The following is a 72,089-nucleotide window of genomic DNA, read 5'->3' on the forward strand; positions in this document are numbered from 1 at the left end:
CTCATGTCTGAACATACACTGCCAACTTAGGGCGAACAAAGCGATACAAAAGGGGATGATGGCGGGAGGGTTTGAGCAAATCAAACACTCACCCCCAGTCAAATGATCTGGGTTTAATCCATCACCATTATTTAGCTCACTCTGCCACCCCAGTTCAGACATGGCCATATGCAACTCAGTCTGACCCTGTCCCTCATGGGAACAGCCCAGCCGGAACTGCCAAGCCACGTCTTCCCTGGACCGGAAGCAATCATCCTGGGACCGGTTTCGGATTCATAATCCTAATCAGCCAGGCTATCTTGAATCTAGTAGCAAAGTGAGCAAGGAACTCACGTCTGCGCATACTCTGCCAACTTAGGGCGAACAAAGCAATACAAGAGGGGATGATGGACGGAGCGTTTGAGCAAATCAAACACTCACCCCAGTCAACTGATCTGGGTTTAATTCATCACCATTCTTTAGCTCACTCTGCCACCCCAGTTCAGACATGGCCATATGCAAATCAGTCTCACCCTGTGCCTCATGGGAACAGTCCAGCCGGAACTGCCAAGCCACGTCTTCCCTGGGCCAGAAACAAGCATCCTGGCACCTGTTCAGATTCATAATCCTAATCAGCCAGGCTATCTTGAATCCAGTGGCAAAGTGAGAAAGAGACTCACATCTCCGCATACTCTGCCAACTTAGGGCGAACAAACCGATACAAAAGGGGATGATGGAGGGAGTGTTTGAGCAAATCAAACCCTCACCCCCAGTCAACTGATCCGGGTTTAATCCATCACCATTATTTAGCTCACTCTGCCACCCAAGTTCAGACATGGCCATATGCGAATCAGTCTGACCCTGTGCCAAATGGTAAAAGTCTAGCACGAACTGCCAAGCCATGTCTTCCCTGGACCAGAAACAAGCATCCTGGGACCGGTTTTGGATTCATAATCCTCATCGGCCAGGGTATCTTGAATCCAGTAGCAAAGTGAGCAAGGGACTCACTTCTAAGCATACCCTGCCAACTTTGGGCGAACAAAGCGATACAAAATGGGATGATGGACGGAGCGTTTGAGCAAATCAAACACTCACTCCAGTCAACTGATCTGGGTTTAATCCATCACCATTCTTTAGCTCGCTCTGCCACCCCAGTTCAGACATGGCCCTATGCAAATTAGTCTGACCCTGTGCCTCATGGGAACAGTCCAGCCCGAACTACCAAGCCATGTCTTCCCTGGACAAAAAACAAGCATCCTGGGACCGGTTTCGGATTCATAATCCTCATCAGCCAGGCAATCTGGAATCCAGTGGAAAAGTGAGCAAGGTACTCACGTCTGAGCATACCCTGCCAACTCAGGGCGAAGAAAGTGCTACAAAAGGGGATGAAGGAGGGAGCGTTTGAGCAAATCAAACACTGACCCCCAGTCAAGTGATCTGGGTTTAATCTATCACCATTCTTTAGCTCACTCTGCAACCCCAGTTCACACATTGTCATATGCAAATCAGTCTGACCCTGTGCCTCATGGTAACGGTCCAGCCCGAACTGCCAAGCCATGTCTTCCTTGGACCGGAAACAAACATCCTGGGACCGGTATTGGATTCATAATCCTCATCAGCCAGGCTATCTTAAATCCAGTGGCAAAGTGACCAAGGAACTCAGTCTGAGCATACCCTGCCAACTTAGGGCAAACAAAGCGACACAAAAGGGGATGATGGACAGAGCGTTTGAGCAAATCAAACACTCTATCCCAGTCAACTGATCTGGGTTTAATCCATCACCATTCTTTAGCTCACTCTTCCCCCCCAGTTCAGAAATGGCCATATGCAAATCAGTCTGACCCTGTGCCTCATGGGAACAGTCCAGCCCGAACTGCCAAGCCATGTCTTCCCTGGTCCAAAAACAAGCATCGTGGGACCGGTTTCGGATTCATAATCCTCATCAGCCAGGCTATCTTGAATCCAGTGGCAAAGAGAGCAAGGGACTCACGTCTGAGCATACTTTGCCAACCTGGGGCGAACAAAGCGATACAAAAATGGATGATGGATGGAGCGTTTGAGCAAATCAAACACTCACCCCCAGTCAACTGATCTGGGTTTAATCCATCACCATTCTTTAGCTCACTCTGCCCGCCCAGTTCGGACATGGCCATATGCAAATCAGTCCAACCCTGTGCCTCATGGGAACCGACCAGCCTGAACTGCCAAGCCATGCCTTTCATGGATGGGTATGCTCAGACATGAGTCCCGTGCTCTCCATGCCACTGGAATCAAGCTATCCTGGCTGATGAGGGCTGAAAGCCCAAAACCGGTCCTAGGATGCTTGTTTCCAGTCAAGGGAGGACCTTGCTTTGCAATACCGGCTAGACTGTACCCATGGGGCACAGGGTCAAGACTGATTTGCATACGGCTGGGTTCAAATTGTTATGGCATAGTGTGCCAAAAAACGATGGATGTAGGCCCAGATCTCTGTACTGGGGTGAAAGTAGGACATTGTTCTGCATTCTGTCCATCAACTGTTGTTTTAGCATTTGTCACCCTGAGTGGGACGTGTATGGTCAGACGTGAGTCCCTTTCTCTCCATGCCACTGGAATAAAGCTATCCTGGCTCATGAGGGCTGAAAGCCCGAAACCGGTCAGAGGATGCTTGTTTACAGTCCAGGGAGGACCTGGCATGACAATTCGGGCTGACTGTTCCCATGGGGCAGAGGATTAAGACTGATTTGCATATGACTTTGTTCAAATTGGAATGGCATTGTGAGCAAAAAAAAGATGGATTTAGGCCCAGATCTCTGTACTGGTGGTGAATGTACGACATTGTTCTGCATTCTGTGGGTATGCTCAGACATGAGTCCAGTGCAATCCATGCCACTTGAATCAACCTATCCTGGCTGATGAGGGCTGAAAGCCCGAAATAGGTCTGAGAAAGCTTGTTTCCAGTCCAGGGAGGACCTGGCTTGGCAATTCAGGCTGGACTGTTCCCATGAGACACAGAGTCAAGACTAATTTGCATAGGGCTGGGTTCAAACTGGAATGGCATGGTGAGCAAAAAAACGATGGATTTAGGACCAGATCTCTTTACTGGGGTGAATGTATGAAATTGCTCTGCATTCTGTCCATCAACTGTTGTTTTTGCATTTGTCACCCCGAGTAGGACGGGTATGCTCAGACATGAGTCCAGTGCAATCCATGCCACTGGACTCAAGCTATCCTGGCTGATGAGGGCTGAAAGCCCGAAACCGGTCCTAGGATGCTTGTTTCCCATCCAGGGAGGACCTGGCTTGGCAATTTGGGCTGTACTGTTCCCATCGGGCACAGGGTCAAGACTGATTTTCATATGGCTGGGTTCAAATTGTTATGGCATAGTGTGCAAAAAAACGATGGATTTAGGCCAGATCTCTGTACTGGGGTGAAAGTAGGACATCGTTCTGCATTCTGTCCATCAACTGTTGTTTTTGCATTTGTCACCCTGAGTGGGACGGGTATGGTCAGACGTGAGTTCTGTGCTCTCCATGCCACTAGAATTAAGCTATCCTGGCTCATGAGGGCTGAAAGCCCGACACCGGTCCTAGACTGCTTGTTTCCAGTCCAGGGAGGACCTAGCATGGCAATTCGGGCTGACTGTTCCCATGGGGCACAGGGTCAAGACTGATTTACAAATAACTTTGTTCAAACTGCAATGGCATGGTGGGCAAAAAAAAGATGGATTTAGGCCCAGATCTCTGTACTGGGGTGAATGTACGACATTGTTCTGCATTCTGTCCTTCAACTGTTGTTTTTGCATTTGTCACCCCGAGTGGGACGGGCATGCTCAGATGTGAGTCCGTGCTCTCTCAATGCCACTAGAATCAAACTATCCTGGCTGATGAAGGCTGAAACCCGAAATAGGTCAGAGGATGCTTGTTTCCAGTCCAGGGAGGACCTGGCTTGGCACTTCAGGCTGGACTATTCCCATGGGACACAGAGTCAAGACAGATTTGCATATGGCTGGGCTCAAACTGGAATGACATGGTGAGAAAAAAAACGATGGATTTAGGACCAGATCTCTGTACTGGGGTGAATGTATGACATTGCTCTGCATTCTGTCCATCAACTGTTGTTTTTGCATTTGTCACCCCGAGTAGGACAGGTATGCTCAGACATGAGTCCAGTGCAATCCATGCCACTGGTCTCAAGCTATCCAGGCTGATGAGGGCTGAAAGCCCGAAACCGGCCCTAGGATGCTTGTTTCCCATCCAGGGAGGACCTGGCTTGGCAATTTGGGCTGTACTGTTCCCATCGGGCACAGGGTCAAGACTGATTTGCATATGGCTGGGTTCAAATTGTTATGGCATAGTGTGCAAAAAAACGATGGATTTAGGCCCAGATCTCTGTACTGGGGTGAAAGTAGGACATCGTTCTGCATTCTGTCCATCAACTGTTGCTTTTGCATTTGTCACCCTGAGTGGGACGGGTATGGTCAGGCGTGAGTCCCGTGCTCTCCATGACACTAGAATTAAGCTATCCTGGCTCATGAGGGCTGAAAGCCCGACACCGGTCCTAGAATGCTTGTTCCAGTCCAGGGAGGACCTAGCATGGCAATTCGGGCTGACTGGTCCCATGGGGCACAGGGTCAAGACTGATTTACATATAACTTTGTTCAAACTGGAATGGCATGGTGAGCAAAAAAAAGATGGATTTAGGCCCAGATCTCTGTACTGGGGTGAATGTACGACATTGTTCTGCATTCTGTCCATCAACTGTTGTTTTTGCATTTGTCACCCCGAGTGGGACAGGTATGCTCAGATGTGAGTCCGTGCTCTCCATGCCACTAGAATCAAACTATCCTGGCTGATGAGGGCTGAAAGCCCGAAACAGGTCCTAGGATGCTTGTTTCCAGTCCAGGGATGACCTGGTTTGGCAATTCAGGCTGGACTGTTCCCATGGGGCACAGGGTCAAGACTGATTTGCATATGGCTGGGTTCAAACTGGAATGGCATTGTGAGCAAAAAAATGATGGATTTAGGCCCAGATCTCTGTACAGGGGTGAATGTATGACATTGTTCTGCATCCTGTTCATCAACTGTTGTTTTTGCATTTGTCACCCCGAGTGGGACAGGTATGCTCATACGTGAGTCATGTGCTCTCTATGCCACTGGAATCAAGCTATCCTGGCTGATGAGGGCTGAAACCCCGAAACCGGTTCTAGGATGCTTGTTTCCAGTCCAGGGAGGACCTGGCTTGGCAATTCAGGCTGGACTGTTCCCATGGTGCACAGGGTCAAGACTGATTTGCATATGGCTGGGTTCAAACTGAATGGCATGGTGAGCAAAAAAACGATGGATTTAGGCCCAGATCTCTGTACTGGGGTGAATGTATGACATTGTTCTGCATTATGTCCAATAATTGTTTTTGCATTTGTCACCCCGAGTGGGACGGGTATGCTCAGATGTGAGTCCCGTGTTCTCCATGACACTGGAATCAAGCTCTCCTGGCTGATGAGAGCTGAAAGTCCGAAACCTGTCATAAGATGCTTGTGTCCAGTCCAGGGATGACCTGGCTTGGCAATTCAGGCTGGACTGTTCCCATGGGGCACAGGGTCAAGACTGATTTGCATATGGCTGGGTTCAAACTGGAATGGCATGGTGAGCAAAAAAATTATGGATTCAGGCCCAGATCTCTGTACGGGGTGAATCTATGACATTGTTCTGCATTCTGTCCATGAACTGTTGTTTTTGCATTTGTCACCCCGAGTGGGACGGGTATGCTCATACGTGAGTCCTGTGCTCTCCATGCCACTTGAATCAAGCTATCCTGGTTGATGAGGGCTGAAACCCCGAAACCGGTTCTAGGATGCTTGTTTCCAGTCCAGGGAGGACCTGGCTTGGCAATTCATGCTGGACTGTTCCCATGGGGCACAGGGTCAAGACCGATTTGCATATGGCAGGGTTCAAACTGGAATGGCATGGTGAGCAAAAAAACGATGGATTTAGGCCCAGATCTCTGTACTGGGGTGAATGTATTACATTGTTCTGCATTCTGTCCATCAACTGTTGTTTTTGCATCCATCTATTAACTTGCCACATAATAAATCCCAAAATTAGATACACATGAAATGGTCAAAGAGACAGACGTCAAAACATAAACATCAGTTTTTGTTTGGAAGTTAGAAACCGAACCCACCTAGAAATTACTTTTAAAAAGAATATTTGGAGCCAGGATTGCTTTGTGGTTTTTTAAGCAGCCCCTTTCTTTCTATCAGTGTTTATTTTAAATTGCACTGAAGCAGCTTGATTTTGATTTTATTGGCTACCCCCGCTGCGTAGAGATTTTCACAGATGCGCGGCTTTACGGGATTGCGATTAGTGCCAGAATGCTCACAACCCGAGCACCTCGTTAGGATTGGCATTTAAACGGAAAGTGAGCGCTCTATTCTCCTCGAACTCAGTATCCGTGTTTCTACGCGAGTCCTCTGTGTGCTTCCATGGCACCAGTCTGCGCGCACCCGCCTTTGCAGATTTACATATATCCTTCAGGGCTCGTGTCTAACAAATGTTATGATCATTTTGAAGACGGCCTGTTCAATTCATTCAGAGAAATCAACAACGTTATTACGAAACAGCTGGTTTAACTACAGGAGAAAGACACAAAAAAATGGCCTCAGGTATCCAACTACTGAGCAGGAAAAAATGAAATAGGAAAAAGTGTGGCTGGAAAGCACAGAGGCAGCTGCACTGACGGGGAGGTGCCCTAGGATGGAATGTGAAAGGACTGAATAGAAGGAGCCATTCTGGCAACAGAAAATCAAGAACGTCGTCGACGGTCAAAAATGGTATGATTTTGAATATCTGTGGGCATGGAGCCACCTGTTTTCAATCTTAGCAAAAACAAATAGTAAGCTCCCATGATGATTTGCTGTCAGGGGTAATATTGAATAAGCTCCCAGATTCTGAACAGGATGGCAGCATTCCACATTTTGAAGTTCAGTAATAAATCAATGTGGCACATTTTTCAGTACGCTGCTTTGCGTCATGAAGTGTCACATGTGATTTAATAGTTCAGCTTGATAAAGGCATATATAGCATGACGTGGCATCAGAAACAAACTGGTTTGAAAGTGACTGATGACACAGTCACATACAAAAATGAAATATGGGTATATGTATGGTGCGACTTTTCAGAGAAGCGCTGGTAAAGTAAAAACAAATGCAACAAAATAATATGGTCTCGGGCGCAAAGATTAAAATGTTGACATGACTTAATTACGCCCTGCACTGCACCCGCTTCAAAGAAAGAACCCGTCAGTGCGCACACACCTTATTTTGACTCATGTTACTATGCCTCGAAATGACAGAAAGTATTAAGCTGAGGACTTTATTAGTGAGCTTGAGAAATTAGTTTTCTCGTTTCCTGGCCACGAGTTGCCCATTACTAGGGACTTCAACTTGAATTCATTGGAAAAATATGTCAATGTAGATTAGGCTCAAAGGCTCTCAAAACCAGGTCCGGAAAATATCAAACTAAACCTAATAATAATAATTGTTTAGGCTATGCAATTGATAACAGGTAGGACTGTGATCAGTTCCTGTGTTAATCTCTGTGGTCATTTTCACGAATCATGCAGAGATTTTGCCGATGGTAGGCTTCCACTCCTCTGAGGTAGTTGAACAGGTCGATCCGGAAAGTACAGGATAAGGACAGATTACGATTCTGGCAAACTGTATGTAGAGTCTGGATCCTAAGATGGCCTTTGCCCTGCAAAGTCTATGACCTTTGTGCTTTGTGGCCGAGTGGTATTCAATAATTGTTGGATAAAGTGAGCTCAGGTACGTGTAGCTCAATTCCTAACTACCAACTAGAGCAACGAGAAATAGTTAATGGCTGAATGAATCTATCTAAAAAGGAAAGTCAGCAAACAAACAATACACATGCAAATCACCAGTACAGACCCATTGCTCCAAGCTCAAACGCACAGTCTGCAAACGGAGTATAGGAAGATTTGGGAAATAAAACGAAAATACATGGACTCGAAATGGATTGTCTAATACGAGAACTCTAAAGATGGAGATCACTGCAAAGTTTGGAAATGTAACAACCTGTGGGGGCTTCTCGAGGGAGTGTTAGGGTGCGGTGTGGCAGGGGAGGGTCAGGGTGGGGGGTAGTAAACTCCAGAATAGGGCTGAACGAAGGATGTGGCCCACCAGATATCTGGGGTGCTTTTAGCGGTATGAGTGTGAACTGAAAGATTAAGACTTCTGTTGTTTTTAATGGGATGGTACAATTTATTATCCTGAGGAAGAAGATGGCTACTAATTGATTGCCCACCGAGACGCGTTGATTTACAAGAAAAGGAGAACTACTTTGAGTTTTGGGAGACAATTAACCTGATGGAATATTTGTAACAATAATCAGCATTGATCTCCGAGTGACCTCTGTAGGTCTTCCCTTGCAAACAGGAATTTTTATTCTCTTTCTTTTTCTGTCCCTAGAATTGTTTTTTGCCATTTATGATAAACGGTGTAAATTGTCAATGTATTTGTGATTTCAAATGTATAATTTTTAACGGATTGCACTATACAAGCCTGAGCTGGTCTTAACTTGTTTAAATAAATTGTATATTTTTACTTTGTTTTTTCGCATTTGATTAATTTTCCATTTCCCTAGGTGTTCTTTGAAAATGTTGCATTAGTGTTCTGTACTGATATTATTGAGCTGAATGAATGCCTTGGTTTACAATTTCCAAAGGGGAATCTATTTTTTGACATTTGGTGCAGGGGAAAGACCATATATGGGAGATAAATCGCTCTTGGTTTAGCTCAGCTCATTATAGCAAGGTCGTGAGGGTAACTCCTTTCTGCTAACTCTGAGAAAGTCCGCACAGCACTTCTCGGAATGTGCTTATCCAGCCTACCCCCACCTACAACCTTGACAGGTCTAACGTGCAGAAGCAGCAGGTTGCTACAGTGGTGCTATTTCTCAGGAGAACGGCTTGAGCTAAATGCAATGTTAGGTTTTCACTAATCCCTTGAGTGGTATAAGGCCACAAGATGGCGCCGGTCGAGCCAAACAGTACAGACTATAATTAGGTGTGGAAAACGTGTTACACAGTGTATACTAATACCTAAGTTATTACATAAAGGGTGTGTATAAGTGTTTGCATCCCTATATTAGACTGCTAGGTACATCACGCTAATTACTAAAAGTAACTATATGTTTCGCTAGGCCTAAATCAAATTCTGGTTCCTCAGTGCGACGATCTCACCCAGTGACGACAGGCTTTGCGACGATACTCGCAGCGATGGTAATCTTCCTGCAACGGACTGGTGCATCCTGTAAACAAAGGATGCAACGGCTCTGGCAGCGGCAAAAGGCGCTGCGACGATCTTAGCCTTGCACTGACAAGGATGCACTTCGCAAGCGAGCGATGCGATAAACTTTGCAGAAAGTTGTTTAACTCTTGGTTTCCAGCTTCCCAACACAGGAGCAACTTCCAGAGGCACCTCACATGGGCCAAGCACTCCAGGAAGGACTGAACTCTCTCAACAGAGTTCAGGGAAGCTGGAGGTGAGGTCCGTTTGCTCCTGGGACTTCTTAACAGGGAGCCAGCTCTTCTTCAGGCCCTTGGAGATTCCTTCAAACAAGGGGACACAGCACAAAGCAAAATCCTTCCCCTTGGCAGCAAAGCAACAGCAGGTCAGTCCGGAAGAGCCAATAAACAACACTAGGTACCAGAGGGTCTCAAGAAAAAGCGCCCATGAGTGTAAAGAAATTACCCAAGTCACCCGCACCACTAAATCAATGCAACACAGGAATTTCTCAAAGGATGAGGAAATTACCCATCAGTCACCATTCGGATCCGCCCTTCATCATTTGGGATTTTATCCGAACCACCCGTCTGAGAAAAATCAGTGCCACAATCAGAGGTCAACCCGGTGGTAAGGGGGTCCCTCAGAGGCTATGAACACTAACAGTGTGGTCTACCACTCGATGATAATGAGTGGACAAAAGTATGGGACTGGGGTGTGCAGTGTAAGAAAAAGTGAGTGAGAAAAGAAACCAAGACAAAAGAGTGTGTTAAAATTGGTTTAGAAAAGGCACAAGATAATCTTTATTCTATGCGTGCCTTAAACACCAAGATTAAAAATATGTGCGACCTTAAGCAGTCTGATTATGTAGACTGCCTGAGGTAGGGGTGGTCAACATGTTTCTGCAATATGGGGACTATTACGTCCTTGCATTCATCAGGACCAAAACTAAACAATTAGAGCTACTGCACAGCGTGAAAATAATAGTAAGTGAAGTGAAAAAAGTGACACAAGGAAATCTAAAACAAGTGCTTGCAGTCACCTGAATAATCCGAGTGCCCTTACAGTCAGTATAGATCACTTGATCTGTAAGGTGGACTGGCCTCACCCCACCTGGCAGCGGCTCAGGGGAAGATGAAGCACCGCTCTTTCCGTCGGTACTCCGGGGCCGGCGTCCTGGCCGACTGGGGAGGTCCAGAAGAGCAACAGCAGGACAGTCTTCCTTCTTCAGTTTCAGCTTTCTCTTTGGCAGAGGTTCCTTTTTGATTCCAGGATGATCTAATTTTTTGTAGTCAGGGGTCCTGTACTTATACTCCTAAAAGTATTTGTTCCCTTTGTGGATAAGGGCTCTGAGCCCGGTCTGAACAAGTTCTGGGTGTTCCTTGACCACTTTGTTTACCTGGCTTCTCCTTTCCTTTCAGAGAGAGGGGCAGGGTCGTCAGCCGCCCAGTAGGAGGTGGAGCTAGCACTGTGGAAGGCAGACGCAGCCCTATTCAGGCCCAGGTGCTATCCCCGCCCACCACCTAAGATGCAGATGCAGTCATTCAGCCTAGGGCTGACCCAGCCAGCCTCCTGGGGCTCCCCAACCCCTGTCACTCTCAAACCACTGTCAATTCAAAAACAGGCCAAGGCACACAGAAAGGTCAGACAAGAGAACAGCAACTTTCTAAAACTGCTGTTCTCAAACACAGGATTTAAAAACAACCTTTCCTAAAAGATGTGTTATTAAATTCTGTGTTCAGGGATACCAGGCTTTTATGTACTACCTTGCTCCTATGGGAAGATATGCTGGTAGCCACTGTAGCCAGCATCCCCCATGATAGCCTATGGGCAAGGTAGCCTTATAATAGTCAAAAACTAAAATGGCTGTCATTCACTACCAGAGCATGTCATCTGCACTAGTACATGCTCTACCTTTCACATACACTGTACCCTGCCCAAGAGGGTACCTTGGGCTTTCCATAGCGGTGACCAATGTGCACAGAAAGGGAAGGTTTAGGCTTGGTCAGTGGGGACACTGACCAGGAGGACATGGCAGTTCACAGACTGCACACAGGCACTGCGGTGGCAGGCCTGAGACACCATTTTAGGGCTGCTCATGTGGGTGGCACAATCTGTGCTGCAGGCCCACTAGTAGCATTTGCTATCACCACCCCTGGCACACTCAGTGCACTTTACTAGGGATTTCATAATGACACAAATATGCCAATCATGGGTAACCAATCACAATAACAATGTAAACAGGGAACACTTGCACTTTGATAATGATCAGCAGTGGCAAAGTGCCTAAATCATCTAAACTAGCAAAAACGAAATCCAGCACAGCGTTAAAAATACAGGAGGCAGAGACAAAAAGAAAGGGGAACCCACACCAACGATGCCAGGTCAGTAGAGAAATAAATAAATGAAATTAATTACATTGTACGTGCCGCAACGCCAAATCGGCGTCCTCAAAACACAGAATTTTGTGGATCCACGCAGATTCCAGAACTTTCCACCACAGAAATGTGAGGGAAATGTGGTTTTTTCACACATTTTTAGGTTTGCAAGGGATTCTGGTTAACAGAACCTGGTGAGAGTCAGTCAAGTCACCCCATCCTGGATTCCCCTTTGTGTCTAGTTTTCAAAAATGTATAGGTTTGCCAGGTTTCCCTAAGAGCCAGCAGAGCTAGGATTCAAAATCTACAGGGAGCACTTGCACTTTGACACTGATCAGCCGTGGCAAAGTGCCCAAAGCATCTAAACCAGCAAAAAAGAAATCCAGCACCATGTAAAATATACAGGAGGCAGAGGCAAAAAGACAGGCGAAACCATGCCAAAGATGCCAGGTCTAACACTTGTCCCCTCCAGCTGAAAGTGGGGAGAACTGCCCACCCTCTTGGGAGTTCTCTTCACTAAGGCGGAAGAATCTGGACAGACCATCAGCGTTGGCGTGTTCTGTACCAGGGCGGTGTTCCACCGTACCGTCCATTCGCTGTAGGGAGATGGACCACCTCAACAGTTTTGGGTTCTCACACCTCATCTGAATTAACCATCTGAGGGGCATTTGGTCTGTCTGAACCTGGAAGTGAGTTCCAAACAAGTATGGCCTCAGCTTCCTCAGAGCCCATACCACGGCAACAGCTTCCCTTTCAAATGTACTCCACCTCTGTTCCCTGGGTAGTAGCCTCCTACTAATGAAAGCCACAGGTTGGTCCCAGCCCTCTTCATTGATCTGTGAGAATACTGATCCCACACCATGCTCTGAAGCATCTGTTTGCACTATAAACTCACTGAAGAAAGCAGGTGCCTTGAGCACCAGTGCTGTGCACATGGCAGTTTTCAGGGCATCAAAAGCAGTTTGACAGACTTCGGTCCAATTCACTCTCTTGGGCTGCTTCTTCCAAGTCAGCTCTGTCAAGGGGGCAACGATGGTGCCATACCCCTTGACAAATTGTCTGTAATAACCGATGAGACCTAAAAAGGCTCTCACCGCTGTCTGGGTCTTATGGGGCTCCCAAGCCAGAATGGTTGCAATCTTCGCCTGTAGGCGCGCCACCTGGCCGCTCCCCACCTCGTTTCCCAAATACACCACAGATCCCTGCCCTATCTGGCACTTGCTGCCCTTGATAGTGAGCCCTTACCTTTGCAGAGCCTTAAACACTTCACAGAGGTGTTGCAGGTTTTCTTCCCACATGGAGCTGAACACAGCAATATCATCCAGGTATGCGGCGCTGAATTCCTCCAGCCCGGTCAGTACCTGGTTAACTAGTCTCTGGAAGGTGGCAGGGGCACTCTTTAACCCAAAGGGCATGACTCAGAACTGGAAGTGCCCCTCTTGCGTTGAAAATGCAGGCCTCTCTTTGGCCCCATCAGTTAAGGCAATCTGCCAGTACCCAGAAGTTAAATCAAATGTACTGAGGTACTGGGCAGCTCCCAACCAATCCACAAGCTCATCAGCTCTGGGGATGGGGTGTGCGTCAGTCTTCGAGACCGCATTGAGCCCACGGTAGTCCACACAGAACCGGAGTTCTGGAGTGGCACCGGGTGCAGCAGCTTTTGGCACTAAGACCACTGGGCTAGCCCAGGGGCTGCTGGAGGGCTCAATCACCCCTAGCGCCAACATCTTGGATACCTCTTGCTTAATGCTGGCCCTGACCTTGTCAGCTACCCTGTAAAATTTCTGTTTCACAGGTAAACTATCTCCAGTGTCCACATCATGGACGCACCAATTGGTGACACCTGGGGTTAGGGAGAACAGGGAGGCAAACTGACCAAACACTTGGCAACTGTCCATCTGCTGCTCTGGGGTCAGGGTGGGCGATAGGACCGCACCATCCACTGAGCCGTCCTGCTCATTGGCTGCCAGGAGGTCAGGAAGAGGGTCACTTTCCACTTCCATTCCAGCATCTGTAGCCAGGAGCATTGTCACTTCAGACCTCTCAAAGTGGGGTTTGAGGCGGTTCACATGCAAGACTCTCAGGGGCTGCCTTGGAGTCTTCAAGTTAACCAGGTAGGTTACAACGCTCTTGCGCTCCACCACCTCATATGGACCAGTCCACTTGTCTTGGAGCGCACACTTTTGGTACCCACTGACACCTCAAAGGATGTCACGCTGGCTCCTGTGTCTCTCAGAGCCTCTATCTCTCTCAATTGATGATCACCTTCTGCCTGTAATTCTTAGTGTTTGGGGGCAGTAAGGTTTCCTGGACCATCTCTTGGTCTCCTAAAGAGGCAAGGGTCATAACTGCTAGTCCCTCCTCCCGACTAGAAATCACATCCCCTCCCAAAGCTACATTTACTAACCCTGGGGCTAAAGCACCAGTGGGTTTTGGAGATTTCTTTGGACATCTAGGAGCAAAGTGGCCCACCTCATTGCAGTGATAGCAGGTAAGGGCGCCTCTGTTATCCTTTCTGACCCTAGGGGCCATGGCTGCTTGGGTTTAGGGGGTTGGGACTCCTTTCCCTGGGAACTATTTTGGGGCCCTTGAGAGAACTCCTTTTGGCTACCCTTGTCCCCCCCCACTCTTCTGCTGGGGACCCTGCCCACCTTTTGCTGTGGAACCAACAATACCTCTGTGGACCCTGTTACTGGTCCAGCGGTCTGCCTCCTTAGCAAGCTGAATGGGGCCTGTCAGTGTTTTGTCTAAAAGATGCTGGCGCAGCTCTGGATCACAAAGAATACTTAAGTGCTCCCAACTAATTAAATGCAACAACCCCTTATAATTAGTTACTTTGCTGCCCTTCATCTAACCTTCCAGTGCGCGTGAGTACAAATTCACACACTCCAACCATGTCTCAGACTCTCTCTTCTTAGAGTTCCTAAACTGCAGTCTTTACTGTTCTAGAAAAGTCTATACCTAAGATATAGGGCCTCCTTCATATTGGCGTTGGTCATGGTACCTGCTAACTCTAAGGGCTCTAGAGCACTCCTCCCAGAAGCCTCAAAATGTTTCCACAGGCCCGCCCCCCAATGCTGTTCAGGCACACCGTTCATTTTCATTGCAATCTCATAAGAAGTAAACCAGGCATAAATATCCTCACTCCTAGTGTAGGTCTGTACTAAATCCTTGGGAATATATACTTACACCCTGGCACTGGCTTGCGCTGCCACCATTTGAAATGAAATCCAACTGCTTGGCCTTGATATCCAGTTCCCCCTTCCTCAACTCATGAGCCAAAAGCAATTTCTTTTCCTCCAATGCACGGGCATTTTTGCTCTCCTCCGCCACCCTTTCTTTCTCTATTTCCAATTGCTTCATTTTCATTCTCATGATTTCAATTTCATGGTGTGTCACTTTTTGGTTCTCTTCTATTTCCTCTGGGGTCAGACCAGGCTGGAATGGTTGCTGCAAGGCCTTGAGCCTGGATTGCCCACTGGCAATTCATGGGGCTGAATCCTCTCCCTTCTATTTGCATTATTTCCTTCTTGGGCCTCCCACCAGGCCTTCAAGATTCTCTGCAGCTTATCCTTCCGGAAGCTGCTTTTAATGGAGCAGTCAAACTTGTGACAGAATTTCTGAAGCTCGGCAACTTTTTCAATAACAAACTCCAATTCTTCTACTTCCACACTGGGTGTCTTTCCATTCAGAGACATAATGCTATGAAGAGTTATTCAAAAATAGAACCAAACAAAAACTCAATCGTAGCATGCGGTGGCGTAGTGGTCTGCACTCACTAGTGATGTACACCAGTCACTGTGGGTCTAGTACAAATACAGGCTTATGAAAGGCAATGTGCTAAGTATTTGTACCTACACTCACAGTAACACAGTGAAAACACCACAAACTGTCTCCACAACAGTTTAGAATAATAAAGGTATTTAATCTCAACTACACGAGACCAAAGTGACAAAAATCCAACATACACAGTTCAAGAATATTGTTTCAAATGAGTTCTTAAGGTTGCGTTAACATAATCCACAGTTGCGTCACGTTTAAGCCAACAGTACCTTTAAATGCAACAAAGTTCCAAGTTCCGGTCCTCGGATGCTTGATTCCGTTCTGGGAAGGACATGGCTTTTGTAGTTCGGACTGGACTGTTCCCATGGGGCACAGGGTCAGAGCTGATTTGCATATTGCCATTGTCTAACCCAGGGTGGTGTGGAGTGCAAAAAAACGATGGATTTGGGCCCAGATCTTTGGACTGGGGTGAGTGTGTGACATTGATCCACATTCGGTCCATCACCTGTTGTTTTTGCATATTCCGCCCTAAGTGCGCTGGGGATGCCCAGACGTGGGTCCCAGGCACTCCACACCACTGGAGTCAAGCTAGCCGGGCTGATGAGAGGTGTTACCTCGAAACCGGTCCGGTCCTCGGATGCTTGATTCCGTTCTGGGAAGGACATGGCTTTTGTAGTTCGGACTGGACTGTTCCCATGGGGCACAGGGTCAGAGCTGATTTGCATATTGCCATTGTCTAACCCAGGGTGGTGTGGAGTGCAAAAAAACGATGGATTTGGGCCCAGATCTTTGGACTGGGGTGAGTGTGTGACATTGATCCACATTCGGTCCATCACCTGTTGTTTTTGCATTCTTCCCCTCTCCTTGGCAGCAAAGCAACAGCAGGCCAATCCAGTAGAGAAACAGCAGGACAGTCTTCCTTCTTCAGTTTCAGCTTCCTCCTTGGCAGAGGTTCCTTCTGGATTCCAGGATGATCTAATTTTCTGTAGTCAGGGGTCCTGTACATACCCCTAAAAGTCTTAGTTTTCTTTGTGCAGGAGGGCTCTGAGCCCTGTCTGAACCAGTTCTGGGTGTTCCTTGATCAATTTGTTTTCCTGGCTTCTCCTTTCCTTTCAGATAGAGGGGCAGGTTCGTCAGCCGCCCAGCTGGAGGTGGAGTCAGCACTGTGGAAGGCAGGCGCTGCCCTATTCAGGCCCAGGTGCTATCCCCTCCTAACACATAAGATGCAGATGTAGTCATTCAGCCTAGGGCTGATTCAGCCAGCCTCCCTGGGCTCCCCAGCCCCTGTCACTCTCAAACCAGATAGTCAATTCACAAACAGGCCAAGGCACACAGAAGGGTCAGGCAAGAGAACAGCAACTTCCTAAAAGTGCTGTTCTCAAACACAGGATTTAAAAACAACCTTTCCTAAAAGATGTGTTATTAAATTCTGAGTTCAGGGATACCAGACTTTTATGTCCTAACTTGCTCCTATGGGATGATACGCTGGTAGCCACTGTAGCCAGCATTCTCCATGATAGCCTATGGGGCAAGATAGCCTTACAATAGTGAAACACGAAATTGGCTGTATTTCACTACCAAAGCATGTCACCTGCACAAGTACATGCTCTACCTTTCACATACACTGCACCCTGCCCAAGGGGGTACCTTGGGCCTTCCATAGGGGTGACCAATATGTACAGAAAGGGAAGGGTTAGGCCTGGCTAGTGGGGACACTGACCAGGAGGACATGGCAGTTTACAGACTGCACACAGGCACTGCGGTGGCAGGCCTGAGACACCATTTTAGGGCTACTCATGAGGGTGGCACAATCAGTGCTGCAGGCCTACTAGTAGCATTTGTTATCACCAACCCTGGCACACTCAGTGCACTTTACTAGGGACTTCTTGGTGACACAAATATGCCAATCGTGGATAACCAATCACAATATCAATATCAATTTACACAGGGAGTAGTTGCACTTTGACACTGAACAGCAGTGGCAAAGTGCCCAAAGCATTTAAACCAGCACAGCATCAAAAATACAGGAGTTAGAGTCAAAAAGATAGGGGGAAACCACACCAAAGATGCCAGGTCTAACAGTTCCCTAGGTGCTAGCAGAGTTAGAGTTCAAAATCTAGAGCTAGACACTTTGAAAAAAAAGGGTTAGTTTTCACTGTGAAAATGTGGTGTCTCTACGTTGCGCTTTGGGCTGTTTCCTGTTGCGGGCCCTAGGCCTACCCACACAAGTTAGGTACCATTTTTCTCTGAAGATTTTGGGGAATGCGGGGTGGATGGAATATTGTGGATCAACGCAGATACCAGAACTTTCTATCACAGAAATGCAACAAAAATGTGTTTTTTAGATACATGTTGAGGTTCTGGTAACAGAACCTAGTGAGAGTCAGACAAGTCGCCCCATCCTGGGTTCACCTGGGTGTATCTTTTTAAAAAATGAATATGTTTGCTATATTTCCTTAGGTGCCGACAGAGCTGGGGCTTAAAATCTACAGCAGGCACTTTGCAAAAAAGGGTCTGTTTTCACGGTGAAAATGTGGTGTTTTCACGTTGTCTTTTGGGTCGTTTCCTATCACAGGCACTAGGCCTACCCACACAAGTGAGGTACCATTTTTCTCCGAAGACTTTGGGGAACATGAGGTGCGTGGAATATTGTGGACCCACGCAGATTTCAGAAATTTCCACCACAGAAATGTGAGGAAAATGTGTTTTTATAATAAATTTTGAGGCTTGCAAGGGATTCTGGGTAACAGAACATGGTGAGAGCCAGTCAAGTCAAAAATGTATAGGCTTGCTAGGTTTCCCTAGGTACTGGCAGAGTTAGGGTCCAATATCCAGAGCTAGGAACTTTGCAAAAAATGGGTTAGTTTTCACTGTGAAAATGTGGTGCGTCGACGTTGCCTTTTCGAGCCATTTCCTCTTGCGGGACCTAGGCCTACCCACACTAGTGAGGAACGATTTTTCTCAGTAGATTTTGCTGAACGCGGGGTGGTTGGAATTTTGCGGATCCATACAGATTCCAGTTCTTTCTACCACAGAAATGTGACGAAAATGTGCTTTTTGGACACATTTAGAGGTTTGCCAGGGATTCTGAGTAACAGAACGTAGAGAAAGTCAGACAAGTCACCCCATCCTGGATACCTCTGGGTGTCTAGTTTTCAAACAAGTATATGTGTGCTAGGTTTTTCTAGGTGCCGGCAGAGATAGTGTTCACAATCTACAGCTAGGCACTTTGCAAAAAAAGGGTCAGTTTTCACTGTGAAAATGTGGTGTGTCCACGTTTTGCTTTGGGCCATTTCCTGATGCCTGCACTAGGCCTACCCACAGCAGTGAGGGACCTTTTTTCTAGGAAGACTTTGAGGCACGCGGGGTGGGTGGAATTTTGAGAATCTCTGCAGATTCCAGAACTTTCCACCACATAAATGTGAGGAAAATATGTTTTATTAAAACAAATTTTGAGGTTTGCAAGGGATTCTGGATAACAGAACCTGGCAAGAGCCAGTCAAGTCACCCCATCCTTGATTTTCCCTTGTGTCTAGTTTTAAAAAATGTATAGGTTCGCTAGGTTTCCATAGGTTCTGGCAGAGTTAGGGTTCAAAATCTAGAGCAAGGCACCTTGCAAAAAAGGGTTCGTTTTCAGTTTGAAAATGTGGTGTGTCCACGCTGCGTTTTGGGCCGATTCCTATCACGGGCCCTAGGCCTACCCACACAAGTGAGGTACCATTTTTCTCTGAAGACTTAGGTGAATGTGGGGTGGGTGGAATTTTGTGGATCCACACAGATTCCAAAACTTTCCATCACAGAAATGTGAGGAAAATGTTTTTTTTTTTACAAATCTTCAGGTTTGCAAGGGATTCTGGATAATCAATCAATCAATCAATCAATCAATCAATCAATCATTTGTAAAGCGCGCTACATACCTGTGAGGGTCTCAAAGGTGTTGGGGGGAGGGGATTGCTACTGATCGAAAAGCCAGGTCTTGAGAAGTCTTCTGAAGGCCAGCAAGTCCTGGGTCTGTCGTAGGGTTGTAGGGAGAGTGTTCCAGGTCTTGGCGGCGAGGTAGGAGAAGGATCTGCCGCCGGCGGCGGTTTTCCAGACGCGCGGAACCGTGGCGAAGGCGAGGTTGGCAGAGCGGAGGCTGCGGGTAGGAGTGTAGAAGCTGAGTCAGTCGTTGAGGTATGCTAGTCCGGCATTGTGTAGGGCTTTGTGTGCGTGGATGAGGAGTTTGAAGGTGATCCTGTTGTTGACGGGGAGCCAATGCAGGTCTCTCAGGTGGAGTGTGATGTGGCTGCGTCGGGGGACGTCGAGGATCAGTCGTGCCGATGCATTCTGGATGCGTTGCAGCCATCTCAGGAGCTTGGTTCTTTTTCCTGCGTAGAGGGCGTTCCCGTAGTCCAGCCTGCTGGTGACGAGGGCCTGTGTGACGGTTTGTGTCGTGTCGGAGGGGATCCATTTGAAGATCCTGCGGAGCATTTGGAGGGTGTTGAAGCAGGAAGCGGAGACGGCGTTGACCTGCTTGGTCATGGAGAGGGCGGAGTCGAGGATGACCCCCAGGTTGCGTGCGTGGTGGGTGGGTTCTGGGGCTGTTCCTAGCGATGTTGGCCACCAGGAGTCATCCCAGGCTGAGGAGGTGTGGCCAAGGATGAGGACCTCCGTCTTGTCTGAATTTAGCTTCAGCCTGCTGTCCTTCATCTATTCGGCGATGGCCTTCATTCCTCTGTGGAGGTTGGCTTTGGTGGTGTGGGGTCTTCAGTGAGGGATATGATCAGCTGGGAGTCGTCGGCGTAGGAGATGATGTTGAGGTTATGTTGTCGTGCGACGTGGGCGAGTGGTGCCATGTAGATATTGAACAGCGTCGGGCTGCGGGATAGTCCCTGTGGAATGCAGCAGATGATCTCAGTGGTATTGGAGCGGAAGAGTGGGAGGGGGACGCTCTGGGTTCAGCCGGAGAGGAAGGATGTGGTCCAGGCCAGGTCCTTCTCTTGGATTCCGGCGTCATGGAGGCTTGCTGTTAGGGTGCAGTGGCAGACCGTGTCGAAGGCTGCTGATAGGTCCAGAAGGATGAGGGCAGCCATTTCTCCTTTGTCCATGAGGATCCTGATGTCGTCGGTGGCGGCGATGAGGGCGGTCTCAGTGCTGTGGTTGCTGCGGAAGCCTGACTGGGATGGGTCTAGGATGTTGTTGTCTTCGAGGTAGCTGGAAAGCTGTCTGTTGATGATCTTCTCCATGACTTTTGCCGGGAAAGGGAGCAGGGAGATGGTCCAGAAGTTCTTGAGGTCGTTGGGGGTTGCCTTGGGTTTCTTTAGTAGGGCTCTGATCTCGCCATGTTTCCAGCTCTCTGGGAAGGTTGCTGTCTCGAAGGAGATGTTGATTGTTTTCCGGTGATGGGGTGCGATGGCTGTGTTGGCTTTGTTGAAAATGTGGTGAGGGCATGGGTCAGATGGGGATCCAGAATGGATCGAGTTCATGGTCTTGATGGTGTCTTCGTCGCTGATGTTGGACCAGGCAGTCAGGCGACTGGTGCGGGTGGTGGTCGCAGGGGTGGTGGTCTCGGCGGTGGATGTGGGGGTGGCAGTGTTGAAGCTGTGGTGGATGTCGGTGATCTTGCAGTGAAAGAAGGTGGCCAGTGAGTTGCAAAGGTCTTGTGATGGTGGAATGTAGTTGGTGATGGAGCTGGGGTTGGAGAGTTCTTTCACGATGTTGAAGAGCTCTTTGCTGTTGTGTGCGTTGTTGTGTGGGCGGTCCATGAAAGCCGTCCTCTTGGGAGTCCTGATGAGTTGGTGGTGTCTGCGGGTGGCGATCTGAGGGCTGTGTAGCGGTCTGGTGTTCGGTCACTGAGCCGCGGATAACAGAAACTAGTGAGAGCCAGTCAAGTCACACCATCCTGGATTCCCCTTTGTGTCTAGCAAAAAAAAAAAGGAGTAGGTTTGCTAGGTTTCCCTAGGTGCTGGCAAAGTTACGGTTAAAAATTTAGAGCTAGGCACTTTGGAAAAAAAGGGTTTGTTTCCACATTGTGTTTTCGGCCGTTTCCTGTCATGGCACTAGGCCTACCCACACAAGTGAGGTGTCATTTTTCTCTAAAGACTTTGGGGAACGTGGGGTGGGTAGAATTTTGTTGATCCACGATGATTCCAGGACTTTCCACCACAGAAATGTGAGGAAAATGTGTTTTTTTAAACATGCGTTAAGGTTTTTTTTTTTTGTCCTCCTTCACCTTAGAAAGTTCCTATGTCCAATTTTTCAGTACCTTATCTGCGAAAGATACTGACCACTATTGGGCTTAATACGATGGGTATATTCCTTCAAGCGGCTATATCTATCACTCGGCATAAGGACATACACCGGCGCTGCTTTTGGAATTCGGTATATCGAGGAAGAAGATCTTTAGCAGACCAGAGTAGAAATGCTGGTGTAATCATTGGACATAACTATATTCTTGATCCACCATACCCTTCAAATTCTACACCGTTCCGTCTGGTGACTCCATCCATGCCATCAACAATTTCCAGAAATCTTTCTACTTAGTTTTTTTTTCCTAATAGATTGATTCGGGACATATACAGAAGGGATTCCAACCATTCAGAGTGCTGCAGGGATAAATTGCTCATGCATTTACGACAGATCTCTCTTCTTGCAAGTAGCATAGCATAAAACAGAAGATTTCCCGAGTGGCCGGTAAAAACATACCCTACTCCAAATATAACCAATGATAGGCTTACCTTTATTTGCTGGTTCAAATACCTGACAATGATGACTTCACTTTGTCCCAAAAACCTCTGATCTTAGGACATTTATAGAACATGTGCATGTCCATTGCTTTTTCCAAACCACATTTACCACAACATGTTTGACTCCCGTTCCCTATCTTTGATAGTTTTTCAGGTGATATATAAGCCCTTTGGAGCGAAAAAAGGTGGTTTCTTCTTAGAAAAGCAGTTTAACAGTGAGGTAAAGTGTGCACATAGATACTAGCCAAATATTCTGCAGTTGCTCCTTCGGCAAGCATGTTCCCCATAATTCCTCAGCCAGCATGAACTCTCCGTCCATGGTTTCCATAAGATGCCATTACCAAAATGCTACCTCCTTAATTCCAATGGGTTTTGTTACCAGTTGCTCCTCTAATATGTTGCCGAAGCCAAGTGCCAATTTTCTACTTTGCTGCCAGCTTCTTAATTGAAAATATTTAAACTTTGAGAGAGTGTTTTTCGTCAGCCCATTGAGACCATGGCCCCTCAAGTTTCCTCGGTGATAGGCTCTTGTATAGGACTACTTAGGCAACTCCGGAAACTTGTACCCATTCTCTCGGTCCCAACGCTGCAATCCATTGTGTCCGCCACAGTTATCTCGCGGTTGGACTATGTAAATGCTCTTTACTTGGGTCTTCCGCAGAAGCTTCTTAGGAAACTACAGGTAGTGCAGAATCATGTGGCCAGGTTGATTTCCTCCCTACCGAGGAGAACTCGAGCGACGCCCCTTTTACAGAAGCTGCACTGGCTGCCCATTGAACATCAAGTGCAGTTCAAGTGTCTTTGCATTGCCCACAAAGCCATCTATGGAGATGCCCCCAAATACATTAAAGACCGTCTGAGAAAGTACATCCCGGGCAGAGCCTTGCGCTCCTCCAAAGCATGCAAGCTTACTCCACTGTGATTTAATCTTAAATCAAAGGGTGGAAGAGCTTTGTCGGTCCTCCTTTAGCAAATTTGGAACGAGCTACCGGCAACCTTGCAAGGGGATCTAGTGCTACTGTCTTTTAGAAAAGCGCTAAAGACCCACCTGTTTAAAAAGACGTCATCTATACTTTAAACCATTCTGGGGTCACGGGCGGTTCATCGGTGGCAGTGTGTTGTGTTTCTTTCTTTGGAAAGTGCTTAGAGACCAGTCGTGATTTGTGCTATACAAAACTACAATAACATAACATCTTGCCAGGGCAGCAAGTCTCCTTCCCTGGTCAGGTCCCCCCAAACATTAAGGTTGGTGTTTTTGTTGGGAACCGCCAGTATATCGTCAAGGCACTCAGGAGTCCCTAGTGATTCCCAAACTGGAGCAAAGTAAGAGTAGTAATTTAGTTTTGAAAGGCGTCTAATGTGATGCCACATTTTCGCCATCGATTGGAGCACCTTTAGTTTGATTTTTTTAAAGAATGTGGGGTCACCAAATTTAAAAAGGAATCCTACTGTATTTACTCTAAATAGTTTCAACATTGCTAAAAACATTGAACCTATTATAGAGCCATCTGGTGTCTTTGCTAACATTCTGGAATGTTTTAGCTGGAAGGCCCATGCATAGTATTGTATGTCTGGCAAGGTTAAGCCTCCCTTCTCCCTCCTCCTCGCAACTTTTTCCAGGAAATCCTTATCGCTTTGTTCGCCCAAAAAAATGAAATCTACGGCTGAATTTTATGTATGGTAATTTTATTGAAGTGTAATGGTATGGAGTTAAACAAAAAGGTTATATTTGGCAATATGGTCATTTTAACCAGACTGACTCTTCCTAGGATCGTTAGCGGAAGATGGACCCAGCTCTTCATTAATTGAATGATCTCTTTAAAGACCCTCCTCAAATCAGTTTCCGCAATTTCATTAATATGCTATGTTGTTATGTTACAGCTGCTTATATAGCGCAACGGCTGCCCCAGCGAAGGGGCGTCCCGGCGCTGAACCAGACAGGAGAGAGTGCAAAATACCACAAGCTTTAGGGTCAGCTTAGCAGAACAAGTGGGTCTTAATTGCCTTTCTAAAGGATAAAAGGTAATTTATGCTTCGAATCCACAGTGGTAGTGCGTTCCATAGTTTAGCAGCCATATATTGGAAGGAACGTCCGCCCGTGCGGGCGAGTCTGACACAAGGAATCGTGACCAAGTTTAGTCTATCTGATCTGAGGGATCTATTGGGAGTGTAATGCATTATAAGATGACATAACATGGGGGGGGTGAAGATTTTTTTAGGATCTTAAAGGCCAAGCACAGGGCCTTGAAATTGATTCTTTTTTCCACCGGTAGCCAGTGCAATTTTACCAAAGTGTTTGTTACGGACTCAAACCGGGGAAGCCCTGGGCCCGTGCTGCCGCGTTTTGGACATGCTGCAGACGTTTTTATTCTGCTTGATTAGCTCCCAGGAGTAAGGAATTGGCATAATCTATGCGAGAAAGGATTGTGGCTTGGATAATCAACTGACGTGTAGAGGGGTCAAAATATTTTAGTATAGGTCGCAAGTTGCGCAAGATACCAAAATTAGTGGCAGCAATTTTTTGGGTGTGGCCGACAAAGCTCAGGGCTGAGTCGAACCACACCCCCAAGTTCTTTACCTCTGTTTTGGGGTCAGGGCGAGGGACAAGAATCTCCGGTCACCAGTCCTTTCCCCAGGCTTTGGTATCTTTTCCTACTATTAGCACCTCCGTTTTGTCTGCATTAAGTTGTAAATAATTGGCCGTCAGCCATTCAGTTACTGCAGCGAGGCCATGTTTAAAATTCAGCGCTCCTGCTCCGTTATCATCACTCAATGTCACCACCAGCTGAGTATCGTCAGCATATGAGACGATGGACAGGTCCCACTCCTTGGCGACCTCAGCTAGCGGTTGGACATATAAATTAAAGAGTGTGGGGCTGAGCGCTGAGCCCTGGGGTACTCCCTGAATTATGTTACTCTTTTTTGAGAGGAATGAAGGGGTAGCTACCTGAAAAGATCTGTCTGTCAGAAATGCTTTAAACCAGGCCAGGGCTGAGCTCTTCACCCCTACTGCCTCCTATATCCTGGACTATCCTTATCCAAAGATATCTCATTTCCCTTTTAACCTGGGGGTTGGTGCTTATTTGATTCCATACCATGATTTCTGTTTTATGCTCATTGACTGAGTACCCAGACACTTCTCCAAAATCTTGCGCTATTCTTAGAATAGTGGGTAGGGCAGTGCTCAGATCTGATGAGTACACAATTAAATCGTCTGCGTAAAGCGCAACCTTTTTAGCCCAATCTCCCTATTGAAATGGAGAGATAGCAGATAAAGTTCTCAGTCTGGATGCAAAAGGTTCCATATAATAATTAAAAAGTAGCGGGGAGAGGGGGCTGCCCTGTCTTGTGTCCCTAAGTATCTTAAAAGGTGAGGATAGCTTGCCATTTACTAAAACCCCTGCTACTTGCTCCTGATAGATTAACAGGCTGGCTCTACAGAATTTATCGCCAAGGTTATATCTTTCTAATACCGCTAATAAGTAAGACTATCTTACCTTGTCAAAAGCTTTTGAGGCATCCAATTTAGTTATTGCTAAGGGAGTATTCAAAGATGTCGCAATATCAACAGCTCTGATTAATTCATAACTGAGTTCGTGCAAGTACCTCCTCTTCCCAAACCCTTTCTGATCTTCATGTATTGTGCCACCTGACAGTTTGGCTAGTCTGCTAGCCAATATTTAAAAAAAAAAATGCTGTAGTCTGAATTAAAAGTGATATCGGTCTGTACGACTCACAAACCGTTGGATCTTTATCTGTTTCCAGGATCAGAGTGACTGTAGCCTCATTCCAGGATTTCGATAACCGCATGCCCTGTTCTAGTACTTCACCCATAACTATTGTCAATATAGGCGCTAATACTTCAGCTAGAGTTTTATAAAGCTCCATGGGAATGCCATCAGTCCCGGCTGCTTTACCCCCCTTACTTGAGTGAATAGCCCTGATTACTTCCTCCTGAGTAATCTCTTGGTTTAAAAGATATTGTTGGTTCAGACCTATTGGGTGGATTGAGTCTGCTAGCCAGCCCTCTATCTCGACATCTGATGATCCTTCTTTCTCTTCCGTGTATAGGTCACGATAAATCTCTTTAACCACATCGCTGCTGTGCATTTTCCCCTCCTGTGCTGCATGAGGCTCCTTCCCATAGTTTCATGACGAGCTCAGCTCGTCATCAGCACAGCTCCACTGTGCCTCATGACGAGCTGAGCTCGTCATGAGCATCGAAGGGGTTAAAGGCTTCTCTAATGTCCGTATCTCTGTTTAGAACAATATTAGATTGTTCTTCTTTAATAATCTCCCCAATCCTATTCCTATTCAGATCTGCCTTGACCTTCCAGGCAAGAAGTTTGCTTGCTCCTTCTCCATATCCAAAGTGAGCTAGTTTACCTGCCCACCTATTTTTAACCTTATTTGGAGAACCTCTGATAGTTGGTTTTTCAGTGCTAGCTGCTTTTTTTCTAGATCTGCCTTTTGCTCCTCTGAGACTATGCCTTTCAACTCTATATTCAATAGCTAAATTTTTTCCTCTAGCCCTGTGATTTCCCTTTTGTACTGTTTGTTTCTATAGGAGGATGCACTGGTGATCTGTCCTACAATGAAAGCTTCTAAGGTGTCCCAGACTATTGTATTTGCAGCTGAACCACTATTAATTGCGATAAACTCCCAAACCTCCTCTTTCAATTTACCCATTATCTCCATGTCCATCAGTATTGTGCGATCTAGGGGTCCACCTCTTTTCCTGACAGCTGGTATTATTTTCTAATGTTAAGAAAACTGATGATTGATCTGAAAGGTGTGCTGGCTTATACTCGACATGTGGGATATCTTCCCTAAGTCTCCAGTCTACTAAAAAGTAGTCTATTCTGGACATAGTACGATATTTTTTATTATAAATAGATACACCCTGTTGGTTGCCTACCCTTTTTCTCCAAAGATCACAGAGGTTGTGCTGCGCCATCATGGTTTTTAAGAATGCACGCACATTAGGTGTTGGTGTTGTTCTTGTCCTACTTGACTTATCTAATTTTAAGCCTAAAACCACATTAAAATCTCCTCCCAGTATATTTGGGGCAGGGAATTCTAACAAATTAGGACAGAGATTTTTTTAAAGGTTCACAGTCATCCTGGTTTGGACCATAGTAGCTTACTAGCGTTAATGGGTGATCCTCAATTTTTATTTCCACTATAACCCACCTCCCTACTTTATCCACCCTTGATTTACTCACGCATAATTTTGTTTGTTTTTTCACAACTATAGCAACTCCTCTAACATGCACACTCTGATCTGGGCAAATCACCTGCTGCACCCATATTTGTTTTTTAAAAAGATCAACACATTCCTTCATATTTAAATGTGTCTTCTGTACGATAAGGATTTGAGCAGAGGAGTCTCTAAGATATTGCAGTATCCTATCCCTACGGCCCTTTACGTGCAGCCCATTGACATCCTGGTCAAAATTTGAATGGACATTCCTTTACTGTATTTGAACTCTTTTCTCTATCCATGGTGTTTGAGGACTTTATTTTTTTTGTTTTTCCCCATATGCTCTCCACCCTGTGCTGACCTGCTTCCCAACCCTCCCACCCAGTGCCTTGGAGAACCCACCCCTGCTTCTTCTTCTTGGACTTGATCTTAGTCCAAATTATTTTCTTTGCTCTGATGTTCCAAATAGACTAAAAAACATATTGTGCGCCTATCAATAAGCACCTACCAATGAGTTTCTAACACTAACTTCCTCCTTTACCACTCCCACTCCCTCCAGCAGGGCAAGCCAGATACTTTATCACCAGCCTGCTGAGCACTGGCCGGTCGTTTCTTTTCCTATACCAATACACCATTGGGCTTTGCTCCATGAACACCTCTGTTGTGTCATCCAGATAGGCCTGGACCATCCGCTCAATGTTCAGTGGTGCTCCGGTTTGCTTGTCCTCTTTTTGCTTTGTGACAGCAACGGACTTTCCCATCCCTTTCTGTAGAAACCAAGCAGCTATTTCTTTGGCTGTGTCTGATGAATCAGATCCTGTTGGTGCTGTTGTTATTGGTAGTGTTGGTGACTGCTGGGAAGCAAACGCACTGCTCTCATGCTGTGAAGAGGAACTTGACTCTGTAGGATGCTCAGTAGTACTTGCACTGTCCTGGAAATGGCACTGGCAGGCCTCTAATTGAGAGCCGTTCGTTTTCTAAATCAGTGGCTTCCTCAGCTATTACAGGTTTGTACTTGGCAACATCCCCTTCTGAAAAAGGAATTACTGTATTACTCTTCACAAATAATTTGTACAGTGGATCCAAAATTGTGGCAGTAATGTAATGTTGATGTGACACAATCTTATTTTGAATCCTTGTATTCTCAGATAAGCGGCCGGGTAAGGCCTTCGCCAAACAACATGCTTCAAGTTTTCCTTCAACACCTTCGTAGGTTTCAGACTCCTCCTTCAGCTTTTGCTCTAGCATGTACAACAATGGGATAGCTTGGCCCACAGTACAGTCCTCCCTGCTGACTGCACGTGTGAAGAACTCAAAAGGAAGTAGCATCGCTGTCAGGCATTTAATGAGGTCCCATTGCCACATCTCAACGGTCATGGCTTTAACAGTAGGATCCCCTGATCTTCTTGTCATGACATAAGCATTAAGTGGTATGTACTGCTAAAACAGCCGATCAAGAATATAATAAGTAGAGTTCCAATGTGTTGGGACCTCCTGGATGAGTGCTTTAACTGGCATTTTATGGTCACGTTGAATGACCCGTAGCTGCTTCCGGGCTGTAAAAGAATGGTTGAAATGCGTGCAGATTCTTCTGCAAATGGTCAGTAAGTTGCTGACTTTGCTTTCATTTTTCAGAAAGTCCTGAATAACAATGTTAATGCAGTGTGCCAAACACTGGACCCTGAAATAGCGACCATCTTGCATGGCCCTAACTACATTACTGCCATTGTCGCTGGCAACAAAACCAATGTTAAGTCCTCTTGGTCACAGCCATTCTGAGACCTTGGTGTTAAACTCAGCCAAAATGTTTGTAGCAGTATGTGATTTCTCCATAGCAAACATGGCCACAGTTGCATGTCTGCGAGCATCTTTAAAAATCTCAGCAGTGTCAATGCCTTGTGGTAAATAAATTTTACCTAATCATTTTTCCATATAATTATCAATACATGACAGCTCATTCAAATGAGAGGCAGAGTCCGTGGAATCTGAGTCATACGGGCTTTAATATCATTCTTCGAAGCATGGGACATCGGGTTCCATCACCACGCAGGTTCAGGAAGGGACATTCAACTTTTTATTAACAGTACACATTATATATAGTAAAACGGTACAATTGGAGCCAATACAGTAGGCGTAACAGGTGAAAAGAGAGAGATAAGAACACATGTACGTAACAGGAGGCGTGTAAGAAGGCTTACACATGGGCGTGCACTGGACATGTCAGAGAAACGTAACATGAAACGTCACAAGTGGGTGGATGCTTAGTGAAAGTTTGCAGAGTCGGCAGAAACTTCTAACCTATATGCGCGCGCAGCTGAGCATGACGTGTAACCGGGGAGAACTGGGGGCTTTGACTTTTGCACGAGTAGAGGAGACTGGTGTCTGGGGTGTCAGAACAACCTGCACGTAAAACATATCGGATATCTCATGTTTGGAGGAGGTAGTGTCTGGAGTAAAAGGTCTCTCGGGCAAGGGCCGTTCAACACTGAATGCGAGTGCGTGCAAAGGGATCTTCATGTAGAGTGCGGGGCCATGGGCCCACCATGGTAACGGGTGCAGTAAATTACTTGCATGGAGACAGGAAGGCAGGGCCCTTTGCTCTGCAGCCGGGAATATGTTTACCTATTTCGCTAGACTGGAATGTGTTTTCGAGGAGGCTGGACAGATAACTTGTTGGTGAAACATCATCTTGGCAAGCGAACCAGGCCGAGTCGGGCACCGCTCGTCTGAGGCAGGAAGTAAGGCAAGGGTCAGGGATTCATACAGCTTTCAGAGACAGGAGAGATGAGACTCGGGGCCTCGTTTAAGGGCCTAACTCGACTGGGCCAGAAAACGTGGACGAAAACGTGAAAGTGTACCATGTAAAGACGTTGGCACCGTAGGTCTAGAAACCTAATTAACAGGATATTCATGCATGGCTGGATAGCTGACATGTTAAGGATGGATGCAAATGTATTTGCGTCTCTCTAGCATGAACAGAACAGAAGTTACACAACATACAAGGAACATGGGTGCATGGATATGGTGCGAGTTGGGGGACACTTTGGCTACCTGAAAATTTCTATTACCTCATTCCCTCCTTGGCCCCTACTTCACCCTTTAGGATATATCTATATTCATGAGACCATCTATCTGTTCATATAACATCATTTGTTCGTCTTTTATCATTCGGGAACGGGAACTTGGACCTGGAATACAGGCTGTGGCGCACAAGCCGCAAATCGCTGGCCCACATTGCAGACATAGACAACAACTGAATACTATGACCAATATTATACCTAGGAATGATAACAATTTCCATCCCCAAGCGGATATCACACTCCAGAGCCAACCGGACCAAGTCCAGGTGCCTGGATTCTGGTGAATCAGGTGAGCTATTTCATGAAGCCTAGTAATGGCCTTATACACGGAAGGCGCGTTATTTGGAATGAAAACGCAACAACTGGATCCGATGACTCTACAAGCCCCGCCCCTATCTGCCAGGATGACGTCAAGGACAAGGCGATTTTGAAGAACTACGAGTCTCATAGCAGATTGTTCTTCAGTTAGGTTACCTAAGGCAGAGGTAGTTTCATTCACTACCGCTTCAAGTGTTCTGGTTAATTTGCGTATTTCCTTACTATTCTGTACAGGACCTACAAAGAAAAAGAATCCTTTATTGAAATCCGTATATTGTTCCCACGTTGTCTCAGTCTGATCGACAATTGGGGTCTTGATCTCTCTTCTATGTCTTACATTCACAAGCCGTGAATTTCGATGATAATCAGGCGGGGCTAGGAAAACAGGTGGCAGGAGGAACGCAATATAACACGTCCCATCCCAATCAGGGGGCAGATGAACATAAGCTGTATGTCCACAAATAAAATAAGAATGGCGGGAGGCTTTGAAAGTAGACTTTCCTTTGTCACTGAATTCGACCACAGTATTACAATCACTGTGTCCTAAATGTACTGAGCCATTCTTTCTGACGCATAATTCACCTTTCACTGGCAAAACTGTAATAAATGGCAAGTTCGAATTAGTCTCGGACTGGACGTTCAGGATCATGAGGTTGAGGGAAAAGTTACCTAATGCATACACTTCATTTTCTAGATCGGTCCCTGTCCTTTGTGGGAGACCGTCTGCGTCTGGGAAACATGCTTTATTCATGACTGTATTCAGGTTCCCCCATTTCCAATTACCTTGGGAAACCTTGGACTTACTATCTAGGGAAGACATTAAAGCAAACCATGCACCACATGAACCATTATGTGTGAACGGGTAAGGAAAGAGAGGCAGAGCTCCCTTGTATTTCTGGTAAGGTGGGAGTCGGCCACATACCCAACAATTAGTGGCATTGCTGGTCTGGTGAGTATGATGTAACATACGAATGAATGTATTGTTGCGCATTGCTAATCGATAGGATAACTCGTGTGGAGGCAGGTCGCTGAAAGTGTGCTCTGCGGAATCATTAAAGATAGCATGTACATGTGAATCAAGAGGGAAAAAGACATGTAACATTAAACTTATGCATATTATCGTAAGACTCAGAAGAAACATGGAGAATAAGGCGATTACGCATCCGCTGTGCAAAACCTTACAGTGCTTTTTTCTTTTCTCGTTACGCCTATCTCTCTGACTACTTGGGTCTATCTTATTCATGTCAGAAACCTGTCTAACCGCTTCACCCGAGGGGGACTTAAACAATTAAAACGCTGTCTGACTTACTAGACCTCAGCTTTAAGCGATACTCCTCTTGGGGAGTTTTCTCTAGCAGGGGAAGTTTAGAGTCAATGTCTGGGAGGGGGCAGTCCTTAATCACAGTATCTGGACACAGTCCATGAATCTTCTTTATGTGACTGGAATGCACCCAGCCTTTTCTTCCTTCCAGCTTGACCGCAGTCCTCGTCGTCATCAAAACCAACTTAGGCTGTTTCCACCTCGGCTCCAGCGGACTTTTCCTATCGAAATTCCTCACGAGGACGTGCTCGCCGGGGACCACTTCATTCGGTTTCACTTGGGTGTTGTCTGGGAAGGCAGCGGCGACCTGTGAACGACAAGATTGTAGTGCAGACATCAAGGAGGCCAAGTAATCTGTCAGCATAGAACTGTCAACATCTGTGATTTTCTTTGGCATAGGCGTACCCCACATATTGGGATGCCGCCCAAAAATTATTTCATAAGGAGACAATCCTGTTCTAGAATGGGCTACCATACGCATATAGAAGAGTGCAACTGGCAATGCTACGATCCAATCTACACCTTTCTCTGCACATATTTTGGCTAATCGGGTTTTCAGGGTCTGATTGTGTCTCTCGACCAAACCAGCTGCTTCGGGATGTCGTACACAGTGGAACTTCCACTGGTAACCTAACAGGAGTGAAACCTGTTTCATGAGCTCGGACGAGAATGTTTGTCCATTATCTGAGTACACGACACGGGGCAAGCCGTATCGCGGGAAAAATTCACGAACCAACTGCTTGGCAGTGGTCGCGGCAGTGTAATCTGGGACTGGATATGCTTCTGTCCATCGGGAAAGGGCACATACAACTACAAGGACATATTTAAATCCTTTACTTCTGTCCATCTGGATATAATCCATCTGGAGGACTTCAAAAGGATGATCGGGAGGGTGGAAACCACCTTGTTCCACGGGAACACCTTTGCCTGGATTGAACTGACAGCAGATCATGCAAGTACGCACTTTCTGTTTTGCTGCTGCTCGTAAATGTTTGTTGAACCAGAGATTTTGAATGCTGTCTAACATAGCTTTTTCTCCTAAGTGTGCAGGACTATGTGCTGTGTTAATAATAACTGGAACCATAGAGTCGGGGAGGAACCATGTGGCTCTTCCCTTCGTCATCCATCCCTGATCTGTTTGGATCCCTCCTTGTTCAGTCCATTTCTTGATTTCGTCTGGTGTGGCATGTGTCTGTATGTCGAGTACTTCTAGTATGGGATCCTTCACTGTCATACAATGTGTCTGTGTTGGTACTACAGTCTTTATCGGGTCTGTCTGAGTCCGAGCTGTGAGTTTAGCTGTTCGATCTGCCAGGTCGTTACCCTGGGAAATAGTATCAGTAATCTTTGTATGTGCTTTGCACTTCATGATAGCAATGGATGCAGGTAAGTGTATTGCTTCTAACAGAGCATGAATAAGGGGACCGTGTTGGATCTTGGTACCGTGAGAAGTTAGGAAACCTCTTTCTTCCCAAAGAACACCGAAGTCGTGAACGACTCCGAATGCATACTGTGAATCTGTGTATATGTTTACTTTCTTGTTCTTGGCTAGTATGCAGGCTTGGGTCAGAGCGATAAGCTCTGCTGCCTGGGCAGACAGTGTGTCAATGCGATGTGTTTCTAAGACTTCAGTTTCAGTGGTCACTGCATAGGCGGCCACTAACTCTCCTGTACTTGTTCTCATACATGAACCATCCACGTAAAGTGTCAGGTCTGGATCGGGTAATGCAATGTCTGTCAAGTCTTGTCTGGGCTTTGTTACTGTATTGATTACTTCTACGCAGTCATGTGGTGTCGGGTCAATCGTACTCGAGGGTAACAATGTGGCAGGATTTAGTATGTTGCAGCGTCTGATTTCTATGTGTGGCTGAAACAATGTCAATTCGTATCTAGTCAGTCTTGCTATGGTCAGGTGTTGAGTCTGGGTTCGGTTCAAAAGAACTTCCACGGAATGTGGAACTTGTACTGTCAGGGGATGTCCTAACACTATTGAATCGCTTTGTCTGATTGCTAGAGCTGTTGCTGCAACTGATTTGAGGCACACAGGCAGAGCCTGGGCCACTGGATCCAATCTACTAGAAAAATAAGCACAAGGCTTATGGTGTCCTGCTTGATCTTGTGTGAGAACAGATAATGCTGTGCCATCGCGTTCTGTAACAAAAAGTGTAAAAGGCTTGCTGTAACATGGTGTCGCTAAAACAGGTGCTTGACATAAGACTTTCTTTAACTCGTCAAAAGCTTGTGTGTGTTCCTGAGTCCAAGGGAGGACAGTCGAAGACGCTGCCTCCTGTGTTGTTAACTGTATGCGTGGTTTAGCTAGATATGCATACTGGGGAATCCATTGTCTGCAGTATGAGGTGAGGCCAATGAAGGGCCGTACCTCCTTTTGTGTCTTGGGTTATGGCAGATGTGCAATTAACTGGATACGTTCTGGTGTCAGTTGTCTCCCCCATTTGGACAGTGCCCCCATTTGGAAAGTGCCCAAGGAAAGTGCCCAAGGTATACCACTTGCTCGGCACAGAATTGTAGCTTCGAAGGGGACACTTTATGCCCCTTTTCGGCCAAGAAACATAGGACAATCAGTGACGCGTGCTCGCAATCACGTTCGGTCCGTGCAGTGATCAATAAGTCATCTACATATTGGAGCAGAGCAGTGTCAGCAGGCATGTGAATACTGTCTAGTTGTCTTTTCAGGGCTTGACTGTAAATACTGGGACTTTTCGTGAACCCTTGAGGAGCACGTGCAAATTTAAAACTTCGGCCATTTAATGAGAATCCGAACAAAAACTGGCTTTCCGGATGAATGGGGACACTAAAGAAGGCGTTCTTAAGATCAATTACAGTAAAGAACGCTGCTTCGGAATCAATGGCAGTCAACAAAGAAGATATGTCAGGCACTACTGGGTACTGGGGAATGATGCATTTATTTAGCTCGCGAAGATCGATCACCAGTCTGTAGACTGGAGGTGCATTAGGGTCTGTTCGTTTAAGAATCGGGATGATTGGGGAATTACATACATTGGAGTCAGTTTCTACAACTACTCCTTGGGCAATCAATTCGTCAATGATTTTCAATGAGGCCACTACAGCCTCTGGGGGCAATTTGTATTGTCGGATTCGGGGCAGTACAACACCTTGCTTGAGAGTGACACGATAAGGTGTGATGTGCATACATCCTACATCAGTTGGACCTTTCGCCCATAAATGTGCTGGTACATTTTTCAATCTTGGATCAAAATCACGTAACACATAGTGACCCTTAAAGTCACGTAAGAACAATCTCACTCCTTCCGGAGAACAACATATCACAGCTCCTAAGGCTTTCAACGTTTTAATACCAAGCAGATTTTCAGGACATGCTTTCGTAAGTAACAGGTCAGTAGTTCGGGACAATGGACCAACTTCAAGAGAAACTGGCTTTGACACTTCATTAACAATAGGCTGTCCTGAAAAACCCAGGGAAACATTCTGTGAGCCTGAGAGGGGACCCCCTGGAACCTCGTCATGACTAATGGTAGTTCTACTTGCCCCCGTGTCAATCAAAAATTTTCTGTCTTTCCCTAATACCTGACTATGTACATAGGGACCATCTTGATCTACAGGAACCTCGATAAGAGGCAAGCCAACCTCCCTCTCTAGGCTGTTTCATGTGTACTGCTGGTAATCGGGATAATCTGACTGTGCATACTGGTACATTTGTTGCATGACATGTTGAGTGGCAGCAATAGGCTGTGGTTGAGGTTGGGGTACAGCTACTGTCTGTGAAGCTTGCTGTTGTGTATTCTGTGCGACTTGCTGTGGGACGTGTTCCTGTCTAGGAGGACGCGGTCTCTCTTTCGTTTTACCGGTAGCAATATTGTGTTTTAAAACCAAACATTCATTAATATAGTGACCTGGCTGCTTGCAGTAATTGCAATTCCCTTTAACGGGAGCTGCAGACTGACCTGGAGGTGCTGTACCCTTTCTTTGACCGTCTGCTGGAACAGTCTGGGCTACTAGTACTTTCATTTTCGTGTCTTTCATACGTCTCTGTTCATGTTTGTGTTCCTCTCTAATTCGGTTCTGGTGGTACTGTAACATTTGTTACATTTGGGAAGGTGTATTTGCTTGCCATGTGCTCTCGACTTTCAGGACTCTGTTCTTGACTTGGGGTAAGGAATTCTCAACCAATTTGGTCACAAAAAGATGTGGATATGACTCGCTACTTGTTTTCAGGCCACTATTAATAATAAAACATTTCTCGAATCTGGAATAAAAATCACTAGTGTCTTCGTCTTGTTTCTGTTTGCAGGCTGAGATTGCAACCCAGTCTTCCTTTTTGGTTGTCAATAACCTCGGCAAAACCTGTACTAATAATCCTGGTAATTCTTTGGTTTTGTCCCCAAGACCTAAACCTGGGGTACGTCTTGTTTCTTCGTCTTCTAATTCAGTCCAGTTAATCTTTTTATCTCCCACCTCCCATTCTTTTTCTTTGATTTTATCGTAAATACCTGCCGGTAACAATACTTTTAACATTTTCATAATATCGGGATATGTGTAATCTCCCATGAGTAACATGTCTTTTATTTCACGGTGAAACCCTGCTGGATCTTTATCATGACAGGGCACTATTTTCTTCATTTCCAATAATTCCATTTTACTTAAGGGCGTGTATACAAATACGCGTTGAAGCGCACCCCCTGGAGTCTCTGTACGGGATGAACTTCTCGTAAGGGATTCTGTCTGTCTATGTGAAAAGGATGGCTTACTGGGGGTGGAACGGGAACAAAATGTGAAGTCAAAAATGTTCTGTATTTATGACGTTGTTCGAGAATCACATTAATCAAATCGGTACCTAGGCCTCTCCATCTATTCAGGAGTAATTCCTCCAATATATTGTATAGAGGACCTGGATCAGAATGCTGACTCTCATATAGCATAATGATATGCTGGATCATGTATATACCAGTTAAACGTTGTTCAGTTGGAGTAAGACTCAAAAATGTTTGCGCTACTGAATCATCTTTATATACGCTGCTATTATCAGCCCACTGTACTGCAGACCGTGCTAGTTCTTGTTCACGCATTGTACTAAGTTCATTGTAACCTATTCTTTCTTTTAGGATTTTATCAGTGGCTTGGAATAAATGTTCAAGAGAACATTGCTCTGGTATCGGGGAAAGGAAACGTTTCTTGTTTTCTAGACGAATGGGTCTGTCAAAAGGTCTATCCAAAGAATACTGTTTAGGGAGTTTCACTCTACCTACGTACGCTATCCTGTCTGTATTCTCTACTGGAGTCTCTATTTCTTCCTCCTCCGAGGATTCATTCTTGTCTGACTCGGCTTCCTGTTCAGCCTTATGTCTGTTATGTATTGCTACTATTTCTTTACGGATGTTTCTGGACATGGCATCTATACAAGTTTGTTTATCATGTTTACAATCTGCAATATTTTGACTCCATTTAGTCAGTACATCCATCTCTTCTTGAACAACACCTGGCCGATCTTGTTCCCTTATCAAACCATTAATTAAGAATCTTAATATTAACCCTTGTGTCTCAACTTTCTGATATGCCATGGCCTCACGAATACATTCTGGTCTCTCCCCTATTCTAATAAAATGATATATTTTGTCTAGATGGTCTGGCATTTCTGGTAATAGCAACAAATAATCTGTAACACGTCGTAGACGTAACGAGGCTAACATCATGTCTCCTTTCTTGCCAGGTACTGGATCATATCTACAATCAGTAATATACTGTTTAAGCTTTTCATGTGGCATTGCTTTCGGAGTACGCTGCGTTGCTAATTCTCTGATTGTCATTCGTTGTAGTTGTGGCGGGGTGTGAAGGTGGCCTCCTACGGCGCCTCCTGAAGCAGAAACGTGGGCATGACCTGACGTCATGGCGGGTGGAAAAGGTACATGTGATGGGGTTGGACTCTGGGTTGCATCTGTCGAAAAGGGATTGTGAGGACCAATAGTAGGGGTGCCAGTAGCAGCCGCAGCAGCAGAAGGGGAAGTGACAACAGGCGCGGGAAGCGAGTCTTGGCGTGGAGGGGTCGTGGCTTGAACAGCCGGAACAGGCTGCTGTGCATTATTAACGGGTGGTACGGGTACAGTATATGCTGGAGCTACATCATCTAGATAGGAGGAAAGGAAAATGTCTGCTGCGGTCTGTTTGTGACGGAGTTTAGTCGGGACCAATGGTGGTGGCAAGTTACGTGGTGCTTCCGGGGTCGCCTTGGGCAGGCCCTCGGCTAGAACTGGATACAGTCCTGTAATAAGTGCATTTCTCTGTCTGTCTTGTTGTTCTATTCTGACTCGTTCTCCTTCTTCTAGTAACTCTTTTTCTTTGGCTTTTTCAGATTCTTCTCTACTTCTTTCGGCTTTTCTGAGTTCTTTTTCATTTCGTCTATGAGCTTCTTTACGCCATAATTCTATGGCATTTTTCTGGGATTGTCTGGCTTTCTTTTTCCACAATGCTTCTTCTACTCTCATGATGCAATCGGCATCCCATGTCTCTGAGACAGGCCATCTATACTTTTCTTCCAGACCCTTGGTGTAGTCTGCCCATAATTCTAGGTACAGTATGGCATCTAAGCCATGCTTATTATACATAAAATGACCAGGAGTGTCCCTAGGCGGGACAGGAACTGCTTCTTCTAATATCCCTTTCCTGGTACCTATCTGACGTAATTTTGAGAACAGCGGCATGGTCGGATTACTTTAAACGTGGACACAGTAAAACACAGTAATGACAGTAATGAATAGCAAAACACTCATTCATACCACAACATTAAAACACATTAAAGAACATGTTACCTGATACATAGAGAACACATAAAAGTGAGACTGAAACTCGAGTTGCAACACTAGAATACTGAATCACTGGATTACTAGATGCACTGCTAAAACAGTACAGACCGGTCCCCATAAAGAGACACGTCGGACCGTATCCACCTAAGTGAACACGTACGGACCAGGTCTGTGTACCCAGACCTGTCTTGACCGGGAACAAATTAATGAACCCGTCTAGATGCGTTCCCAATAACGGTACTCACCGGGAAGCAAGAAACTGAAGGCCTCGGAAACTGGACTGGACTGGACTGCGTCAGGTGACGATTCTCCTACGCATGCGCTTCGGAACAGGTGGGCCTCCGGACGCCTCGGACCTTGCTCTCTCAACTAGGGCTCTGGTCGGGATCCTCCGCATTCCTCACCGCCTCATCTGGACGCCGGACCGCAGTCTCCGTCTCCCTCGTGGGCCCGAGGGAAGATAGCAGGAAAACCCGCAAACGTGCACGGTTTCCGTCGGGGCTGTAGAAGGGGTCAAAGGCCGCGTGACTTCACCGGCGAGTGGGGAAGGGGGGGTACCTGTTCGGACGCCAAATTATGTGGTAAATACATTTTACCTAATCATTTTTCCATATAATTATCAATACATGACAGCTCATTCAAATGAGAGGCAGAGTCCGTGGAATCTGAGTCATACGGGCTTTAATATAATGCTTCGAAGCATGGGACATCGGGTTCCATCACCACGCAGGTTCAGGAAGGGACATTCAACTTTTTATTAACAGTACACATTATATATAGTAAAACGGTACAATTGGAGCCAATACAGTAGGCGTAACAGGTGAAAAGAGAGAGATAAGAACACATGTACGTAACAGGAGGCGTGTAAGAAGGCGTACACATGGGCGTGCACTGGACATGTCAGAGAAACGTAACATGAAACGTCACAAGTGGGTGGATGCTTAGTGAAAGTTTGCAGAGTCGGCAGAAACTTCTAACCTATATGCGCGCGCAGCTGAGCATGACGTGTAACCGGGGAGAACTGGGGCTTTGACTTTTGCACGAGTAGAGGAGACTGGTGTCTGGGGTGTCAGAACAACCTGCACGTAAAACATATCTGATATCTCATGTTTGGAGGAGGTAGTGTCTGGAGTAAAAGGTCTCTCGGGCAAGGGCCGTTCAACACTGAATGCGAGTGCATGCAAAGGGATCTTCATGTAGAGTGCGGGGCCATGGGCCTACCATGGTAACGGGAGCAGTAAATTACTTGCATGGAGACAGGAAGGCAGGGCCCTTTGCTCTGCAGCCGGGAATATGTTTACCTATTTCGCTAGACTGGAATGTGTTTTCGAGGAGGCTGGACAGATAACTTGTAGGTGAAACATCATCTTGGCAAGCGAACCAGGCCGAGCCGGGCACCGCTCGTCTGGGGTAGGAAGTAAGGCAAGGGTCAGGGATGCATACAGCTTTCAGAGACAGGAGAGATGAGACTCGGGGCCTCGTTTAAGGGCCTAACTCGACTGGGCCAGAAAACGTGGGCGAAAACGTGAAAGTGTACCATGTAAAGACGTTGGCACCGTAGGTCTAGAAACCTAATTAACAGGATATTCATGCATGGCTGGATAGCTGACATGTTAAGGATGGACGCAAATGTATTTGCGTCTCTCTAGCATGAACAGAACAGAAGTTACACGACATACAAGGAACATGGGTGCATGGATAGGGTGCGAGTTGGGGGACACTTTGGCTACCTGAAAATTTCTATTACCTCAGCCTGCAGATACCTTGTCTCTAACACCTGAAAAAGAGATCCAGTGTGCAGTGATGCATATGTAATCAGTGGCTTGGCAACTGGTCCACATGTCTGTTGTCAGGTGGATACTATGAACCGCACTCTGCTGCAAGGCTTTTCCAAGCAATTCCAGCACATCGTGGTGTAGTGCTGGAACAGCAACTCTGGCAAAATAGTAGCGGCTGGGAACATTCCAATTTGGGCAGAGGGTTGTCACAAATTCCAGGAAACCCACCCCTTCAACAAAAGAAAAAGGGAGAAGGTCCAGTGCTAACATTTTAGCAAGCTTAGCATTGTACAAACATTCTATTGGGTGGTTGCGCTCGTACTTTCCCTCTTGCCTAAACATGCTAAGAATGGTACGCTGCTTGGTATTTCCTTCAGTTATGCTCAATGCAGTACTTCGAGTCGCAGACTTCGCACCCGTACTCCTTGGTGTCTCCGGGTTACTCTTACTCTGGTGCCACTGAGATGTTGCTGATGCGGAGGATGTGGACTCTACCACTGCAGTGCTGGGGACAGGGGTACTTTGTGTACCACTACCAGATAGAATGTCGCCCTCTTCTTCCTGTTCGAGTGGACCTTTTACTACTTCCCCACCAACATTAATGGTTCCTGCTTTCATGCTACGTAGGTGTTCCTCCCACTGGATTGCGTGGTGTTTTTTCAAATGGGTCATTTGGCCTCCGGTACCATAGTTTGCTCCAAGCTTACCACGACTAACAGAGGAATGACAAATGGAGCATATAGCAATGTTCTCCTCATTTCCGCTAACTGTAAAGAAGTCCCACACTGGGGAGCTTAACTTTTGTCTCCTGCTAGAGGTGCCACTTCCAATGCCGGATGAACTGGAGGTTGTGTGTTGAAATTCACTATGTGGCTGTGCAGTAGTACAACAACCTACTTCTGCTGAGGTGGAACTTGTGCTGGATGTAGGACTCTGCCGGCCCAGCGCAAATGTAAAAATGTAAGCTGGAGGTAGTTTTTCTTTTGGTGTGGCCTGTGTTGGAGGTATGCGTGCTACATCCCTACTAGTCGCAGCCATTCTCGCTAGGGTTAAAATGTTGTCTCCATGTTCTCAGGCCCAAGAGTAATGCTTGTGATGACTGGGTCTGACTCGTCATCAACATCATTATCCTGCTGTTCAACATCGCACTCCATAAGTGTAAGGCTTCCTGGAACCTTCCTTTTCCCTAGCCTGGTCTTCTTAGGAGGTCTCTCCCTCTCATGCTCAGATTGTTGTGGCTCCCAATTGAGATCATGATCATCAGAAGGGATGCTTGGCAAAGAACTCAATGGACTAACCCTCCTTTTCCTTGGTGGGGATTTGGAAAACAATAGATGTCGGGTGCTTCTTCTTCTTCTTGTTTTGCATCAGGCTCAATTTCCTGAACTGCCCCGACTTCGGGAGAAACAACAACTACTATTACGGGTGGTGGCTCTTGAACAACAACTATTGCAGGCGGTGGTTGTGGTTATTGTTTTCGAGGAACATCTACTATTGAGGGCGGTGGTTGTGGAACAGCTACTATTGCAGGCGGTGGTTGTGGTTGTTCTTTTCGTTGAGCATCTACTATTGCGGCGGTGGTTGTTGAACAACTACTATTGCGGGCGGTGGCTCAGGGTGAACATCTACTATTGCGGGCGGTGGTTGTTGTTCACCACTTTTCTGCTGTGTTCCCTCTTGCATGGATTGTGTACTACTTTGAGATAGCGCTTAGTTTAGGTCAGGCTCAGTATCACTGCTTTCCACCATTAGGCTGGCTACCTCTTCCCCTCTCATCTGCTTGGGCCTGGGTTGTTGGCTTGGGCCCACTGATGCGGAGGTGCAGGCCCCAGCAAGGACCCCGGTCACTGCTGCTGAAGGCGTGCTTTTTTTTCCCAAAAAAGGTTTTCGGGTCAACACCAGACTTAAGTGTCACTTCCTTCTTCTGTTCTTCCTTCTTCTCAGCAACTTTCTTGGTCTTGGAGGACCTGGTGCCTGCTTTCTTTGGGCCCAGCTTCTTCAGATGTTAGCAGCAGCACCCAGTTGCACAAGTTGCTGAGAATGATGTCTGGTCAGGTGAGTCACACCACAAGTGAGGTAGTACAGAAGAACGTCCGTCCGGCAGTAGAACAGGCGATGAATGATGACGGACACCTCCTCTCAGTCTTCAGTCTTTTGTGCACCTACAAGCAAAGAAGGCAGAATAACATCAGTCGAATGTGGAATTTTTTTAGCTTTAATTTTAATTACTACTAGAAGTATTAGTACACTCAGTAAGAGCAAGAATAGCAAAAAGCAAATGTAGTGGAAGTGGAACTTGTTTATCCTTAATTTGTGCATCATTTAGGATGGATGCAGCATCAGTGACCTGCAGCAGATAGCAATGGGGATGTGAATAGTAGTAAGCCAACAGGAACAATGGCAAGACACAGGCCAATTTGTCAAAAACAAAACAGCACACTACCACCACAGCTCCCAGCAACATGGGCACACATCACATTCACAGGTACATGGGTAAAGGCCAGAAAACAATAAACTCAAGCAGGCCTATATACCTATATGGCCAGAAAAAGAAGGATGCCTGTTACACATCACAGCTTAATGCACAAAAAAGAAAATCCCCATGGCTAAAAGATTTGAAAGTTACACAACAATATCAACACAAACCACAAAGGCATTTACAGTTCCTTTAAACTTACCCAAACAGTTAACTACACCCCAAACACCACATTTGGGAATTCAATGTATTGCCATCCACGCCCTAAATGATGTTAAATTCAACAGACAAAATGGAAACCGCTTCATCAAGCACCCCCGCTGCGCTGACTACCTCTGGGACTCTAGGCCTACTGGCAGAAGAAATCACAAGTTTGTAGGCCTGCGACAAAACTGAAGCACGAAGGAAGGTCACACAAAATGGCCGCCCCCACATGGCCTGGCCATCCCCAACAACATGAAAAGAAAGAAGACAGACAATACATGCCTACGGCAAAAGGACAATGCTTGGCTTCACAAAATGGCTGCCCCGCCACCCACATGGTCAGGCCGCCCTCAAACAACAAAGTACATAGAGTACAGAACAGTAAGTGGTCCATGCTCCAAAAACTACAACCAAATGACAACCTGAGGAGTTTCTTTAGCAAAATGAACAGCATCAACATTTTCGAGAAGGTTTTATGCAACTCAAGACATATTGCTCGCGAGATTGCAAAATCCGCGTGTTCGGCAGCACGAATTGTACAAAACGTCGCTATCCCGTGCCCGAGCACGCACATTGAGCGCGCGAAGAAGACAAAAACTGTAAGGTCGCGTTGTCACACTGTGCAAAGTTACCAAAACTACGCGAGCTGAATTCTAGGGTTACCTAGTGCGAAGAAAAAGCCATATTATTGAACACACACCCAAAACCTGCAATTCAACACCAAACACACATTTTGCTAATCAATCCAAAGCCATCTATGACCTATATGATGTTACACTTACAACTTAAACACCACAATAACAGTTGAACAACTTTCATGCACCCAAGATGATGACTTTAGTAGTACCCTTGGGCCTACTGGCAGAGTAGGCCACAAGCTTGAGGCCTATGGCAAAAACACAGTGGCTTAAAACACAAAATGGCCGCCACCACCGGGCCAAGCCACCCACAGAAAGTAAATGAACGCAAGCAGGCCTACACTAACTACATGAACTACTAGGGTTACCTAATTTCACAAAAAAAATTTAAATTTCACTACAACAGAGTTTGCAATTGAATCCAATGCCATCCATGATGCTTTACAGACATCACAGAAACATGGTTGGACCGGTGGGTACCTCTAGGCCTACTGGATGAAATTTCAAAGACATACAACTTGGCCCCTCATGAAAGTACAGGCCTCCCTCAATAATAATTTTTAAGAACGATTGAGAAGCACAGAAAACTGTATTTAATAAAAACCCTAACCAAACAAACATTTATAGTACACCAATTCTCAAACTTACTTGTAAAAGAAAAGTTCAAATCCAAAATTCCTCAATAAATCCAATCAAATGCTATGATGCAGCAGACATACACAAAGAGTGATCCTTCCAGCTCCAAATCCAAATGAAAGTGAACAGCACATGGACAAAGCACTGGGAGGAGCCTGGTGGACAGGAAGAGGAAGTTGGAGATTCAGGGGCACTTCCTTTCTCTTGAAAAAAAAGTTGAAACAAAAAGAGGACTCCTTGCCCCAAAAAATAGAGCCAAATCACAATCTGAGGGGGTTTCCTGAGCAAAATGATCATTTTTGAGAAGGTTTTAACATGCTCGAATGATATTCTGTGCCAGATTGAAGTTTCTGCGTGTTCGGAAACGCGATCTTACCTACATGGCACTGCAAATAAGATCGCACGTCCTAATGACGTGTTCGCGCGACCGAATGAAGTTATCGCGTTCTCACAGTCGGGTGGGATCGTGCGGCCGGATTCCAAACATCGTAGCGAACACGAACGGGAGAGAAAAGCGAGAAAGCGAACATAGAACCACGGTAAGTCATTACTGCGCGCACGAGAATGCTTTTGAGCACGCGAGGAAGAAAAACTACTACGCTACGCTGTATATTGTGAAGTAGTCGACAGCTTCGCGATCGCAGCGAAGTGCGAAGTTGCCGAAAATTCGAAAACTCCGCGAACGGAGCGTAGTTCTCCGCCCAGGGTTAATTATTCCTCCTTTGTCGGTTCTCAAATTCTTCGAGCTTCCATACAACATCTGACGTAATCCTCTCTTGATCCTGCTTAAACTCCTGCCATTTACCGGCTTCATCCTTCACCTTTCCCGTTCTTTCCTCCACTTATGAGACCCTGCCCGCTAGATCTGCGTATAACTTGTTAATTTTCCGCAATGACCCTTGTATCTTTTTACTTTCTTGTCTTGCTCTGCGGCTCTCAGACCTGCCTTCCCCCTGCATCTGTTTCAAAGTTGAAAACATTAAATCAAACCCCGAAGCCTGTCCTTGACTCTGTGGCCGCACTTGTGATGGATTAATCCCTGCCCCCTCTTGATGTAGCTGTGAGGTCCCCGAATAGTCCCAGTCCAGTCTCTTTACCACCTCTGATTGAGGGGGGCTTACAGCAGTTTTCGATCTATTTCGCAATCTATTCATATTATATTTTGACTTTCGGCGGGGGAGGGTTTATGAACTGTATCCACTTCCACCTCTGAGGTGTCTAGTTTTCAAAAATGTATATGTTTGCTAGGTTTTCCTAGGTGCCGGCAGAGCTACGGTTCAACATCAACACCTAGGCACTTTGCAAGAAAAGGGTCAGTTTTCACTCTAAAAATGTAGTGTGTCCACGTTGTGTTTTGGGCCATTTCCTGATGCCTACACTAGGCCTACCCACACCAGTGAGGGACCTTTTTTCTAGGAAGACTTTGGGGAACGCGGGTGGGTGGAATTTTAAGGATCTATGCAGATTCCAGAACTTTCAACCACAGATATGTGTGGAAAATGTGTTTTTTTAAACAAATTTTGAGGTTTGCAAGGGATTCTGGATAACAGAACCTGGTGAAAGCCACTCAAGTCACCCCTTTCTGGATTCCCCCTTCCGTCTAGTTTTCAAAAATGTATAGGTTCGCTAGGTTTCCATAGGTGCTGGAAGAGTTAGGTTTCAAAATCTAGAGCTAGGCCCATTGCAAAAAAAAGGGTTGGTTTTCAATTTGAAAATGTGGTGTGTCCACGTTGTGTTTTTGGCTTTTCCTGTCTCAGGCACTAGGCCTACCCACACAAGTGAGGTATCATTTTTCACTGAAGACTTTGGGGTTTGAGGGGTGTCTGGAATTTTGTGGATCCACACAGATTCCAGAACTTTCTAAATGTGAGGAAAATGTATTTTTTTAAACACATGTTAAGGTTTGCAAGGGATTCTAGTTAACAGAACCTAGTGAGAGCCAGACAATTCACACCTTCCTGGATTTCCCTGTGTGTCTAGTTTGCAAAAATGTATAGGTTTGCTAGGTTTCGCTAGGTGCAGGCAGAGTTAGGGTTCAAAATCTACAGCTAGGCACTTTGCAAAAAAAGGTCTGTTTTCACTATGAAAATTTGGTGTGTGGATGTTGTGTTTTGGGCCATTTTTCTCGGAAGTGTTTGGGGAACGTGGGGTGGGCGGAATTATTTTGATCCACGCAGATTCCAAAATTTCCCAACACAGAAATGTGAGGAAAATTTGTTTTTCGTTTTACAAATTTTGAGGTTTGGAAGGGATTCTGGGTAACAAAACCTGGTGAGAGCCCATCCTGGATTCCCCTTAGTGTCTAGTTTTTAAAAATGTATAGGTTTTCTAGGTTTCTCAAGGTGCTGGCAGAGTTAGTGTTCAAAATCGAGAGCTAGGCACTATGCAGAAAAAAGGTTTGTTTTCACTGTGAAAATGTGGTGTGTCTACGCTGTGTTTTGGGCTGTTTCCTGTTTCGGGACCTAGGCCTACCCACACAAGTGAGGTACCATTTTTCTCAGAAGACTTTGGAGAATGTGGGGTTGGGGGGAGTTTCTGGATCCACGCAGATTCCAGATCTTTCCAACAATGAAATGCGAGGAAAATGTGATTTTTTGAGTAAAGTCACCCATCCTGGATTCCCTTGGGTGTCAAATTTTCAAAAATGTATAGCTTTGCTGGGTTTCCCTAGGTGCCGGCAGAGCTATGGTTCAAAATCTACAGATAGGCACTTTACAACAAAAGGGCCAGTTTTCACTGTAAAAATGTGGTGTTTCGAGAGGAGGTGGCTAGCGGCAGGCGAAGATGGCTGCGCTTTATGAGAGTTCCGGCGCTAGCCTGACATTCCGCATAAATCCTGGCACTAATCCGAGATCAACACCAGTAAAAAAGGAGGCAGAAGCACTGCATAGACCAGTGCACAAGCAGCGGTGATTTTGGGTGAAAAAAATGGGACAGAAGCAGCCGGAGATCAGAGGGCGGAGTCTTGGCCTAGGTCCAGGTAGAAAGCCAGGGGCTTGTGTAAGCAGTGGCGACGCAACGGAGACAAGACTGCCTCAACCCATGGAGACGTGAGCAACACCGCAAAATGACTGTTGAGTGCTGCGGGCGAAGGGAACAGGCCTGCCTGCTTTGCTGAAGGTATGGAGGCGCTCTAGACCCGCGGCCGGTAACGGAACTCGAGCAACAATGCAATCAGAGGGCAGCTGGGAATAGACATGAGCACTGCGACGGCACTAGCTCAGACAAACACAGAGACGCTAGCGTTGTGAAGGAAATTAAAAAGCCCTCATAACTTGCTTAATATAGAAATACACCGTGAACACAGCCATTGGCAGGCCGCAGGGTGAAAGATGACCCATCACTAAGCAATCCATCTGGGGAGGCAAAGTGAAGGCTCCATAAAAGCAGGAACCTCTGGCAGGATACAGTAAAACGTGGATATAGTGTTGGCATTGGAACATTTGAACGCGCTTTACGCAGCACGAGCGCAGCACACAGCACGCAGCACGAGCGTAGCACGAGTGCACACAGCCAAAATGCACCACGTGAGTTGCTTAGCAGAGAATACTAGACACCCACCCCACAGAAACCGGCACCCCAACGTCAAGAGGCACAAAGTAGCAACACAGCACCTTGGAAGAACCGCAGAGACCTACACAGCCCCTACAGATGCAGGTGGGCCAAAGACAGCAGGGAGGGAGATGGGAAAACCAAGAGGCCGCGCAAGGAGACTACTCCACATAGGCAGGTGGTGGCGAATACTGTCTCCCCCATGCCAAGTGAAAGGACATACCTTCCGCAGATACCATGGGAGGTAGAGGACAACGCTCGGTACAGAGTAACTGATTGGACAAATACGCCTTTGCCAAAGGACAGCCGGACACGCCGAATTTGGCCTCAAGCTCTAGCGGAGGCCAGCAGACAGCAAAACCCAAGGAGGTCACATTGCAAGATGTGATGACCACCCTACAACAAATGCAAACCTCCATCGGCACGATATCCTACGACATAACACTGCTAAGGGCAGATGTCTCCAAAATGAACACGAGAATGTCAGAGACAGAAACCACCACAGCAGCTCTCTCTACCAACACAGTGACGCTGCAAAGACAGGTGTGTCACCTGGAACTAGTCACCAAGCAGATGGCCGAAAAGCTGGATGACCAAGAAGGGTGCTCAAGGTGCAACTACATTTGCCTGGTAGGAGTACGGAAATGTTAACACTGAGGCTACACAAGTAGCAGGAGTTAATAATACAAGTTTGAATGGTAACACACTTGACGTGGGTGCTGAACTTAGTATTAAATTGAGGTCCTGGAATATAGTGTTATGTTGTGTCTTCTTACTTGCCTTTCCCCCTCCCTACATTGTAGTCCCTTCTGCCTAGAATAGGAATGTTCTTGTGTTCTTAGAACAGGAATGTACATGTGATTCCAGGTCAGTTACGACCTGGAGCTGTTGGTGGATGAGGCGAATAAACCAGACTTCTGATCCACACTTTGTTTCTTCATCATTTAATTTGGGAAACACTACATTATTATTGGCGACGATCCTACCTCACATCGCCTCAACACGCAGCTGTCCTTTTCTTATCTACCTCCCCAGCGGCTGTATTCTTTTGAAGGAAGTGAAGTCTTCCCAGCGGCTGAATCGACGGAAAAAGAAGAAAGAAAACTCCTTTATCTGGTGAGGAGTACGGAGGGAGGTTTTAAAAAATAATGGGACGATAAGAAGGAAAATAATCAAGGCGGAAGGTTATTTCTTTAAGCCGTTAGACGCGCTCGAGCTGCTCGCTTTTCCCTGCGCGAGAGATATCAGCGCGTGCAGCAGGAAGGTCTCATGCGCTTCAATGACGTAAGACGCAACGTCTGAAGGAGATCACCGTGCGTTTCAAGCCTCGTTTCACTCAGCGTTTAACGCGCATAAAAAAAAAGAACCTTGATTGTTCGCTTCGCTTTCCCTTCAAGTTAAAAGAACGTAGAGAGTATGAGCATTCGTTTTACCATAAAAACAACACAGACATAGAGAAAAGAACCCTCATTGTTTTAAGAACATTCGTTTTGCACTGGAAACAATACAGACATAGAAAAAAGAACTCTGATTGTCTTTGGGAACAGAGTAAGAGAACGTTTTTGGAAAATAGAACATTTGTGAATAAAAAAGCCTGCTCTACTGTAAATAAAAAAAAAAGAAGGGAGACACAGAATTTTTTTTTAATTCAACACAACCAAACCTTTACATTTCTAAAAAAAAAAGAGAAAAGAAAAGAAGTAATAAATATGCAGAATGTCACGCAACCAGCATTTTTTTTGATAAGTCCAGGTGAACCTAGCGTGAAATGGCAGAAATGGAAAAAGATTTTTGCGAACTATGCGAGAGTGTGTGGCACAAACCTGAGCGCAGAAAGGAAGCTTGCTTTACTCCTACACTGTCTAGGTGGTGAAGGACAGGACGTACTAGAACACTTGCCGGAGCTCACAGCAGCAGAACAGAGAAACTTAAACGAGTACGAAATAGCCATAGAGCAATTAGATCGTCATTATCTTCCAAGATTGAGCACAATAATGGAGAGATACCATTTTGGGTTGAGAGGTCAGAAGAGAGATGAGTCTGTAGAAGACTACGTGTCAGCTTTAAGAAAATTGGCGTCCTCATGTAAATTTGGACAAACATTAGATGAAAGGATAAGAGATCAGTTCGTGTTAAAGTGTGCTCATGACAGTATTCGTAAAGAGTTATGGCTCAAGGATGAACCACCCCTAGAGGAAGTACTTGTAATAGCAAAACAAGTCGAACACATGACCAAATGTGTAGATGAACTGAAAGGTGAAAAAGAGAAAACCGTGGAACCTGAGAAGAAAGCCGAATCCAAAGTAGAGGAAGTAGTTTGTCAAGTTCAGAAAGAGGAGAAGGAAGACAGTGGAAAAAATGGAAATATGATGAATAGACATAATCCGAATTTTAATATGTCTAACAGATTTTCTTGTTTCAGGTGTGCCAATCCCGGACATTTAGCTAACTCACCAAATTGTCCGGCATTGAAAGTTATTTGTAATGAATGTGGGAGAAGAGGTCATTTTTCAAAATGTTGTAGGACAAAAGGTAATAAAAGGGATAATACGTACAAGAGATGGGCACAACCACAGGTAAAAACTGTTACGTTTCAGGTTAGCGATGGAATGTTAGAACACCCCACACATTTAGTTAAAGTAGATGATGTTATGGTTGAATTTAAATTCGATTCATGTTCCCAGATCACTATGATTGATGAAGAACTCCTACACAAAACCTTTGGGAAAAATGTAAAGTTGTTCAAAAGTGACATCTTACCGCTAGGGTATGGCAGTAAACCCATTAAGATTTTAGGTTACTTTACTGCCACCATGGAATTAGGATGTAGAATCATTCCTGGGAAAATTTATGTTACCAATTTTGGGGATGCACTAATCAGTTGGCGTGACCAACGTGACCTTGGTGTCACACTTGATCCTAACGCCACACCTCAGGTGAGAATTCAGGAAGTGGAAAATCTTGCTGATATGTTTGCAGGAAAATTTCCATCTGTGTTTGAAGACAAGTTAGGATGTTTAATTGGCTATAAGCATTGTATCAAGCTTAAGAAAAATGCTGTCCCCATAGTTGCGAAGGTTAGAAGGATTCCACTAGCGGAACAAGTAAAGGTACAAGAGGAGATAGAAAAGTTAGTTTCAAATAACATTATAGAGCCGGTAGAAGCCACGGAATGGTTGGCTCCCATTGTAGTTGCGAAGAAGCCAACCGGAGAGATTCGTTTATGCATTGACCTAAGAGCACTAAACAAAGAGGTGGTGGTGGACCGATTTCCGTTACCCAACATAGACGAAATTGTAGGCACGTTGGAGGGTGCAAAATACTTCACTACCCTAGATCTGGCATCCGCCTATCACCAGGTAGAACTAGACCCTTCTTGTCAGGACTTAACTGCATTTATAACACCGATGGGCACTTTTAAATTCAAAAGGATGCCCTTTGGATTGATATCAGCTGCCTCGGTTTTCCAGCGAATTATGACACACATACTTAAAGGTCTTCTTGGAGTAAAATGTTACCAGGATGATCTTCTTGTGTATGGGTCGGACTTGCAGGAACACAATGAGCGTGTGTGTGAAGTGTTGAGGAGACTGGCTGATTCTGGGTTGACTCTTAAGAAAGAGAAGTGTAAATTTGGCTTGGAAGAAGTAAATTACTTAGGGCACTGTATTAAGAGTCAAGGTGTTTTTCCAAAATCAGATTTGGTTGCTTCCATCAGTAATGTTGCCGAACCTGTCAATAGAGAAGAGTTATTGTCCTTCTTAGGAATGGTAGAATTTTATGGGAAGTTTATTGTACATTTTGCGGACAAGACAAAGAACATGAGGAGACTCACTGGGAAAAGTGTTGTTTATGTCTGGTCGGATGAGTGTAAGAAGGAATTCGAGGGAATAAAAGAGGAATTAAAGAAAGCTCCGTCCTTGCAAGCATTTGTTCCTGGTTTACCTACGTTCATTTTTACCGATGCAAGTGAAAAGGGTTTAGGAGCGGTGTTGGTACAAAGTAAACAAGACCATGAGTCTTTAATTGCATGTGCGTCCAGGTGCCTTCGTGGTCCAGAGTTAAACTACTCTGTAATCGAAAAGGAGTCATTAGCGATATATTGGGCACTAAAGAAGTTTAAGAACTTAGTTTGGGGAACAAAATTTATTGTCAAATCTGACCATAAGCCTTTGAAGGAGGTATTTTGTAAAAAAGGACTAGATTCGATTTCTTCACGGATAAGAAGATGGATCATATCGTTACAGGAGTTTGACTTCGAAGTCCAGTATTTACCTGGTGTGTCCAACAAGGCTGCTGATTGTTTCTCTAGATTGGTTAGAAGTGATGATTTGGCGAACGAAGATGACTATGTTGATGAAGAAGAATGTTTAAATGTTTGTGAGGTCACAGAGGGTGTTGTAAGCAAGGAAGAGTGGATGGAGGAGTTGTCAAAGGATGAGGAGTTGGTTAAGGTAATGTCCTTATTAAAAGATAACAAGCGTCTGGACAAACCTTGGTCTCTTGTTTCTCATGAACTTTCAATTTCAGATGACATGCTAACTCGTGGGTTGAGACTTATACCTCCCTTCTCTTTGAGGAAAAAATTGCTATCTCATGCGCACTCTGGGCATCTAGGGATAGTAAAAACCAAGGAGATGGTTCGTTCTCAGTTTTGGTGGCCAGGAATGGACTTAGAAATAGAACGTTTGGTGAGGGAATGTGTGGAATGCTGTGCAAGTGATAAGATCTTAAAAGTCAGGCAGATGCCCATGGTCTGTAGAGAGTTACCCAATCATCCCTGGGATGAATTAGCGATTGATATTTTGGGCCCTCTTGCGGGAGTTTCTGACACTCCATATCTGATAGTTCTAATTGATTTGTATTCACGGTGGATTGAGGTTCGTGCAGTCAATGAAATTACTTCTAATTCTGTCATCAAGTTTTTATCGGACATATTCGTGAGAGAGAGCTTCCCTAATAGTTTACTCTCAGATAACGGTCCTCAATTCTGTTCTAGTGTCTTTGAAGACTATCTTAAGAAATGTGGAATAGTACACAAGAGAGCATCGTTATATCACCCTGAAACAAATGGTGCAGTCGAGAGGGTCAACCGTACATTAAAGGAGTGCATTCAGCTTGCGAGAGCTAGTGGTTTAGACTGGAAGGATGCTTTAAGGGAAAGAATAGACGCTTATCGTTACTCCCCTCACTCGACCACTGGAAAATCTCCCTTTGAGCTGTTTAGAGGTAGAGCTCCGAATACAATGTGGTGTCCTGGTTGGATGAACATGAAGAAGGGTTTTGTGGATAATCATGTGGGTGCTTGGAGAGAGAGAGAGATTGAGAAACAAACTTGTAGGAAGGCATATTTTGACCAAGCTAAACGTGTTAAATATCATGAAGTTAAAGTAGGTGACCTTATAAAAATAAAGGCACCCGTAGGGAGACGGCCATGGTCCAAGTACACCAATGTTAGGCCTGTCATTAAAGTATTTGGAAATGCCGTCAAAACTCAAGATGGGAGGATTTGGAACAAGAGTCGAGTTGTAGTTGTTAAGTCTAGAGACCCTTCTCAGTCTGACTCTGATATTTCATCTAATCTTTTTGGCATAGGCAATTCTCCTCGCTCTTGTCACTATTCTCCTCCCAGTTCTCGTATGAGGAGTCAAAGGTTACGCAGTGCTCCTATGTACATGAAAGATTATGTATAAGTTGTATTCACAGGTATTTGCTTATCCATCTGTTTTCTTTTCTCTTTTACCCACCTGATTTCCTGTTCATTTTGTTTTGGTAAAGAAGGGAGATGTGTTATGTTGTGTCTTCTTACTTGCCTTTCCCCCTCCCTACATTGTAGTCCCTTCTGCCTAGAATAGGAATGTTCTTGTGTTCTTAGAACAGGAATGTACATGTGATTCCAGGTCAGTTACGACCTGGAGCTGTTGGTGGATGAGGCGAATAAACCAGACTTCTGATCCACACTTTGTTTCTTCATCATTTAATTTGGGAAACACTACATATAGCAGGTATAAAAAAAAACCTGAGCAACCCTACATGGCAGCAATATATTGATAACAGTGAAATTATATTATTTCAAGAAATTTGGGCTGTTGAAAGCCATTTCAAAGTTGGTTATAGATCATTTAGTGTTCCCACAAGTACCGTAAATAAAGGAAGACTATCAGGAGGCTTGGCAATTTGGACAAAAATTACGCTGGGAATTAATTTCAAGCAAATTGATTCTAATAGCCTAGGACTGAGGTTTACAGGGCCTAACAAAAGAGAAGTCTGTATTCAAAACGTTTATTGTAGGCCTTTGGCTGCCGATAAAGAGGCAAAAGTTATCGAGCAGCTAGACAATATTATTTCTATGCTCGATCAGAGAACTTTGATAATTATTGGGGGGGATTTTAATTATAAATTTGAACCGACAATAGGCCTGGAAAATATTTTCGAACCAGAGGATAATGATAATAATATTCCTGGAAATGAGACCAGCCCTCCAATGCCATGCTCAACGGCCGCAGCACAGCTACTACAACTGACGACAGCGCATGGTTTACGTACTTGCAATGGGCGCTTGCCATCAGATAGCCCTAGCCAGCCAACTTTTAAGCGGGGCAGCTGTAATAGCCACATAGACTATGTAATGGTTTCAATCTCACTCTGGCCGATGGTAAAAGACCTTGTAGTGGAGAACCGCATTGAGAATGACCACTATCCACTTAGTCTGACCCTTAGTGTGTCATTATTTAATCTGTAGCCCAAGGGAAGAGACTCCCTCCAACATACTGATATTGACCCATTGATCTCAAACAATTGTAGAGCATTAAAGTGGCCAGTAGTATTGGGGAAGGATATTACTGTTAAAAAAATCTATGAGCTGTATGCAGACTCCGTCTTCCCGTATATTAATCTCCCGGCACAGGAGATCCCCATTATGCGGATCCATGGAAATATGTCCCTGGGACTTGGAGAAATACTAACTAAAATTATCAAGCCACTAAAAAATGGTCAGCGAAATTTAGCTAAGAGTGATATACGGTATGACAAAGGCTGCCGCAACGCGCTAGTATTGAGGGAGAAAAGGAGGTGCTATAAGGGCACAATTGCCAAGGCAAAGAAATGCTGGGATGAAAACGTTTGGTCTGAATTGTTGGAAGCCTGTAAGGTAAATGATGAGGCATTATTCTGGGGCCTGATCTCAAAGGGCTCCAGAGGTGGAACCCCCAGCAGGGATATGTTTTTGGGAGCTAATATTTGAGTTTATCACTTTTCTGATTTATATTTCTCTACCAATAATGAGCCTATTTTGGCCAATGATGACTCAGGACCTAATCCGAGTGTGACACCCTTGCTGTTTAGTATGGCAGAAACTATTGATGCCATTAAAGCAATAAAACCAGAGAAGGCCGCTGGACCGGACAGGATCCCCGGGGACCTATGGAAGCATGAAAATATGATATGGGCCCCATATATTAACTGTCTTTGTAATAATATTGCTAAGGGTGCCTCTATCCCTGATACATGGTGGGGCGCCGAATTTGTAACCATTTTTAAAAAGGGGGATCGTATGAACCCGGCCCATTATAGACCTATTAGTCTAATTGATGTCCTACAGAAGGTATTTGCAAGCCAAGTTTTAAGCAAGCTGAGTTCTTGAATTGGGGAAACTAGTACCCTAACCAAGTACCAGGCAGGTTTTAGAGAAAAAATCAGCACCATCGACCAGGTATTTAGATTTCTATGTATCATCTGGAAGTATATCAAAATGAAGAGGGCGCATTTGTATGTGGTCTTCGTTGACCTCAGGGCGGCCTTTGAGCTTGTCCCTAGAAAAGCACTGTGGTTAATACTGAGGGACCAGGGTGTTCCTGGGAAATTTTGGAACAGATTATCAGGTTGCATGAGGCTAACTATGACAGGGTGAGATGGGGCCAAATGGCGAACTGACTGATTGTATTAATGTAAAGAGAGGTGTTAGGCAAGGATGTGTTCTGGGGCCAAAACTGTTCTCCTTGTATGTTAATGACATACCGGACACCCTCTTGGGCTGCGAGCATGACTCTCCCAAGCTGGGTGGCGACTACGTGCCTGCATTGTTATCCGCAGATGATACCATTTTAATATCATAGACACCCAAAGGATTACAACATTTACCGGATACCTTTTGGTTTTACTGTGAGATTAACGGATTGGAGATTAACTCGTCCAAAATTAAGTATGTGGCGGTTAATCCTCATAGAAGTTGTAGAAAAACACTGACTGTTAATAATGAAATGATCGAATATATGCAAAATTGTAACTATTTGGGCATTACTTTAGACACTAAACTTGATTGGAAAACCCAAATAGACAAAAGTAAAATGATCCTCACCCAGAATCTAGTTCCAATAGCAAGGCGACACAAGAGTAGTTATTGCAAAGCTGTCTCCCCAGCATTAGAGTTGTACAAATAAAAAGCCCAATCGGCTTTACTTTATGGGGCCGAATTATGGGGCTATGCTCCTAAACATGCCTTTATGACACAAGAGAACATCTTTTTTAGGAAAATACTAGCAATCCCACGGCGCACACCCTTACTTCCATCATAATGGATCTGGATATTCATCGTACTGATGATCATGCGGTTTTACGACCCCTGCTGTATTGGGTCCGCGTGTGGTCAACAGACAAACTAGTAGATTATAGAGAAGCCCTAAAAGAAATTATGAAAATAAAAAATGTAACAAAGTTGGTATGGCTGAACCATATCAAGGATTGGTTTGCTAAGTTGGAGCTAAGTCACTACTGGGCAGATCCTGAGTGCCTCACTCTGAGCTGTAAAAAGCTGTTAAAAGTTAAAAGCTTGCCTTAAAATCAAAACTACATAACCCGGACTTGAGGGACTTTAACTCTCAAGTATATTGGTGTGAAGACAGAGAGCAGATTTGAATCCATTATGGATGAAATCTTACTAACTTTAGCCAAATCGCTGTATTTAAAATTTCGCTACGGCATATTACAAATCAAAGTAAATACTGCAAGATGGGCGTGTAATGAGGGTAATGTAAGGAAGGACGACCTGGCCAGATGTGAATTGTGTAGCATTGGCGCTTAAGAAGACGAAGCACATGTATTATTCTTCTGTTCTGCGTACACACACTCTAGGAAAAAGTGGATAAAACCTATTTGCCGTCTCTTGGCTTTCAGATGTTTTAGTGAGGTGGAAAGAATTTTTAGAACTGAAACAACCCATTGTTTTTAGTGTAAGCAGATATCTCTTCTCTGTGGAGATAGTACGAAGGAGATGGGGTCTCAAGCTTTAGTGACACTTGGTCAGACTTTTATCTGAATCATTAAAATTGCTAGAGGTGGGATGGGGAACCACGGGTCTGTGTCAGTTCTGCCTATCATTTTTAACATTTAGACTTGCTTTTCTTTATCAGGAAAGAGAAGCAATACTACTCATACTAAGCATGCTTTAATGAAATATTAATCATAATGCTGTGATTGTACTATTTTTAACGAATGGTTTATGTTTTTAGATTCAAAAATGTATTTATTGATTTAAAATCGCAAATGCCCCTGATTGGTCTTCAATTGGCAAAAATGAACTGTGGGAAAAATGGGCGCGGAATTGGATATTGGTCTCTGTTTTTATAATGAATGTACATCTTTTATGGTTCTTGTTTTAACAGAAATAAAGATATTTGACTTGACTTGACTTGACTCTATCTGTGTGTGAGTGGTTGTATGGCTATGTGATTGACTGTATGAATGAGTGGGTGTATGAGTAGCTATATGAGTGAGTGAGAAGATGTCTGAGTGGCTGTGTGAGTGAGTGAATGGCTGTGTGAGTAGTTGTACGTTTAAGTGAGTGGGTATGTGAGTGGCTGTATGAGTGAGTGACTAGTTGTATGAATAGCTGCTTTGGTGAGTGAGTGGGCATGTCAGTAGCTGTATTGGTGAGTGAGTGGGTGCGTGAATGGTTCTATTGGAGAGTGAGTGTATGGGTGAATAAGTGGCTTATGTGTAGCTGTTTGGGAGAATGAGAGGGTGTGTGAGTGGCTGTATGAGTGAGTGAGTGAGTAAGTGAGTGTGTGTGTGTATGAGTGTCTGTATGGGTGAAGAGTGGTTGTGTAACAAGCTATCGAGGAAAGTGAGTTGCTGTGTCACTGGCTGTAATGGTGGGTGAGTGGGTGTGTGAGTGGCTTCATGGGTGAGTGGGTGTCTATATGAGTAGCTGTATGGGTAAGTGAGTCACTGTATGAGTGTGGGATTAGGTGTGTGAGTAGCTATATGACTGACTGAGTATGTGTATGTGAGTGGCTCCATGAGTGAATGACTGGATGTGTGATTAACCGTATAGGTCTGTAAGTAGTTGGGTGAGTGGCTGTGTGAATAGCTGCATGGGAAAGTGAGTGGGTGTGTGAGTGTCTGTATGGGTGAGTGAATGAGGGTATAAATGGCTGTATGAGTGAGTAAGCAAGTGGGTGCATGAGTGGCTGTATGAGTGAGGAGTGGTTGTGTGAGTAGCTGTAGGGAGAGTGAGTTGCTATGTCAGTGGCTATAATGGTGAGTACATAGATGTGTGAGTGGATGTATGAGTAAGTAAATGGGTGTGTAAGTGGCTGCATGAGTGAGTGAATTTCTATATAAGTAGTTGTATGTGTGTGTGAGTGGCTATATGAGTGAGGAAGTGGGGTGTATGAGAGGCTGTATGAGTGAGTGGACTTGGGAGTGGCTATATCGGTGAGCGAGTGGGTGTATGTGTAGTTGTATGGGTAGGTGAATGAGTATGTGAGTGGTTCTATGGGTGTGTGAGAGGGAATATGAAAGGTTGTATAGAGGTGTGAGTAGGTGTGGGATGCAATAACTAATGTCATCAATGATATCATATGAGCAGTCATCAGTGATGTCATCAATGAATTCACTGACTATGCCATGACTTATGTAATATGTGAGGCCATAAGCAGTGCATTGTGGGGGCGTAATTTATAGTCAACTCATTTAACTATAACTCCTGAAGTTCTAGGGTTTTTTATGAGCAAAATCTGAGCGTAACTATTACGTCCCTGTAACAGTTATTTTTCTCAATGAATTTCTAAGGTTTTTTAAATTATGTTCTCAAATTATAACATCCCTGTGTCCTTCTAATGTTTACTTTTTTAGTTAATTTGTAGGGTTTATTTTTAACACTAAATGTATTGAACATTATTATTTTTATTAAGGTTTTTAATACTGTAGATGTGCTTATTTTTACAAATAAAAGTTTCATGCGTTTTAAAATACAATAATAACACATGTTCCTAAAGTAAAGTAAAAGAAGTTTTTAAAATGTATTTGCATCTTTAAAACAATATATAGTTTAAAGGTACCACAGTACCTTTGCGGATCCGGAAATTTAAACAGGCTCCTACCCTATGGTTTTGCACCCTATCATATGATGGGGAATGACTCTGCGAGTCCGAATCAGCAGATTTAATCAACATTTCACAACTTGCTGCACATATTTACACACCTCCATTGTCATAAATAACATCAATGGGAAAATATTTACAAGTATATATAAATCACCTTATATCTGTTTTTTTTTTAAATGTACTCTTTATCAGTTTCATGGATCTGCGTTTTTGCAGACTGGATTGGCTAATTCACTTAAGTACACACCTGCACGTTGCATTCTGATTGGCTACATTATGACCCCACCTATCTACATGGAAAGCCACACCCAAAAGCAGTTCCTTCTCCAGTGAAGTCTCTAGAAGGAGTATTGAGAAACAGGAGTATTGTGCTTTTAGACAACAGGTAAAGATACATCATCCATCCAAGATGAGTGTCCACAGCTTCTTGAGGATGAAGAAGAAGATACATCACCTTGCAGAAAAGAAAGTGATGTGCGGAAGCACTTCACTTTACCTTCTGGAGAAAAGAAGGTATCAGCAAAATATGTCAAGTGCACAATTTGTGGCAAGCAGTTATCCAGAGGCACTGTATAGAAATATTGGCATGGGACAAGTTCTGTGTGGAAGCACCTAAAAACTATTCATGAGATGGCGTGCAACCAGATCATGTGAGAGAAAGCAAGTGCAACAGCACAGGCGACCTCTACAGCAGCCTTGGGAGAGCCTTCCTTCGCTACACTCCTTATAATACCTGACATTAGTTACTTTTTGTTTAAAAAAAGTGTTTTAAAACTTTTGAAAACCCCTTCTAGAAAAACAAAACATTCTTATTAGAACCAACATTTACTCAAACAAAGAGCTAACTCTTTGTGTTTTTAATGCGTCACTGACTGTATCGGTGAGAGAATGAGTGTATGAGGAATTGTATGTGTGTCTGCCTGGGTGTGTTAGTGTATGCATTAATGATTGCCTGGGTGTGTTATTGTATGCATTAGTATGTGTCTTGTTGTGTTAGCATATGCATCAGTGTGTACCTGTGTGTATTATTGGATATATTACTGTTTTGCTGGGTGTGCCAGTGTCTGCACTGCTGTATGTCTGGGTCAGCCAGTGTTTTCATTGGTATGACCTTTGGTGTGTCAGTGTATGACTTGATATGTTATTGGATGCATTAATGCTTGGCATGCTGTGTCTGTACTGCTGTATACCTGTGTGAAACAATGTATGTGTTTCTATCTCCCTGGGGGTGACACTGCATGTGTCAGTGTATGCCTGGGTATGTTATTGGATGCATTAATGTTTGGCTGACAGTGTCAGTGTCTGCATCACAATATGCCTGAGTGTGCCTGTTTCTGTATTGCAATGTCACTGGGTATGTCAGTGTATGTGTCAGTGGATGCATGGGTGTCTTATTGGATGCATTAGTGTTTAGATGGGTGTGGTGGTATGTACATTGTTGTATATCAGGGTGAAACATTGTCTGCAATGGTAGGTCTCTGGGTGTGTCAGTGTATGTATCAGAGTGTGCCTGTGTGTGTTATTGGATACATTACTATTTTGCTTGGTGTGTCAGTGTCTGCTTTGCTGTATGTCTGTTTGTGTTAATATCTGCATTAAAATGTTCCTGGGTGTGTCTATGTGTGCATCAGTTCGAGCCTGGCATGTTATTAGATGCATTACTGTTTGGCCGGAGGTGTCAGTGGCTGTATCAAAGTGTAGTTGGATGTGCCAGTGACTGTATCAATGTGTGTCTAGGTGTGTCAGTGACTATCAGTGTAAGCCTGGGCCTGTTAGTGCCTCTGTCTGTGTGTAGGGGGGCCTGTGAGTTGCTGTTCTGGTGTGTGCCTAGGTGTGCTAGTTACTGAAACAAACTGTCCTTAGGTTTGCATTATCAAAACCTAAAGTTATGGAACAGCACTGCAATGACTAATTAGTAAATTATATTACCCCAATATATGGTGCCACTAATCTTCATAAAATTAAAAAAACTGAAATATTTATTACTTTTACAATGAATAGAATTTCAAAACTAACTTACAATTTCAACAATGCATAACATACATAATTCTAATAAATAACAAGATATTTATCATACTGTAAAGGTATATGTTAATATAAATAAACATTTATGTTTACTTTTTTACTGTTCTCAACTTCTTTACACATACACTGCAAACAATGCACTTTCTAAGGAGTCATCCTTGAACAGTGGGGAAAAAACTGTCATAAAGTTGTAGGAAAAATAAATCTGCAAACTATCTCACTGCTTTTAAGGAACAACGTGGTTTGCACTCACTACATATAAAGAAATACAAATAACACAACTTATTTAACTAATTATTAACTATTATTAACTATTTACAAATATCGTTTTGTGTGCAATCTTTTCAAACACATGCTTGTATATCTCTACATCAGCCCAAAACAAAGAATTGTTTGTAAGCCCTTTACTATACCTTCTGTGGGAAAAAATGTACCGGCTAAATATGGGCAGAGTAGTATTTGTCGCATACAGTTACCCAGTGTGTTTTTTTTTCAAGACAAGGGGACCCCAAAATTGGAGAACCTTGAGTGTATAAATATGTTTGGAGAACAATGGTTCAATTGCTCCAATGGCCCAATCCAAGTTCCTTTTCATACAAAGGAAAGATAATTAATAATAGGTTCTGCATGTTTTCATTCAGGACTCTAGAGTACATAATCTAAGGGAAACAAAACAAGTATATAATAGAACAACTGCCAATATTTTTTGTGTAAAGTGCAATTAATTCATTCCTTGCAGCATAACAAAACTTTTTCTTAAGTCAATATATTCTTTTTTCTGGTTTTTTTTTATGCACCAGTGCTCACAGATGAGTGAAAGACAAGGGTGGTCTAGTGAGTTGAAGAAAGTAAAAACATGCAACTCTTAAAAACATAACATTGAACTCCTAATAATGAATTTATATAATAAAACTAGGAGTTAATATAGTTATGAGGTCAATGGGATTTCGATCTCAAACACTTGAGATCATCTTCATGAAAGGTGTGGGAGCACCTAATATCACTGGAAAAGAATAGAAAGGTGAGGTTGCAAAGGCGAAGTAATTAGAGGCATGCTAAGAATTTCACGATGTAGTTGAACACGGGGGGGAGAAAGGGGACAAAGGGCACAGTTCATTATTTAGCATTGTGCATAATGGTAAGGAATTCACTTGGGTGTGAAGTCAAATATTAATGAACCAGGTGTGTTAACAACCAACCTAGGTTAGAGAGAAAATAACTTTGCATATGCCTTAGTTTATGAAGGGTGGGGAGAAGGCAGAGAAGTCATCTTAACAGAAATTCAGTTAAGCAAACAATAGAGGGATTAATCCAAGCAATCAAACTCATTGGAGGAAGAGTGCAGATGGCGAGCCACCACCCTGTATTGTTCAGTGCCAGAATAGATCTAGCATTTATGTCTGGGAAGTAAAAGGATACAAGAGTTCTAATTAAGTAACTGTTAAACATCTAAGTGGTTAGTGACCTGAGAAATAACCATGTAGTGGGTGGGTCAGGTGATTGTAGGGATAAAAAAATAAAATATAACTTACTGTTGTAGGGTGGGTATCGGGGCATCTTAATCTGTAAGGAGCACAACTACAATAGCAGAGTCCTAATGTGAGGTTCCATATAAGGGTACACTGGTGGCGGGTCAGCAGTTGTTAATTTAGTTCGAGCACTCACCTAGAATAAGCAGATGGATGGAGACTTACTTGTCACAGTGATCAAGCATGGTAAGACAGTGGAACTTATTTTGAGTGTGAGAGGAAAAGTGAACAACAGACAATCGGCAGATGTATTATTTATGGAGCACCTGAAAAGAGAGCAGAGTGACAGTTTGGGCTGAATGGTTGTGTGGACCTGATAGACTGAGCGGTGGAAAGGAACTTACTTAATGCAGAAATTTGGCACGTTTTCCTAAGTGTCAGGGGAAAAATGTACAAGTAACCGACACCCGTAATGAATTATGGAGCAACTGAGTATGGGTGAAACTTATGCTAGAAAATGATTTTGTCCTTATATACAGAGAGAGGTGGCAAGCAACGTACTTAATGCAGCGATCAAGGATGTATTCCCATCGAGATGAGTCTGCTTGGAGAGAATGGGTGACAAATTAATCAGGGAAAGTAGAAGTTTTAAAATGTCAACCAGAAGCAGATTTGTACAGCATAGCAGCATGGAAAGCTAGAATGCTGACCACGTTATTTGACCAGTGCATGAGTAATGTGAGCATGCAATCATTTAAAGAGTGAAAAGCCCTTACTTTGTGCTCAGAAGAGGAACAGGCAAAATGACTTATTCAATGGCTTGTAGAAGGGGACTGAGACGAGAAATGTCATAATTTAGATGAAAGGGAGAAGGTCAGATTCAGAGAAAGGGTAGATGCCCGTATTAAAAGCAGCAAAAGGCACACTAATAAGGAATATATGAATGAAACAATGTAGAGGTGATTTACATTTCTGTAGAGAATGCACAGATGAGTAATGCATTGGGAGAAAAAACATGAATACTACATTTATAGGTGATACACAAAAATAAATAATTAAAACCAGCAGATTATGACAAAGGAGACTATGACTTTATTCCTAAGTAATCTGCATGGTAGGACATGGTGCATGCTCAAACGTACATAGTCATTGTAAAATTATGTTCCATTGTTCTTGTGTGTTGAGTCCATTTTTGACTGGCATCTAAACGTCCATTTGCATTCCGGTCTATTAAGTAGAATTTGTTTGTTACCTCCTCTTGCTTGCGATCTTAGATTGTCAATAATCTGCCATGTAAAATATTTTCAGAGTGACTTTTTTTGTACAAAATATTCCACCAATGGGGCTCTGAGTACTTTACTGCTGATCCTGCTTTTGTATTGTGAGATCTTAAATTTTAATTTTTGTATTGTTTGACCTAAATATATTAGATCACAAGGGCAGGGTATACCATAAATTACATTACAAGAATTACAGTTAGAGATAAAAACAAGAATACGTTTTACTCTACAGTGTTTGCAAATGTTGGCATTGGTAGTGGAGTTACATGCCAAATAATTGCCATATTTGAAATATCCCAGTACTGGGGGGAGTCCTAATGCAGTGTGAATGGTGTTATCTGTATGTTTATGTTTTTGGGCCCTTACTAGGTGATCTTTGTTGTTACAGGCCCTTTTGAAAGAGAAAGGAGACCATACTGGTGAGATAGAGGATGTTTTAGGACATTCAGGTGTTTTTTTTATTCTCTTTGTGAGTTTTTTGCTGATGGGGCAGAAGTTAGTCACACACGTTATTCTGGACATTGAAGACTTGTGTTTAGGCTGTAGGAGTATGCCCCTGTGTAAGTACCAGGCATGTTTAAGTGATTGTTTTATTATTCTTTTCTTGTAACCTCTATCCTGAAGATTTTTTCGGCAGTACTTCTGCTTCTTTGAAAAAAACGTCCATAAGGTTACAGTTGCTGTGGATGCGCAAAAACAGGCTGTGGGGTAGGCCATCTCTTAAGACTCTAGGGTGTGAGCTTGAGTATTGAAGCAATGTATTTCTCTCTGTGGGCTTTTGAAATAGACTAGCATAGAGTTGGCATTCTTGGGTTTTTGCAGTGACATCTAAATAATCAATTTGTGTATTACTGGAGTTGTACTTAAATTTCAGATCCGGTTGGCAGTTGTTGAGCCAATCACAAAATGTAAGTAATCAGAACTATATATTCAATATATCTTTTCCAGGTATGGATTTGGTTATGAAAAGGGTTACAGTTGTTAAAGATATACGTTGTCTCTATATCATCTACAAACAGTATAGAAAAATTTGTAGCAAAAATTACAACCATAGCATTGGTTGTAGTATTTTTTGTCAAAAAGAAAATAGTTCTTGGTGAGAGACAGTTCTAAAAGGTTATGTTATGTTATTTTAATTTGTAACGCGTGCATATACTCATGGGTGTCCCGGCACTGAGCAAAGAGAGGTAACCAGCAGAAAATTAGGCAAAGAGATAGGTTTTCAGATTCTTCTTGAAGATGTGCGGGTCCTCGATATTCTGAAGTGTGAGAGGAAAAGCGTTTCAGGCAACAGCCGCTTTCCTCGCCAAGGAGCTGTCTCCAGGCCTCTAACGTTGGAAGAGACAGGCACTGGGACAGAGAGCGCAAATGGCATACTGGGGTGTAGAAGGCAAAGTATTTCTGTAAGTAGGTGGGACCGGGCCCATAAAGAGCATGATGGGTCATGACCAGGGATTTAAATTTAACCTGTTTAACCACCGGAAGCCAGTGCAGACAGCACAGGTAAGGTCTAATGGTAGAGGAAGGAGTCTGGCTGCCGCATTCTGGACCACCTGAAGTTACCTTAGCAGGTAGTTCGAAATACCCACATATAGGGCATTGGCATAGTCCAATTGAGACAAAATAAGGGTGCAGATGACGGACTCCTTTGCCTTCATAGGTAGGAGCGGTATAAATTTTCTCAAAGATTTCAAAAGCCCAAAACAGGTACCCGCAAGTTTCTTGATCTGTGTGGCAAAGGAAAGATTTTCCTCAAACCACACCGCTATGTTCTTGGCTGGCTTCCCTATAGAGGTGGGGCTGGGAAACTCGGGCGGTCAGAAAGTATCTCTAAAGTTCGGAGGGAACTTTCCATAGAGATAAATCTCTAATTTTTCTTTATTGCACTTGAGTTGTGCTGCGGCTAGCCAATGAAAAATAGAGTACATGCAGTTTTGGGCAGAGGAGACCAAGTCCAGTCCAGGATAAAGTAAGTAGGTACTTGGTGGGGAGTATTTGAGTTGAGATGTCTTTTAATTACTTTCATACCCTTTTCTTGCAGTATGATAGTGTATAGAGATTCTATTTCTAGAGTTACCAGCAATTCGGAGGTACAGTCAAAATGTTCTGATTCAATCATCTTGTGAGTTGCAGCCCACATGTGCCCCAGATTGCAGTGAGCAGAGTCCAGGAAGTGGTAAGGAAGTGGTAAGGAGACAGACTAGTGCTGTCTCTTCCCAAGACAAAAAGTTGTTTAAAAAACGATTTTCACTTTCTGTGTTTACTGTCTATGCCTGTGGTTGTTACAGTTAAAACTTGAAGTTTTAGCCTGCCTGTAATGGCATATATTATCACCTGTGTTGTGTTTTAAATGTGCGGTTTTCCCTGCCCATGATTGCTTTCATTTAGTGTGTTGAATTGTGGGATTTGCAGTCCAACCTCTGTAGTTTGTCCCTCTCATTCCTTGGTGACAAATCTGTTTTAGCTCCAAATTTCTCCTTTTCTCTGTGCTTAGGCCTGTGTGCTCAAACAGTGCACCCCCAGCCACCATTTTGTGTTCACAAGCCAGTGAGGCCAGCCCCCTTCCCCCCCACCCCCACCAGCAACCAGGATTTTCTACATCAGAGGGTGCTTCTGTGAGCTGTTTAAACTGTAGTTACTGGGGCCTGTGCACTTCGTTTTTTGGCCAGCAGGGGGAGTAAATCTTTATTCAAACAGTACTGTTAGATTTCGAGTTAGTACAGCCTTTACCTGCTGAATCCAAAGTTGTGGATTGAGCTTGTCTGTCTCGTAGGAGATTCTGAACAGGAGCAAGCAGCTTCCAACTCCCTGGCCAGCAAACCTTGCCTGAGGTTGCTGGGATCTTATATGATGTGCTTGTGGTTGGCACATGTGTACACTGATTGGTGGTTGTATCTGGTGTTTTTATTGGGTTAGGGTTAATGTCCTCATTGATTGGGTATTTGAGGGTTCTGATTGGTTTCTCGGTCTGTGATTCAATCATTGCAGGGTTGGGACTAGGGTTCGGATTTCTATAGGAAGTAGGGACTAGGCTTCCTATGTTATTGGTTGTTGGGAGTAGGGTGGGACTAGGGCTAGGGTTAGACCTTTAATTGGAAGTAGCTATTTAGTGCTTCTGTTGTGATTGGTTGTTGGACCAGTTGTGGGACTAAGAGTGGGGTTAGGCTTTCTATTGGAAGTAGGGACTAGGGCTACCTGTACCATTGGCTGCTTGGACTTGGGTTGGGACTAGTGGTAGGGCTAAGGCCTTTATTGGACGTAGAGATCAGGGATTTTGATCTGATTGGGTGCTTGGACTAGGGTTAAGATTGGCTGCAAGGTCCTGGTCTCCTATTGGTTCTAGATGTTAGGGCTAGTGTTGTGATTGGATAGTGTTAGGGCTAGGGTTCCCATTGGCTGAATGGGTCACCTGATTATTAGGGCTATAAAAGGCCAAGCTTAGGGCGTCTCAGCCCGGGCGTCGAGGCTAAGGGTGGAGAGGACAAGGTTAGTTGCCTGTTTGGGCCTGTTGGAGACTGGCCGGGACTACGGCCAGAAATGCTGCCCTTTTTCTCATTTAAAAAAAAAATCCTTCACTCTTTTATCTCTCCACTATCCTTTTTCTATCAAAATTAACAGACTAACATGTTCACTTCTCAAATTACATATTCCATTTTCAACTATACTAATATACTGCCCAAATAACTAAATAACATATATACTACTCAAATGACTTCATATTTATACTATACTATTCTGCACCCAGCTAGGCCAGCTGTGGCTCTGGTCCCACCCAGCCTGTCTGTCCTTGAGGGAGGGGAGAAGACAGGACTTCCTTCACTGTATCCAATAGAGATATTGCTTTTTGGTTTATCTCCTCTCTCCTCTTGAGATTTTACCCACTAATTTCTCGAAGCTTCTCCCTCCTTCTGAAACCCACTACCCTTAGGGGCCCTGATTCTGAGGTGCTAAAGAAATGCTCTTCAAATTATACTTGTGATGTGGATTGCATTATGTGCATGTCCTCCTAGGCTCTAAGTTTAAACTAGTACTCATACTTGAACGTATAGGTGAGTAAATAGGTGGGTGAATGGTTTTATAGGTGTGTGACTGTGTCTGTCAGTCACTGTTTGGCTATATGAGTGGTGGGTAGATACGTGCTTTTGTGGGATTGTAACTGGATATGTATGTGCCTGCCTGAATGCGCGAGTATGTACAAATTACATACTATTAAAATACGTACAAAAAGCAAACACTCTAATCTAATTTTAAACACATTCACAGACTTCCCCAGTGTGGGACATGCTGAACTTGCTTCCTATTGTCTTAGCCCAGAATGATACTCTCTTTCATCCCCGTCCAGCTGGGGTGGGACTCGGTCTCCTAGCCTGCATCCACTCCCATGACAGAGAGATGGAGGGGCCGCACTCCTATTAATCCCCCACAGACTACCGTAGGGTGGGACTCGCTGAACAGGCTTCCTTGTGTGTTAGTCAACAACTACACTCTCTTTCATTGCCGACCAGCTGAGGTGGGACTCGGTCCCCCAGCCTGCACCACTCCTATGTCAGAGAGAGGGAGGGGCCTCTCTCCTTTTAATCCCCCACAGACTACCGCAGCGTGGGACATCTGAGCTTCGACCTGGCTTGGCCCAGGCCAATGGCGGGCCCATCTGAGCCAGTCCACGGTGAAACGAGGCTGGGCTGGGCACACTGCCCTCTGATGTCTTAATTCCATGAAGCTTAAGCGCCCTCACCTGGTAATCCAGGTAATCCAGGCTTATATCCATCATGAGGTACTGTTTTTCAACTTCTTCTCTACTACTATCATAAACGGCAGTGCTTTTACTGCTAGCCTGTGTGGGTTTGGTGCTGTCTCTATGATCTACTAATTGACTTTTCAACTTCATCTCCTGTAGTCGAGCCTTCCCCGAAGTCTACACCAAAGCCTACCTTAATTGACCGTATGCTTCAACGAGCTATTAGCGCCATCAGCAATGAAATCGCCAGAACCGAATGGAGGCTTTCTATTAACTCAGATGGGCTGAATAAAGGTCTCCCTGGCCAGTCTGTTTGCCTCTCCATGGTTATGCATACAGCCACACCCTATAATAGTGTTGAGCCCTCCAACCTTTAAGGCCATATAGCGAAATGAGTAATGTCCTCTTCGTCTGGCACACCCTGACTCCTTCATCAGCCCAAACATCAAGACCTTACCCATAACACCAACAAAGAAATCAGATGTGGCCAGATGCGCAAACCGATTGCCAGCCTGCCTCCCCAGTGACCTCGCAAGTGTCTACGCCCAAGTGCAGGCAGGAGACAGCACCTGCCCACATCTAGCAATTTGCCGGCCAAAGCAGCCCACCAGCACAATAGAAAACCAGCTTCTGGCCAGTCCACAGAGCAAGCACTCCCCCTTCTTCTCGTCTCTTGAACAATATAAGGGACCCATGGGACAGAGAGATACCACTTCCCTTCCAGATGCCCTCACAACTACCTGTCATCAAACTTCCCCCTGCCACCTGCGCATATGTGGTCATCTTGAGAGGGGGTCCTTCACTGCACCTGGATCAAAGTGAATCCTAAGAGCATCTCTTCAGTAAAACTTTAAATTGCTTGGCACGACACAAAAGCCTGCAATATCAATACCCAAAGACATTCTACATTTCAGGAGATGTGCTTGGATTGGGCCAAACCGGACGGATTCATATGGGGACTGTATTGTGATTAATTGCAGTCTTCCAGATCTTGCACACCATTTTTTATTTAATGTTAGAACCAATATTAGGGCTTTCTCTACTGTCTCTCTAGTCTACTTAGCCTCCTTCTACTGACCGCCCTGAATCCTTGGCTGTGCCCACCCAATCCAGTTACAACTAGTCGTGCTCTTGTTTTGCCCCCACTTAATCTCCTCAAGGATGCAAACACACACACAGATACTTCAGTTCTGACAGCTACTAGCAGTCAACCCTTTTGTAATATCCTGCTGTCATGCCGGGTCCCACTGAGTGCCTCCCTTGTCGCTTGCCCCATATCCACATCCAACAGATTTGAGGCACTTTCCAATCTCGATTGACTCTCAGCCCCAAAGGTAGCCTCAACATCTACCCCTTCAGGCACCCTATCATCGGCAGACCTTCCCCCAGAGTTATTTACTGTTACCCCAATGTTAGAATCAGTGGTCATTGATTCCCACACAACTGCTTCACAGTTGCACTACAGAACACTTTCTGTCCTTAGTTGGAATGTGCCAGAGAAGATTATCAATGATGATTGGAGGGTATTTGTATCCAAGTTTGATATTATTATTTTGCAGTAGGCCTGGCTTACTGAGCCATCATACTTTAAGGTTTACACTTAATATTGAAGCCCTGCCACTCCTTCCACCTACTACCGAGTGGCCAGCAGATTATCTACCTGGTTTAGCTTGAGCCTACAGGTAGAGGTTTCACAGAACAATTCTAGTTACTTTGCCTTTTAGCATTACTAATTCGAGTACCAAAGACAAATATGGATTTTTACTTGATAAATTTATATAACAATGATTTTACCAACACTAGCTGTTCACACTATACTAGCTAATTTAATATTGTATCCCTTCTACAATTTAAGGCTGACACAGCGCCACAGTTTTTCACTTTTTTTCCTTGCTGCGATTTTAATGCTAAGATTAATGGGAGTCCTAGGCCACATAATTTGGACACACATAGGCACTGTACTTGGCAAGATGCTAGGGGCTCTGAACTTTCCAGATATCTTACTGCCCACAGTTTGGTCGATCTACTTGAAATCCCTGGGGGTGCTTGTCTTACAAGGACTTCCTTTAGAGGGTGCAGGAGATCTTCCCTCATAGAATATACGTCTGTCAGCTTATCTTGGTTCTCCAAAAGCGAGATCCTACCAGCAGAGTGAGGCGACCACAATGCCTTAAGCGCATCTATAGTTTTTCCACTCAAGGGCTTTGCATGTAACAGGAACTTACCCTCCATTACACAACACTCTGCGGATTGCCTTAGCCTAGTCTGGTGTACGAATAATCGTAAAGGGACACTCACAGCCCTACTCAAGCTACACCTAAACATATTTCTCTATTGTCTAGGGGAGCAGGTGTCAGACCCTATGGCCCAACACTATAATCAGCTAATGCACGCAATCAGGGACTCTAGGCTTAAGCCCATTCGTATCGCAAACACAAACCCAAGCTGGTTCGAAGGGGCTTGTTCATTGGCAAATAGGAAGCTTAGGAAAGCCCTAAACACATGACCTAGGAATAGGACTGAAATCTCCTTGGTACGCACCGAGTGCATATTTGCACACGCTATTAGGAAAAGGGAAGAATACACCCAAGATTGGGAATTTCTGGAACTCGCGTCCAAGGGAAAGGAAAGTAAATCATTCTGGGACGGGTTGAAACGCATAGGGTCCAGGAATTATCCCACCAATCCCCCTCTCTAAAATAATATCTCTGGTGTGGAATGGGTTACCCACTTTGCCTCTATTTAGCACACTGAGGAAGAGCCAATTCTGTACACAGCTCTTCATTCCACACTGCAGAATTCTCCCCTACTTTTGCTAACTTTGGAGGAAGTTGAGATGGCCATCCAGCACAGTAAGGGGAGGGATAGCCCATGCCCAGATGGGGTACCGATGGACCTGGTGAAATCCTTGCCCGATATTTTGGGCTCTCTTGTCACAAACATTTTTAACACCTTGGCTGCTAGTGGTTTTCCCCTGCTGTGCTGGAAAGTAAGATCTATACTTGTTCATGACAAGGTCAGCTCGTCATAAGCACAGCTCCA

Source organism: Lissotriton vulgaris, chromosome 1_1, assembly GCF_964263255.1.
Source record: "Lissotriton vulgaris chromosome 1_1, aLisVul1.2, whole genome shotgun sequence".
In the NCBI taxonomy this organism is placed as follows: domain Eukaryota; kingdom Metazoa; phylum Chordata; class Amphibia; order Caudata; family Salamandridae; genus Lissotriton; species Lissotriton vulgaris.